Consider the following 72,089-nt stretch of genomic DNA (forward strand, 5'->3'; position numbering starts at 1 on the left):
AGCAGTTTCTATTTAGCCATTAGACATATACGGTAAGACCTGGCTTGGCAGTTCGGGCTGGACTGTTCCCATGAGGCACAGGGTCAAGACTGATTTGCATATAGCTGGGTCAGAACCGAAGTTACAAAGTGAGCTAAAGAACGATGATGGATTCAACCCAGATCTGTGACTGGGGGTGAGTGTCTGAAAAGTTTCAGTGCTCCGTCCATCATGTCCTTGTGTTTGCGATATAAGTATTTCATAACAAGCACTGGCAAAGCCAATAGGTCTAACGTTCCCTGACAACCTTTGAGTTTTGTCAATGCTGGTTTTGTCATAGTATTTGCAGAAGTTATTGTTGGTGGAGCTGCAGGGCCATTTCTAATATTAAAGATAAAATTGCTTATAGCAAAAATATTTTTTGGTCTCAAAAAGCACACTTTGCCATAATACCTGGCAATGGAGGGAACTTATTTGTGTGTGAATGTCCTCCTTGTGAAACTGAAGAACACCGTCACTCTCAGTGAAGTTAGCCAATGGCTGAAGTAGGCTAACTCACTGCTCATGCTGTAGTGGGCCAAAGAAAAATGTGGGTGACAACAAATCATTGGATGGAAAGGACTGGTTGAAAGTCCTTCTTAGTAAAGTATAAATATATATATATATATACACACATACATACATATACATATACACACACTTTATAGTAAATTCAAAATGTATTGGCTAACGCCAGACCGAAAAAGACTAACTTCTAAAGCAGTGGTGTCCAGACTGACCCTGGAGTGCACAGTCCATCGTATAATTTCATGATATCCACTGCTCAACAACACACGGCGTGCCATACTTCAGCACCTTTACATTGCGCAGCAATCATAGTTTCTAGCAGAATCTTGGCTCAGTTGACCCATAATAGCCTAGCAATGCCTTAACCAAAAGGAGTACGCACTTTTAGGGCTTTATGTTTCTCATCCCAAAACCTCAACCTGTGTTCGAGTTTTCTTGCCCATTACTTAATTGTGCTGTCTGATCTCGAGGGCAATTGTCAACAGAAAAGACTGCCGCAGTCGATGACCAGTTCACCTGCACCCCAGAGGGACGAAGTAAACAAAGTCTCACTCTGCCGCCCTTTCACATACTTGTGCCCTTTTCTGTCCCTCTCCTCCTCCGGTCTCCATTCACACCTTCTCGTCACCTCGCTCTATGTTTCTCTTTCTGCCTCGTTCCCTTCGTCTTCCAAACCGTCTCTCTTGCTTCTCCTGTGTATTCCTTTTTTTATTCTTTCTGCCTCCCTCCCCCACTATCCCAGTCCCTGCGCTCTCTCCCTAGCAGGTTTTAAACATGTAAAATACAAGACAGGGGTGGTGGGCGGGAGGGGGGGGGGGGGGGGGTAAGGGGGTACAGTAGATCAAGCCCCTACATGTCGTAAGCACCAATCCTCAGACCCTCGGAGACAAACATAGCCATCTATTTGCCCTCCCCCCTCTCCAAACTCTCCTTTCCTGAAAAAGCTTTTCACGTCAGAGAGCGCGTCCATTCTACAAGAACTGGCGAGTCTCTGACGTCAACGCCTGAGATCCCACGGCGCCCGGTAATACCAATATGCAAAACAGATCCCATGCTACAGAGACACGAAGATGGGCAAAAGAGCTTATTTTTACCAAAGAAAGGACACGGTTGTGACTTGTCATAGACCAACAAGCTTCCAGGGAAACTGTCATCAAATTAGACCTTTTCTACTTTATAAAACAGTGTGGTATGCTCTAGGTTGTTTCACATATAAATCAAAAGAAGGGGTCCCCTACTGGTCCAGTCCATCTGGGCGAACGACAAATGAGTGATTTTTACTATAAAACTCACCCTTCAGTAAATCCTGAAGGCATTCATCATAGAGTTGTCATGATGGATATAATGCTTCCACCGTGGGCTTATTATTTTTTTATTTACTCATTTGTAAGGCGCATCGAATCATCCCCAGGGGGATCTCTCGGCGCCTGAGAGGGGAGCACAACTATTGCAGAGGAAACATTAGAATAGCCAGGTCTTAAGAAGCTTTTTTAAAATAGCGGAAATTAGTACAGGCGCGGATCTCATCCGGCAAGGTATTCCAATGAGTGGGGGCTAGGTACGAAAATGGCCGTCCATCCACCCTAGCCTTCCTGATTCTCCGTACACAGAGCAGGTTACGGCTGCTGGATCTCAGCAGTCGTGTGGGTTGATACCGTTCGATCTTCTTCATCAGGTAGGCTAGGCCCATCCCATGAAGGGATTAAAAAAACCAGACATAGCAGTTTAAAAATGGACCTCTTTTTGATGGGGAGCCAATGCAATTGGCGCAGGAGGGGTAAAGAGGGGGTCCGTGCCGGCTTGTTAAGGACAAAATGGGCTGCCGTGTTTTGGACCACTTGTAATTTAGCGGCCAAATCCTCTCTCATCCCGACCAGCGATGAGTTGCCATAATCCAGTCGACTAACCAAGAGCGACTGGATAAGAGGCTGTCTGGCCATGAACGGAATCCACGGAAAGATCCTTCTGAGCATTCGCATGGTTCCAAAGCAGGTGCCTGCCACTGACTTTACCTGCTCTTCCACTGATAAGTTAGCAATTTTTATGCCCAGGTTCTTTGCCCATCCTCTAGGGGCGGGCGAGTCTCCTAGCTCTGGTGGCCAACAATCAAGGGTCCACATCTCCTCCGCTTTACCAAATAGAACTATCTCAGTCTTAGAGGATTTGAGCTGGAGAAAGTTCTTCATCCACCTCGCTATGCTGGTCATACAGTGTCTAATTTTAAATTTGGTGACCACAGGACTCTTCTCAATAGGGACTATCAACTGGGTGTCATCAGCATAAGATATGGTTTCAAACCCACAATTCCTAATAATTGAGGCTAGGGGGGCCACATATATGTTGAACAAGGTGGGGCTCAAAACCGAGCCCTGTGGGACCCCCTTATCCACACTGGTGGTTTGAGAGACAAAGGACCCTAGCTGGACACATTGAGCTCTGCTTCAACCTGACCTCTGTCAGGGCACACTTATAGATATTTCATGGGGTCCAAGTAGTAAATAGCTTAAAGGCTGCCTGAGGCATACCTGCAACAAATTATTATAGGAATACTGCCTTAGCAGTGTTTAAAACATTTGGAGACGATATAGTGGGGGTCTAATTACCCAAGTATCCTTCCTTTCAAACTACATGTTTCAGCCTTCCTAGAAGATACTGAGGTTTTCATCAGGACCAGTATTTCAAGGATCCATACGGATTGCCTAAACCTTTCTAGGTCAAACAAGTGGGAAATTTCCCCTGCTAGCACATCATACTTCCATTCATACCATACATAGACTTTATGCTTACATCTGACCGGCTAAATCATCAGTAGGTATTGCTATATTTAGCTATCCACTCCTTTTCTATCGAAGAGGGAGGGTCAACATTCTTATAGTCACACTCTATTCAAAGAAACGGGGTCAATCACCTAAGCGCCCTACCTCCTAGCCGGGCGGATCCTTAGGTTGTTACACACCAGATATAGTCTCAGGTTTTTATCTCATTATTACATATGCTCCAGCTTTCCCCTTACACTTACATTTCTCTGCCTTTTCACACGTTTTACATAGTCTCTAGCTTTCCCCTTACACACCTCAGACTTTTCCCTCTCTAAAGCATAGTGTTTGACTTTGTATTATCTGACTTTTCAATCACTCCTACACAGACTGGCCTTCTTCTCATTCTACATGGTCTTTGTCTACATACTCTCTAGATATTCCCTCACACATTTAAACTCTGTTTTCCTCACCTCTTGATAGCCTTTCTCCTTTCCCTCAATCCTACACGGTGTCTGGGTTTTTCCTCACCAGTTACCTGCCTGGTTCTCCCACGCTTGTGCACGCTCGTGCACGCTCGTGCACACTCGGTTTCTTCTTTCCTTCCTGCATAATTTACAGCCATCTTTTCACTCCAACACTTTGCAGTGTGTGTGTGGCTGCTTACTCAAACCTGCACAATGTATTCATTTCCCAAACTGCTGCAGAGTACCTAGCATTTACTCTCACTGACAGTTTCTGATTTACCGTCATTCATACTTACTCACTTACTCCTCACTGACTTTTCTCACACTTGTCTCAGTGGGTCCTATCTATTCTCCGTTTCCCCCTCACTGTAAAATAATTGCACTTATTTTTTCTATTACTGCAAGATTACAGTCAGCCCTTTCTCTTGCTGCAAAATTATAGTCTTTGAGTTGTTCACTGTAAAATGATAATACCTGGCGTTTATCCGTCAGTAAAATTATAATATCTGACTATCACCTCAAAATTGCATTCTCAGATTTTTCCTCTTGCGGTAGGATTATAGCAATTAGGCTTTCTCTCCTGGTAGGGTTATCGTATCTAGAATTCTCTCACTGTAAGGCTATGGTGTCTAGCCTTTCGGTCACTGTAAGATTATAGTATCTATAGTTACTTTCACTGTAAAGTTACAATATCTAGCCTTTCCCTCACTGTAAGATTACAGTATCTATAGTTACTTTCACTGTAAAGTTACAATATTTAGCCTTTCGGTCACTGTAAGATTATAGTATCTATAGTTACTTTCACTGTAAAGTTACAATATCTAGCCTTTCCCTCACTGTAAGATTACAGTATCTATAGTTACTTTCACTGTAAAGTTACAATATTTAGCCTTTCGGTCACTGTAAGATTATAGTATCTATAGTTACTTTCACTGTAAAGTTACAATATCTAGCCTTTCCCTCACTGTAAGATTACAGTATCTAGAGTTTCTCTCACTGTAAAATGATTTTAAGAGTTTCTCTCACTGTGCGGCTATAGTATCTAGTCTTTCCCTCACTGTAAGATTGTAGTATCTATAGTTACTTTCACTGTAAAGTTACAATATCTAGCCTTTCCCTCACTGTAAGATTACAGTATCTAGAGTTTCTCTCACTGTAAAATGATTTTAAGAGTTTCTCTCACTGTGCGGCTATAGTATCTAGTCTTTCCCTCACTGTAAGATTGTAGTATTAGAGTTTCTCACTGTAAGGTTATAGTAGCCGGCCTTTAGGTACTGTAATCGTACAGTAGGAGAAAGTTTCTCTCATTGTGGAGTTATAGTACCTAGAGTTTCTCTCAATGTACTGCTATAGTATCTAACCTTTCCCTCGCTGTAAGATTGCAGCATCTAGAGTTTCTCTCACTGTACGATTATGATATAGCTAGTTTTTCTTGCTGTAAGATTATAGTATCTAGCCTCTCTCTCACTGTAAGACTAGAGTATCTAGAGTTTCTCTCAACGTTAGGTTGTAGCATATAGCATCTCTCTCACTGTAAGATTGTAGTGTCTGGACTCCAGATCTTCTCTCACTGCAAGTTCTAACACCTACAGATTCTCTTACTGTAGGGTTGTGGTACCTAGCAATACTTTTACTGTAAGATTATAGTATCTAGAATTTCTCTCCCTGTTGGATTACAATATCTAGAGTTTCTCCGATTGCAATAGTACATTATTTAACCTTGCTCGTCACTGTAAACTTATACACTTATAATGGTTAGTGTTTCTCTCCCTGTAAGATTACTGTCCGTAGCATTTCTCGCATACATTTATAGTAACTAGGAATTCTCTCACTGTAAGGCTAAAATGTCTTCAATTTCTCGGATTGTAATTTGATAGTGTGAAGCCTTTCTCTCACTGCAGGTTTACAGTAGCTAGCTTTTCTCTCACTAAGATTACAGTGCACATGTTCTCTCCCTGTAAGAGTATAGTAACCAGACGTTCACTATAAGGCTGCTATACCTGGAGTTTCTCTCAATGCAAGACAACAGTATTTAGTCTTTATGTCACTGTAAGTTTATTGTACCTAGTGTTTCTCTCCCTGTAAGATTAAAGTCTCTAGCCGTTCTCTAACCATAAAAATCTGTTGGTTTTCTCGCCCTGCCATTTATTGTCTGGTGTTCTCCTGAATCTCGCGTTTAGCGAAGAAGACCCTGTACTTACTCCAACATTACTTCAGGTGTACTGGACTAGGCTTTTTTTTAGGGTACCATGGTTCCTCCCCTTCCACCTTATTTTATCTAAATAAGCATCCTGTGGGCACTATAGGTTCCAGACTACTTCAGACCCGTACTATAACAATTCTCAAAAGAAACTTACTACAGTAGTAGCCTCTAAGGTTCCTCAGCGGGTATTTGACCCTTATGCAAACATGTCTCTTCCAATCCTAGGGAGGCAGCTCAGCAGTTACTGCACCTATTACAGAGACTGGTGCATAAGTTGCAAGCCACAGATTCAAAATCCAAAAAACAGGTCAAGGGCTACTATGTGTGCTGGACACATCTGTGGGTTACCTACAGGTCCCAGGTTTGAATCATGGTGATATAACTCATAGGATTAATGCCCCTGCTGCAGAGACCGGTATGCACATTTCTTAGCAATGGAATCCTTGCAGGGGAGACTCACTCTCGCACTGAGCATGGTGGGTAGTATGAGTTCTGTTACAAAGTCTGAAAAGTGGCCTCCGCGTGACATCTTTGGTGTTTTGCTAAACATCCCCATCAGTATGATAACTTGTTTTTCTATCTAGACCCAGACACCGAATTTCTGTTGTTGCTAAGTATGGTAAATAACAGATGTTACTATTATGAAATGTAGGATACCTAAATGACTCACCTTGGAAGGCTGAAAGGCTGTCTTTGCCGTGCCAGGATTCAACCTCATCACCTACAGCGCCCCTTGGCGACTGTTTAGTACTTGAGCCATCCCCTCCCGAGGCTTTGCAAGTGCCACTGGTTGCTAAGCAGGAATTTGTTACTACTACTACAATGATAATGAGGATTATTGCTATTACCACCTACGCCCCGGTTTGAGATTATGAATGTATGGAATTCCAACCCGTATCCCTGCATTAAAATTCAGTAATTATGTAACGTATCCTCTGGAATGGGGATTAACCACATGGACTCAGTGTCCCCCCCCCCCCATCATTCTGGGGCAAAATCGGCTGACATGTTCCACCAGCTCAGAGTAAGGAAAAATGTCAGCTGGAGAGCCAGTGGGAGTCTGGGGGGAGAACAGAAGTTCAAGCAGACCAGGGCAGGGCTGGGCTGGGCCAGGGGGCTGTGTATGCTCTCTCCATGGTGCTGAAGTGCTACAGCGCGAGCCGGAGCTTGCTCCTGGCCGCAGCCCCTTCCTCTGCCCCTGCAGCAGTGTCATCCGGTGTGCATCTGCATCCGGTGACCCCGGAACCGGAACCTCCAGGCCCAGAATCATCAGGGTTCAAACACAGGGCTCCTCTGAACGACCCGGTAGTAATCCCCTTCCTACTCACACCCCTGGGTTAACGCTCCAAAGCGAATAGTCTGCCACTTAGTGCAGTATTAGACCTCTACTTGTATTTTGTACTCTTTTGTAACATGCACACGTCACCCTTCCTTTTGTAATGTATCGTTTGCTACCTCTTGTATTTTGTTTGCTTTTGGTACACGCACAACGGCCGCCACCACTGCCTCATGTAACGTAACTTTTGTTTTAGTGTTTTGAGTGTCTGCCATTTATTGCATTTTTTTTTTACCTATGTGTACTCTGTATGCTCTTGTAACCTGCACACGTCACTTTTTCGTTTTGTAATTTATCGTTTGCTACCTCTTGTATTTTGTTTGCTCTTGATACTTGCACAATTGTCACTATTGCCTCACGTAACGTAACGTTTGATTGTGTAACATGCTCACTTGTAATTTGTCTCCTTATGTATCATTACTGTTCCTATTGTGAAGCGCTCTGACACCTTCGGGTAAAGTCCGCGCTATATAAAAACGCATTAAATAAAATAAAAAATGGTGATTGGGCCCTACTGTGAATCTTCCTGCCCCTCTTCGGGCCCCTCTGCAGGCAGGTGAAGATGGGTTTAGGGTCCTACAGGCTGTCCCTAACCTTTTAAGAGTGCAAAGCTGCCAGGAAACCCTCAATTCGCCTCGTCATTCCCGAATCCAGGACGCAGTGGCAACACCCTTTAAGCTTTTTATAATAATCTAGTCTGACAAGGATTCTCTGCGCAAGCTCGTGTCTATAAGTAACAGTAAGAAAACATGAAATCCCTTATACAGTAGTGCGACATCATAGAGTCAGGCGCCACTGACAGATGTGGATATGACCCAAGTAACGATTCCTTATTTTACCAGCTTAAAAATGGGGAATAATTGTGCCCTGTGGATTGGGAACCTGTGACCTGCAGGCTACATACCAGTGCTCAATTTGTAAAAATATAAAGTGCCTTGGTCTCACTTAGGATGGCATTGCCGCAAATAGGCAGACAGCGCCATCATGTGGTGGACTGTCATACAAAAGTGGCAGTGTTAAGAATGAAATGCCAGCTCTGAGCACCAGCAAATACCAGCACAAATGAAGCACTGCTTATAGGTTTGTACATGTAACCTGCTGAACCGTGTTATCAGGATTTGAACGTGTGGCCCGTTGGTTTATAAAACAGCTCTACACCAGGCACAGTTACCTCTGTTGCTATTTAATTAGCATTTGGCCCTGCACCCTCCAGTGTACACACATAGTTCACTATTATGGACCGTAATCCACAGGGCTAAACTAATAGCATGTGAAAAACGTGAGCAGTGTTTTAAAAACCATTCTCTTCAAAAGGTACATTTTCCCACTGAGCGTTCTCAAAATTCCAATTCAGAGACCTGCGGCTGCACACAGATTTCTGCAAGTAATATATTAAACCCCAATCTAGACTTTCCGATCTTGAACCCTGTGATCCACAGGTTACATACAGATCTCCATAGCATGCACATTATAACTCAGAGAGCTGCATCACTAAAGGTTACACATCTGTGACCATTCAGTTACACCCAGATTTCTGCAAACAATATATTAAGCCCCAATCTAGACTTTCCGAACTTGAATCCTGTGATCTACAGGTTACATACAGATCTCCATAGTATGCACATTAACCCCGAGAGCTGTATCACTAAAGGTTACACATCTGTGACCATTCAGTTACACCCAGATTTCTGCAAACAATATATTAAGCCCCAATTTAAACTTTCCGAACTTGAATCCTGTGATCTACAGGTTACATACAGATCTCCATAGCATGCACATTAACCCAGAGAGCTGCATCACTAAAGGTTACACATCTGTGACCATTCAGTTACGCACAGATGTTTTTCAGTAGGTGTAGGACTTTTTTGTTTTACCAGGATTCTACTCTGTGAGTTGCAGTGTGTTGCCAGCAGGAACATTAACTCATTGGGACATCCTAGCTGGATCCAGTCCTGTGACCTGCAGCTTACATCCTTACAGCAAGTCCAGTAACAATAAGAAAGGGAGGGGCATAGCCCACAGGACAAGGGGAACCGAGCACACGGGAGAGAAACTCACTGGTGAGAAGGAAAGACGCAAACCATGATAACCTAGTGAAAACATGAGGAATATACACGCACCAATGAAAATGATGCAATAATGGTACAGTGGGAGAAAGTCTACAAACTTACTCTCACACCGAGAAAAGGCCTACAGGCTGCAACCCTGCAGCAAGAGAAAGATCCGGAGACTGAAGGATGGACTCTAAATAGCTTTTTTAGTCATTGCACATTTTTATTTATTTGGGCAGTGGTCTTTCAAATACAAAGCAAATAAAAACAGGTGCAGTAAAATACATATAAAAAGATAATATAATCAATACAATAGTTTATTAAGACATAATATTTTAAAACCATAGGGCACATTCCTTTCGCGCAGCCATTACAAACCGCGCTAAGGTTATTGCAACAAAAATATATCTCATTTCAACCAATATTGATTTAGCTTGCTAACGAGGCCACGGTGCTTTATTTTATAAAAATGGGATTTAAAAGGCGACCAGGACAAGAAATGAAAAGGAACCAATCTAATAAAAAATGTGTACATTTCGACTGTAGAAAACACCAACACACCTCCTGAGAGCTTCAAATTTGCTGTATCAAAAGGATTAAATAAAATGGATTTTTAGTCCATTTCTAAAGGGAAGTATTAATTGACCATAATAGCTTCAGGGAGCGTAAAAGCGCGTTTCACCACAGAGTCCGATCGCAAACAACTATGGCTAAGCTCGCTGCATTATTTTTGTTCGAGATACAATTCATCAGTTTGTGTGGAAGTGTTTACAGCTTTCATTCTTCTTTCCTCTTCGATAACCTCCATTATGATGGAGACTTTTTATATTCCATATTAAAAGTATTTTTTATTGCAATCATTTGCTTTCTTGTTTCCCTGGCAAATTAGAGCTCGCTACAATTCAAACAACTCCTGCATAATGCTGAATTTCTACTTTGATCACGTTTTGAGAAGCAGTGCAAGTGGTGCAGGGCGGAGAGACCGTCTCTAATCTTACTGCCTGTCTCATGGTATAAGAAGACATACCTAGTATTTGTTTCCGAAGCTTTTTTACCGCCCAAGAGACTGGGGTGCAAAATAAAAAGCGTGCCTTATATGAAACCTGTGAAGGGATCTTACTTTTAAAGGCCTTCAGAAGAGGCTCAAGTAGGAGCCCACTTAAATCTATTTTCATTTTCACTAAAGCACAAAGCACTTAAATGTAAATGTAAATTTGATACTTGTATAGCGCACTACTCACCCGCAAGGGTCTCAAGGCGCTTGTACGAATACCGCTGTGGAACCCATCCTGGCTTTCCCTGTGAGGCGTCCACTCCTGGGCACCCCCAAGGTGGAGGCCAGGCATCCTTAGCGTTGTGGGGGCCGTTGTGGAGATTAAGCAAGCTATTGCCCAGAGTTGCAGAGTGGGACTCCATGATTGGAATAGGCACGAGGCGAGAATTATCAGGTCCGTGGATTTTTTGAGCCCAAGACCCGCCGAGGCGGGGAATTGAACCCTGGTCCCAGGCTAGACCTCTGCATCAGGGTCTGCCGCTCTAATCATTGAGCCACACTTCTCCACTTAAGGTTATACTGGCTTGCTTAGCTACTCGAATGATGTCATAGGTCAAGTTATCAGTATCAACCACTTGGATTTGATGACTAGACACCAAGAAAAATGTCAATGCTTTTTTCTAAAAAGCTCTTTTGTATAACCTGGCCCCTGTGGACTCGTGTCAGCAGACAAACGTTGGCATGCACCCGTCAATCCTAATGAATTTAACTACACACCCTTATATTAGGCCTGTGAATATGATGAAAAAAACTCAAAACCAATGAGGATGCCACCCTGAAAGGATCATTCGGAATCCTGCAGTCATTGTCAAATCATGAACAAATGGTGGTTTATGGCGATTTGACCTTCTGAGTCTGGTTCGTATTCTGCATGGATCCCCAATGGTTTTCTCATGTGGATCCCTCACATATAGCAGATAAATTTGCACAGAGAAGACCTGTGTAAAGGTGGAAGTCTGCACTTTTATAAAAACCCAAAGTCATATCCAACACGCGGAACTCAGATTCACCTTGTAACATTGCCCAGGAGCAATGCTTCAACATGAGATGATGGCGTTTGCTCAGGGCGTTCTCACAGAGTGCAGTCCCCGGCACCTCAGAATGGGGGCTCAGGATTTCAACCTAAAAAACAATGAGACATTTCCCACCAGAGGCTGAATTCATGAGAAACAAGCTGTTCAAAATAAATACGAGCTAAGGCAAATAAAAGAAGTTCCCAAAGGCACACATTAACACTTACAGTGCAAGGACACTGCAGTTATTAGGAGCTGCAGAAACGGAAGTGATGTAGCGGGAGCACCAACCAATGAGGAGCCAGCAAAGAAGAATGAAGCAGGAGTGAACCAATGGCAAGCAGCAGGCGGGATTACACTTCTATAGTGATTACAGCAGGTCTTCCAGACAGCGCATGCGCTGCCTAGGCTCGACCTAAAAAGTCAGACTGAAATGAGCAGGAGTTACTAGTGCTGTATACCGGGCCTTGTCCAGATCCTAGCACAAGCTGGACTAACATGCACATCAATTGTGATATTGTTGGAGTTGCCCACTCACCAGGGCATTGAACCCTCAGGCCTGATTCACAAAGGTAAACTTACACATTTGTGTACGTTTACCATTGTTTGCTATTCAGAAATGGATTTACGCGTAGTGTCTTTACGAGTGCGGAGTCTCCATACGTAAAAAGCTCTTTCTATGTGCGGCAACGCTTGTACAGATACTACTAGTAAATCCCTTTGTGAGTAGCAAACAATCATAAACTTGCACGAAAGTGTACGCTTCCCTTTTGGATTCAGACCCCCTGTCTGGGATGGGTCACTTGCCTCCCAAGCACAATGAACGCTCCGGGTAGGTGAGGGAGAGCAGCCCACTTCTAGCTCGAAGGAGGTGGCATGATGGTTGAGTCAAGGGACAGTACCACCTGATTATCACTGATAAAATAAAGATGCAAATTTTCAGCCAGTAGACAATCACTTTAATAGCGTCTCCTAACAGTGGCGTCACTAGGGGGGTGCGGGGGGTGCGGACCGCACCGGGTGACACCCTCACATGGGGTGACACCAAAGGGCCGGTGTGTGTGGCAGTGGCTGTGCAGAGCAACGCAACCGCGGCGCAACGCAACCTAACCTGCTTTCAGGAGGAGAAGGTGCCTGTGCACAGTCACAGTGTGCACTGTCTCCCCTCCTCCACCGCGTCTGCGTGCCTCGGCATCATCACTAGAGGGGTGCAGTCACAGTGATCGTAATTTTGAATCCGGCCTGGACCGGGAATCCCGCATGCGCATTGGGCCCTAAGTGCGCGTGACTAGTCGGCATCACGAGGGTCGAGGAGGAGGTCTCAGCAGGTTTGACCACCCGCCATAATTTAATTTTATTCTAAGGAGCCAGGCTTAAGGCTAGCCACCGACCTACCGACGTAGTCCCCCCCCCCCCTGTCTGCCACCATTGCCAACTCAGCAGGTGAGTGTGTTTCTCCGGCACTGCAGACCGGGCGGCACCAATTGATTAAGCCATGTGGGTCAGGTGGCGGTGGGTGGTGGTCAAGCCGCGGTTATGCGGATCTCCGCTCGTGTCTGTACCTCGAAGGGTGTTATACTGTGTGCATCTCTTCTTGTTGTAAATAACTTCAGGCCTCAGTCTCGCCTGCTAGCGCGGCAGTTCTTCTCTAGTCTGACTCTTACTGAAAACAGTGGCTGCCTGCGAGACGGGGTTCTCACTCTCTTTCCTCTCCTTTCTTTTATTTGCACCCCTGTGAAATGGATCCAAAAAAGAAAATCACTTTTGCTGGAAATCAATGTCGTATTTTTCTGACATTTAGTTCCAAAGGGCAGCATCGTGAATAAAAGTTTAAAAATATGAAAAATGAATAACTAAATAATGTAAGACAGAGTGGTAGCAAACTGGCCAGATTTATTGTATTCACACCCAAACACATTAGCGCCAGTTTTACAGAGTTTGCCAGTGAAGCGCTATTTTTGTTGTCTTGGCTTTGTTTTCCCTGGGCTTGGAACAAGTGCACCAATCCTGGAGGTACTGCAACGTGAGGATTGAAAAACAAAATTTGTACTGCTGCTCTGCATCTAGGGATGATGTCTTTTTTTTACCATACTGCTTACGTTTTGTAAGGATATAAGCAATGGCCATTGAAATGGGTCCATTCAGGGCCATTTTGTTATGTCCTTAACTTTTCAGGCAAAAGCACTCACTGATTTCTGAACAGTGAGTGTAAAAGCGTTAAGGTAACCATGTTGTTCCTACTTACATTTCACATGGTTTGTGAAATTTTGCATTCCCTGTGATTGTTTGCTTTTTCCAGGATGCTGTCACTTTTTTTTGTAGGCCACATATTGCTCTTGCCCAGTGTGTAATTTCAATTGAGCCGCATCCAGGTGTTTATAGCTGGCAACAATTGGGTTGTAGTTGAAGGCAGTTTGAGTTTCTCAGTTGGGCAGAATGGTGTTCAGTGTGGGGGAGAGGATGTGGCACTATGGCCAGAGCTGCTGAATTTGGAACTGGGGAACCAGGTTCAGCCTTCCTGACCAGTCCATCAGACCACTCTACTGAGAGAGCACTATCTCATGCTAGACCTTATATTAGAAGCCCCGGTGTCGTAGCACCAGCAGGGAGACCGTAGCATGACAAGTGTAGGTTAACTTTCAAGGCTTGTCCACCACTATTCATACTGAAGTTCATCTCCAGTCTTGAGGGCAGGCCTATGATGCAGCACACCCTAGAACAACAGTGACCCTGTCACTGAGATCACAGGACCCTTGATAAGGGCCAGCTCTAGGGTGGCGCAACCACTGTGACCGCAGCAGGTGCTGACTTTAGGTGGAGGCATCATTTTTGCAAGTATATTATGGTTTTAAAAGTGCTTGCTGCCTCCTTCCTGGCCTCCAATAATTTTCGGTAACAATAAAAATGTCATGATGACTCTGGTGATTAATGTTCTACGTAGAGAGAGATCGGAATTTTGTCTAATGGAAAATTTGACTCATTGAAAGGTAGCTCAGAGGGTTAATGTATCTGCTGCAAAGTACATGTACCATGCAGATCACAAGGTGCACATAATGTATATAGGCCAGTGGGCTACTGCTTTTGTCAGAGATCCTTTTGTTACTTGCAGTTTAGAAGTTAAAATCCTAACATAGAACAGTGAGCTATTAACTGTCGTCTACTCCGCAGCAACACAAGTCACATTTTTTATTAACTTTTGATACGTTTGAGCTACAAACATTTTATTCGTTTAAATGGTCAGATCTTGCATTATGAGGCAAATATGGCAGAGCCATTATTATTTAGAAAACATTAGCAAACTAAGATTTTTAGCCATTCATGTTTGAACTGCTGTTGTGGAAAAGGGAGAAGTGCTGATGACAGAAACTCCATGGCTCGGAGACAAATGGCTTGTGCTTTTTATCGTATTTGGGGACATTCTGTGATTAGAAGTATATCCCACTTTGTGAATACATTTTACTGTCAATAACTCATTATAACCTTAAATAATCATGTGTATCCATTGGCTGATTAAACTGGGCAGTCAAACCAAATACAAAAAATAGGGATGTTTGCGCATTCTGGCCACACCTCTGGCTCCGCCCACTGATCCAATCCTTGGGTTATTCCCGCCCTCTGATTCTCCACCCACAGTTCCCCTACTTTTTTCCCCCCACTTCGACCACTGATATATCATGTTGCCGGATAGTGGGAACACCACACCAGTATAAAGTACCATACCTATGATATTATAAATTCCAATAAACTGTTGACTAGCAGATAGCCCACTGTACAACCTGATTAATGAGTCATTATCACACTGTTGTTAACAGGCATAGGGGTCTCTGTCTGCTGAGGCACGGCTGGGCGCACACTGTCTACACAGATTTGGGTGGTAGAAGAATAAATTGGTTATATTTAAATTCATGTTTCATGCTCGACATTTCATTTTTTAGTGTTCTCTGTAGGAATGTCTGTGATTTATGACTGGATATCCTGGTGCTCTATAAGGTAATCATTGACTATGCTTTAAAAGTTAATACAATCTAATATGTAATGATCAATGTGTTGAAAAATGCTTTGTTTTGCCCTTTCTGTCTCCCAAATTTTCTTGGGGTGGAGAAGTTCAACCCCCCAAACTCCCCCTAGTAGTGGTTGCTCACTGCGCTTGCTCGCTACACACCATGTGGGGGCTGGTCCCACTTTTACTTTGTTCCCTCTGATTCACTACTTGTGTCTATTTTTGGTGCTCTCTGAAAGAATGTCTATGGGTACATATGAGTGGGTGGGAAACCTGATGTTCTTTAAGGTCCATCATCTACTATTTACTGTGCTTTGAAAGTTGATACAATTTGAATATGTAATGAAAAATGTGCTGTAAAATTCACTATCATGTGACCTGGTGTCCTGGCAGCCATCTCTAATTTGAAATGTGAAGACGACACAAGGGGTGAATCTGTGGCGCTATAATTTTTCAGACCGACCATTTACTTCTGTCACTCCTATAACAGTACAGGAAGGGGGTGGGGGCTATATTTGGCTGCCCTTTATTGGGCATTTATGTGCTATTGATCTGAGACCTTTATTTGGAATAGCTTGTAGGAGCACCTCCCCCGATGTCCATGCCTGGGTGGGAGGCTCAACTACGGTGTCATTGTCACACGACTCCACCATGGTGGAAGCTGCCTGGCAGAAACGCATCCACCTGTTAAATCTGGTTAAACCGCCAGGCACGCCCTGAAATGAGGGGGAAGCCGGACTCGGAGCGAAGGGGGTCCATGCGGTAAGTCGTGAGGGGGTGACACCATGAGTTACCCGCACCGGGTGACACCAACCCTAGTGACGCCACTGTTTCCTAATGCATGTGCTTGGTTAATAAAAACAAGGATCAGGCATTACCAATCGCACAAATAACACAACAAAACGGCAATGCAACACAATATTAAAACAACACACTTGATACAGACACTGTGCATCGTTAGCGATCGACTAAATAATTGTGAATATCGGAACAGTACGAAAAACAAGAATTACTCCCCCAACAATTGCCGCGCATCACAGGCGTTCGTCCCTGTAATGGGGAACAACTTGTGGGACCTGGATTTACTGGGTCCAACAGAGCACGCTGCACACGGGTCAACGCGGGTTTGTGCACACGTGTATCCTGCTTTCATCAGGGAGAATGAGGTTTTAGGCAGCAGGCGTGCTCCGGTACCCAGTAAAACGTTTAATCCGCCGACTGTACCACTCTGCTCGACTCTGCTCGGCTCAAGAGACCCCCGAGGCAGTGGCGTAATCATGGCCCTGCATCTCCCGTTGTGCAAGGGGGAGTGGGAGGCGAGCTCCAGCTCCAGCTCCCCCTCCCCCCCCCCCCAAGCGCAGAACTCCAGCCTGGGAGCTCCCGAGTATGTCCGGAAGTGGGCCCCTCCATACACTTTGCACGGGGGGGGGCGTCATGTTTCGTTACGCACTGCCCTGAGGAGCACTAGGCCAGATGTAAGGAGAGGAGGGCGAAGAGATAACAGAGCCACTGCACCGTCACAGCTCGATAACGTTTCAGAAACAAGCTATGACGTGTACAGAGACCATGCGCCACAGGCGAGCCCCCCCAAGGGTCAGTCATTGACCTCAGTTGAATCCAATACTGTATCTCATTAGTTGGATTCCAAAGGCGGCCTCTGAACTTTTTCGGAAAACGAATCTAGCCACCAGTGACCCATTTTGAAAACTCAAACTAAAATTGACAATGATGCTTGTTGGCAATTTAAATGCAAAAGGAAGGGGGGCGAGTCCTCAGGGTAGGGGGCGATTCGCTGAATACGAGTTTAGCTGCTAGAGCCCTGGGGAGAGTGTGTGAAATATTCCCCTTGTGATAATATGTACCAGGTTGGGCTTGTTCATGCTCACTGTGGGGTACTTGTGATGTTCTGTGCTGGTAACCCTTGATAGTCGTAAGGACGTGCTCGCACAAGCCCCCTGTGCAGCAGCGTGATGAGGCTATGATTAATTCCAGTACACGCTCTCATTAGAGCTCCCTGCCTCGTTTTCTGGAGTATGAGGTGACACAGAGAGTGCGATGTACTCCTGCTTTGTGGCTTACTCCTCTGAGGACTGCGTAGAGCGACCCAATGTGGATGAAGGTGTGCTGCAGTGACGGCCTGAACCTCACCCAATAAATACCATAACGACTGCACAATGGGTGCTACTGCAGCACACGAGTAGGGTCACTGGCATTATGTGGCAATGGAGGACTTATTTATCCGGCATGGGTGACTAAATTATGAGGCGAGTAAAGGCAAATTATGCAGCACGGAACGACAATTCTGTGGCAGGATTATGATGCGTGTTTTTATTCCAACGCACATTAATACTGTCTGGGTAGGTTGCACTTCATTTGTACCAACGAAATTCCTGAACACTGGAATCAGCAACGAAAATGTGGCCTGTTCACCTTTATAAATGGTCTCACGGATTGGCCAGTGGCCCCATACATGCCTTGATATTCCCTGCTTGAGCCCTTTCTTGGAGACATATATAGAGGTGGAACCATTCCAAGATGGCCGACTCTTCTACTGGACTCTATGGAAAAACCTAATCTAAGCCAGCAGGCTAAGAAAACCCTGAAGACCGAGAGGGACCAGAGCTGCTGTTGGCCCTGACATAGTCTAAAAAGGGCCAGTGAAGGAGGACTAATTCTGGTGGGATATTTTTAAAGCCAGCAAACCATCAGGTGGTGGTCTCAGAGTACTGTTGGACGGATACAACGAAGCAGCAATGCGATTACAAGGTACCTGGAATGGCTACAAAGAGAGCCATCAACTGTGCATGCTGACAACAAGATGTAAAGGCTTGTAAAATTAGAAGAGACTGAATTTCATCCTTGACCCAGATGAAGAACAAAACTGGTTTGAAGAATCCAGCCGTGAGCCTAGATTGGAGAAGGAATCCGCATCGGCGGGTTCAGGGAATGATCAATCCATGTACCTTAGCTTGTAGAGGTGGGTTTTTAGGATCCTTCTAAATCTGAGAGGCAGTTTTGAGTCTCATGTGCACTAGGAGGGAGAAACATGGAATCCAGCGAGCGTGACCTGCTCTTCCTCCAAATTTCTTATAGCTGGACGACCGAGTAGACAATAGGTTGAGGTTTTCCGATCCTAGTCTCCAAGATGAACGCGAGTGTCAAACAACTTGGCCAAGTAGAGCGGTGATCGACCATGTGATGCTTTATAGACAATTCAGAGGGATGTGAAGATATTGGTTTCCTTTACAAGGAGCCAATGGAGTGACTTCAGGGCAGGTGTGATGTGGGCAAAGCATCTGAGGGCGAACAGAAGATGGGCACCAAGATCCTGGACACTTAAATTTAGAGATCGATTTGTTGGGTAGGCCCATGTAGACGCTGTTCCAATGATGAAGGCAGGTGATAGCCACTACAAGAATTCTAGAAATTCTGAAATATATAAAATTTCAGAATTTTGCAATTTGTTATCTCTGTCCTGGGTAGTTATTTAGAACTTTGCAGAGATACAGCAAATTGCTGCAAAAATGACAGAAATAGCTCAGGAAGCTTTGAAATGGGGCCAGTCTGGTGAACAGAATTATTTACCTCAGTAAAATGAAAATCCAGTCTTTTATGCTTTCCTAGTAAGGAACTATCTTTTAAACTCCAGAAAATCATTAGCAAATTACTAGGACGGACAGTTGAGCGCAAAACTTCATAAGGCCTTGCGGGCCATTTTGAGGTCTCCTTTTCAGTGACATCTCAGAATGAAGGAGATACAGCAAAATGATGACGCAATCCTTACCTATTATTGGCAAAGCAAATAGATCTCGCCTTTGGGACCTATTGGCTTTGCCAATGGTTTTTAGTGACGTAGTACTGCATCCCCGATGCTGTGCAGCGTGGCTTAAGAAGAATTTAAAGAAGCCTACAACGCCCCCCCAATCATGTCATTTTGTAGGTGCACACACCACAAATGCGCAAACCTACAGAATGACAGGCGCTTTTTAAAATTTTTATTTACCAATGATTGTCAGACTAGTAAATAAAAAGAAAAAACGAGCAAAAGTATTTTTAAGACAAAATTTATTATTTAAAGCAGGTGAGCCGAAGCAGTGGGGGGTGGAAGCAAAACAGGGGACAAACGCAACAGAGAGGGTCAGGGGGCAAAAGCAACACATGGGGCAAGGGTGGGAGGAAGCAACACTGGGGGGTGGGGAGGTTGAGCAGAAGCCACATGGAGGTAAAAGGCAGACAAAAGCAAACAGGAGAGGGAGAGAGCAACAGAGATCTGGGGCAGAAGCACACAGGCAAGAAAGCAATGCTGAGAAGAGAACACAAAAGGATTAGTGAATCATGGAGGGGGGGGTGGGGGAAGCACATGGGTGAGAGAGCACTACGTAGAGGGAAGAAAAGGAAGAGAAGCACACTAGGGAGACAGCTGGAAAACACATGCACTCACATGGAGTGCTCAGAAAAAAATTGAAAAAAGTAGCTCCATAAAATTGGGCAGTGGAAGTACATAAATACATCGGGGAATAAAGCTCCAGGGGAAGGAACAGATACAAGTTGGACAGGGCAAGCAATCAAACAAGAAGCGGGCAAATGAGAGTGACAGTAAAGCCAACCAATGGCCAGCAATGGGCGGGCCGCAGCCCCTTTGTGTTCTTGGTACGCCCACAATATGTCTTTTGCAACCAGACCGCTGCACTGTCTGGCAGACTCGACCTAAAATGGACAGAGATGTAACACACCGCGTCCCAAGCTCACCCAAGTGACAAAATTCGCAAACTGGGAGCGCCTTGAACTGCGACAAAGCTTTCAGACTCCTAATAAAGACACAATTTTTCAGCTTTTTGGAAGTGAAACGGCTTAATGGATTCAACTAAAGTGTTTTCAGAAAAAGAGGCGCAGGATTGAAGACAGAAGGCTCGTTTTAACCTTGGCAGGCCAGCGTCGCTCTTAATCTGGATGCGCGGGAAGCAGGGACAGCCAATTTCTTGTTCCCCAGCTGTTCGGCACTCTGCTGGGATTTCTCAACATATTGGCGGAGTTTCTCGATATCAGGAGCGGCAAGAACGGGCTCCGGGGGGGGGGGGGGGGGGATATTTCAGTGGAGTGATGGGGAAGCCAGGGAGAGCTTTGAGTAACCTGCTGGCCTCAGGTTGGCATGGAGGCAACCATGGCTGCCAAGTCTCCCAGGCCTATGCGTGATGAACTGCTCAAGTACAGGGGTTTTTCCTTCGAAATCTGGGACTTGTAGTCCCTTTTATATAATGCAATAAACAAGACTACAAGTTCCAGAAGTCACAGGAAAAACCTGGACTGGAGCTGCTAATCACGCATGGACCTGGGAAACTTGGCAAGGGCCTCCTCCGTCTTCCATCCTTGCGTGGCCGATAGCATGAACATTATTGAGTTGGGAGGGAAGAGCACCTAGTGGCAAGCACCGTACAGACAATTCTAAGGGTCTGGATTCAAGCCTTTGACTTGCAGGGTGCACACATTTCTGCAGCAGGTGCATTAAGCTGCAGAGCTATTTTACCAGATTGCATTATGCGATCAACAGGTTTCAAATCTCTGTTGCAGGAGCATTAACTCACACCTCATTCTGAACTCCAGAGCTATCTAGCTGGCTTAAAATCCCTTTGAAAATCCTTTACAGCTCATCTTGCATTTCCCCCCCAGTGGCTTTTCTGCTTGAGTGAGTTTTCTCAGGTTGAAATGGGGAATAACGTGCAGTGGTGGTTTTACTGCACACAATCTACAGATTTTTCCCATTACTGACTTGTTTTCCTGGTCAAGTTCTTCCAGGTTATAATTAATAATACTTTTGCGCGGGAACTAGTTTGGGTGTGGCCAAGGGCGATCAGTGGGTTAGAGGGCTCCAACTCACCCAGCCAGACTCCTCTACCTCTGCTGTCCTCCAGCCTCCTTACTACTGAATCCGAACTGAGCATCAGCTACGCCCCTTTAGCACTGGAGACTCAGAAATGCGCGGCAGAGCAGCGCCAAGCTTACTCAGGGAGGCGCTGTGGCGAGAAACGCAGCACTACACAGGCTACCAACTCTACCAGTTCTTCTACCTTGACAAAGAAAGGCGGTTTCATCTACCCATACTGCTAAATGGTACAAGTAGAAGAATGCAAAGCTATGTTGACATTACATTCAGATCCATGGTTGTTCAAAAGTTCATCCTGTAAAATGTCTTCCTACTGCTTTTGACAAAATATTCACGGTCAAAAACTGGCCCAGAAGCTTCCTGTAGGGCCTGGGAATGCCACGCTGTTCACAAGCTCGGATCGCTGCTGTCCTGCATGGGCCAAACTTACTGAGCATGTGCATACTCAGTTCTTCAAGAAGGCAATACCAAAGGGGATGATGGACGGAGCGTTTGAGCAAATCAAACACTCACCCCCAGTCAACTGATCTGGGTTTAATCCATCATTCTTTAGCTAGGGTATGTCAAGACATGGGTCCTTTGCTCACTTTGCCACTGGATTCAAGATAGCCTGGCTGTTGAGTGTTATGAACCCGAAACCGGTCCCAGGATGCTTGTTTCCGGTCCAGGGAAGACATGGCTTGGCAGTTCGGGCTGGACTGTTCCCATGAGGCACAGGGTCAGACTGATTTGAATATGGCCATGTCTGAACTGTGGTGGTGGAGTGAGCTAAAGAATGATGATGGATTAAACCCAGATCAGTTGACTGGGGGTGAGTGTTTGATTTGCTCAAACGCTTCGTCCATCATCCTCTTTGGTATCGCTCAGTTCAAGAAGGCGCATACTCAGTTCTTCAAGAAGGCGTTGCTCAGTTGAAGAGAATAATCATGGACTTAGGAAACGTTTTCTGAAGGTTCAGGAAGATCACACATTACACCAACATCTCCCTAGTCGGACCAGGCTTCTTCGCACGGTCTTCCTCACAACCAATCAGGACCACCCAAGTGGGACGAAAAAGCCCACCCAATTACTAATCATTTGGGTAAGGCTTTAAGTGGGCTGGGTCCCTCCAGGTCTCAGTAATTAAAAATGAACATTGAAAAGGGTCCTTATCGGGCCCAATATTCATGCCCTTAACTGCAGTGGCGCAAAAACGGATTGAATACTGAACAATGATTGTAAAGACGTGTTAGGATAATCCAGGTCAGTGATTTAGTTCCCATTGAAATCTCACGTTTGACCTAATCTTGCATTCCCTAAGAGTTTGTGATTTGCAGGATGCCGTCCTGTATTTTGTTCGTGCAGCATATTGCGCTTGTATGGTTAATACGTTGAACAGAGTCGCCGCCTAGTGTTTATAGCTGGCCACAAATGAGGGCTGTGTAGTTGAGGCTGAAGGCGGAGCAAGCTTCTCACTGTGCCTGTCAGTGTGTCAAAAAGATGTTCAGGAAACATGCTCATCCAATCTTTGGCATCTCTGAAGAGTGCACAGAGCGATGACCATGTATTACAGTCAATATTGTGATTCTGTGCAAATGTGTGTGAAGGAGGTACAGTTGTCGAAATATTGACAAGGTTGAAGTACAAGAAAATGCAGTGATTACAAGTGAGTGGGTGCGTAGTGAGTTTGGGGGTGGGCATGTGTGTTTGAGAGTGGTGAAGAGGAAAAATGAGGTGTAAGATATGCAGATGGATGAGATGGGGAGAGAAAAAGGGCAAACATGTCTAATACAGAGTGAGCATAATGTGATTGAGACCCTCTGAAGACCACTCCCCTTCCACAGGCCTCAGCAATACTTAATTCAGTGGCTCGGAAGTAAACATCTTCAATATTAATTATTTACAACAAAACCATTGTTGTTACTGATTTGTCTTCGACACCTAACAAACATTGACAAAGCCAGTAGTCCTGGCTGGTCTTAGGAGTTTGGCAGATGTTGTGTTATATACATGGATGCAATACCAGAAAGCTCAGAGTGGAGCCAAAATACCAGTCGGGTGGCACACTATGAGAATCACAGAAATATAATTTTTATGCCTAAACTACGCCCCTATTTAAATAAGCTGCAGCTCTTTTAGAGACCCCACACTTTTTTTCATACAACTTAAAGCCATTTGATCATGCAAGCGGTGCAATTTGGGGGGACAAAAGCAGCCATATGTGCCTACTGGGAGGACGTTTGGCCCTAGCGCCTACACCACGATCCCAGGATACAAAGTCAGCAATAGGAGAAAAAGGGGATTATTTTGGAAACCATCGAATGTGGATGTGATCGCGCAGCATCGAATGTTTGAGTGCGCAACCAGTGTCGTAGCAAAGGATCCATGGCCTTAGTGCAGGCAAGGAAAATGGCCCCCTAGGCTGTTCTGTTGATAGTAAAATACAGCAATGAACAGGATTTAGTGGCCCAAGTACAGCTGCAGCTGCTTCACACCAATAGTATTGTTCCTGTGCAGAACTCCTAAACCTCTGCTCGCGTTCAACGTTTTCCCACGCGGGCAGGAAGATGGTAGCAAGAACAAAGCTTCACACAGACCAGAATTTTAAGAAATATTAATTCTGCAGCTCCTTTATGGATTTGGACGCAGTTTGCGGGGTTCTGCTCAGCAATTCTAACTACTTTACCCATACTCCTCCAGGCCAAAGGGAGGACCAAGGCGAAGTTGTGGTCCCGTTGGAGGTACAGGAGAGCTCACTGGTGGTGTCAGACCATCACAGAATCCTTGCGGCGCTAATCCTTCTCCTCAGCCGGAGACGTTTCAAGTGTGCAAATGCCCCTCACCTTCCAAGGGGGCCCTGGGAAAGTACACTTTATCTTTCTCTAGCTCACCTCGGTCTATTTCTGTATCTGAAATTCTCTTCTTCTCTCTGCCTACCCCCAACTCTGCCTCTCTTTGCTCAGTGTCATCTTAAGGATTTTGGGGGTCCTCAAGAAGACATATTTCATCTGGTTTTGTGTGAAACCCATTTCCGCAAGTTTGGCATCATACAGGTTACAATTAGTACAAATGTGGGTAGTATAATTCAAAGGCGTTATAGACAAGGGCCCCTAAAATATATCTTGCCCAGCCTGGAGTAGACAGAAAATTAAAATACCGATCACTTTGAACCAAAGCTTTTATGGCTCCAAGCAAGCAAAGCAGGTCATTGCAACTATCCCCAGAAGAGCTTGCTTGTCTCTTCCATCCAAGCATCTGTCCATTCATCGTTTCTGGCGAACTGTTTAACTGAGTATTGACAACTGAACATGTACAGTAGCTTTTTATAATCAATTTGTGTTGGTTATCCCTTGTGTAAATGTACTTTTATGGCCATAATGTGGCCGAATAAAGTGTTATTGACTTGACATGGTTTCATCCTTCCATCCACCTGCTGATATCCACCATTTCACCTTTACATTCTGTCATCCATTCAGTCTTTCATTCAACATTCATTCTGTCACCATTCCGTCCACCCATCCATATTCAAACATACCCATTTATCTTAAAACCTATCCATCAAATATATCCATCCTTTCACTCAATCATCCATCATTTCACTTTTCCATCCCATTCATCCATCCATCAATTCAGTCATCCATCCTTTCGCTCATCTATCCACCCTTTCACTCATCCTTAAATCCTTTCATTCCATCCATCCTTTCACTCATCCACCCTTTCACTCAGTCATCCATCTACCCTTTGAACCTTCCTCCATTTACCCTTTCACTCATCTATCCATCCTTTCACTCACGCATTCATCCACCTTTCACTCATTTGTCCATCCATTCACCCTTTTACTCATCCATCCGTCCACCCTTTCATCCAGCATCCATCTCCCCTCCTTTTCATTCAGCATCCATTTTCTTAAAACCTTTATTTAGTTGCATTTTCATTGTACAATACAGACGACACAAATTATACCAACTTGACATATCTTCTTAATGTCATTGACCATTGCATGTTACATTTTGTATATATTTACAACATTCCCTTTTTTCCGGCATTCCATGTACATCCATACAATTGGATTCTCAATTATACTTTCTGTATCTTGGCTACGTTCATTGGCATGTCATAAGGGTCATTATTTTTGCATTCTTTAATCTTATACTGCATTCCATTCATACCTTCTATTCTTTCTGCTCTTTAGCTACGTGTTTGGCATCTGTGGCTCATCTTCAGCACTACTTTTTCACTGGAGGTAAATTATTAAATGGTTCCCATATGTCTTGCGGTCTAGAGCTAGGTGGGAGAAGCTCTGCACATATGCAATTTTGCTCTTGGCAGTATGTCATGTCTTTAAGCCAGTCCTTGAATTTAGGGGCTCTGCCTCTTCCCCACCTACACACTACCCTATTATTGCACACGACGCCAGATGCCTGAAATCAGCGCTGTCCTGCCCGCACCTGTCGCAAGCGTCAATTTCCCTCAGTTTGAATATGTGCATTTTTTACATTGTGTAATACATTCTGTGTAAAAATTTAAAATACATAATTCTTAGTCTGCGACTCGCTGTGATTCTCTCTGTTTGCAGGCAGCAGTCCAGTCAGATTTCATTTGGTATAGGATGTCCCTGTTCCCATCCCTCTTTTGCCTTTATATTGTGCCCCCGCTTCCTTTCCGTAAGTTGCTTTATATATGCGTGACACTACGTGGGATATCCCGCCATTCAGTAACAGGTGTATGGGCAACAGAGTGGGGGGCTCTTCTGGAAATTTAGGTGTTGCTGCTTTAACATTTTGTCTGAGTCGAATATATAGAAAGCAATACATTACTGTAGGTTTGCTCTCCCCAAAAAATACATTTTCTCGTTTAAATTCTCAGTTTTCGTACATGTCTCCTCATGTGTTTATGCCATACTTTAATAGCATACGCTTGCATATTCCTTCCTGTGTAACTGGGAGTGTCTGCTGGTGTACTACTGGAAGTAATGGGGAGTATATCATTGGGCCTTTTAATTTTTGTGCAATCTTTTCCCATTCATAGATTGTGCATGCTACCTTTGAATATCTGCTGCCCGCTGCTTGTCCCTCTGTACCTAGAAACCCAGTCATGGGGGTGAGTGCCATATACCCCTCCTCTACTGCTAGGTGTGTCATGAACGGTGGTGGCTATTCAGCATCCATTCCTACCCTTATCCTTCCCTACATCCATCTATTCACTCATCCATCCACACTTTCACTCAGTGCATCGATCCGTTCATCTTTCCACTCATTGATCCAGCCATTTACCCTTACATTCATCAAGACATCCTTCCACTCAATCACCCATCCAAACTTTTTCATCATCCATCTAGTCACTCGCCCATCCATCCACCCTTCCTCCCTTTCATTCATCCATCCATGCACCTATCCTGCCATCCATCCATCATTTCACTCATCCATCCATGCATCCATCTATATACCCTTTCACTCGTTCTTCCATCTTTTCACTCACTCATCCACCCATTCACTGATCCCTCTGCCCACCCTTTCCTCAGCTATCCATCTATCCTCACTTTCACTCATTCATTCTTTCATTCATCCCTCTTTACATCTATCCTTTCATTCATCCTTCCATCCATCCAGAATTCCACCCTATCAATCCACTAACCATTTACCCTTTCACTCATTATCCATCCTTTCACTCACTCATCCATCCATCCACCCCTTCTCTTATCACCCATTCATCCACCCTTTCACACATGCATCCATCCTTCCACACATGCATCCATCCTTCCTCCCTTCACTCATTCATTGATTCATTCATTCAATTTTCCATCCACCCCTTAACTCACTAGCCCACTTTTTCACTCACACATCCATCCTTTCACTCACTCACCCGCCCACCCTTTCACATTAAGAATGAGCCTTTGTCTGAGCTGCAGGCAGAAGAGGCCCCACCCCAGCTGTAGCTGCTAAAGCGGTGGGGCTGACGATACCCCTGTACCCAGGGCCGGAAAAAAAGGCGACACTGGCATAAATCAGTATGTAAATTGATGGCTTATGGTCCTTCCTGCACATTAAGTTGGTCTGTTGCAAACATTGTGGTACATTTGGTAAACCTATATATTGGCTAACTTTGCTAACCATGATGTCCAGAAACCTGTGCAAAAACCTGAAAAATGCACTTTGTGACGCTCCCCCTGCCACTGCTATGACTCCCTGGTAACTGCCAGAAACCAAAAGGTATAGACTATTACACATCCCAAGCCTACTGCTACGAGCTCGAAAAAAAGAAGAAAAAAAAACTAGAAATCTCAATCCTTCCCTCTTCTCTCTCTCCACTATCCTTTTCAATCCAAATAACAGAATAATATGTCCATCACTCAAATTAATTTCATATTTCCAAATTCACCACTAATCCTTTATGGGTTCCAGAGTAGTGTGCTACTTGCCGAAAAAGCGCTTCAACACCTCATCTGGGATACCAAGCGCTTTATAAATGCAAACATTTTTTCCCTCTTTTATCCCACCACTATCCTTCTCAATCCCATTAACTAACATATCCATCAGTCAAATTACTTTCGTTTTTCACTATACTAATTCACCACTAATCCTTTATGGGTTCTGGAGTAGCGTGCTACTTGCCGAAAAAGCGATTTGACGCATCGTCGGGGGTAGTTAGCACTATATAAATGCAATTACAATACCTCTTGCAGTCCAGCCGCTAGCCTTTCAGTCTCTTCTGCCAGGTAGCTTCCACCTGTAGGAGCCCACACTAGCTCCCTTCACAAAAAGAAAATCCCCTTCAAGGCAGGCCTCTGCCAGAACTTCTAGCAGGATGCAGGGCGTCTGGTTCAGTTCCCAGGAAGCCAGCTATAACAGATGACAGCCCTGAAGCACAGCCATCTTGTGGGCCACCACACATGTGGGCCCTTCCTTCGGTTAAACAAAACTCCTAGCACCCTCCCGGTGCATGGCAACTGCCCAGTAATTATTCTCATGGTCACCAATCAACTCCCGTGCCGTGTACGAAATTCACGAGGTCGGGGCCTCCTCCAATCAGGGTTTGCATGCACCCTACGTGATCACCTCATGTAACGGCGCTGGACCCAAACAGGTAAGTCAAGCAAGGAGTGCAAGAAGTGTGAAAAAACAGGCTGCAGGATGTGTGTGTTGTAACACAACAAAATGTAAATATCTGTACATGAACTGTTTGCTTTCGCAATTAGGAAAGCAAAAATGAAGCACATGTTTTGTAATTCTTAAGGGTGTTGGAAACAAAGAATTTAAAAGGATCAAAACAAATCAAGTTACTTTACTTGGTGATGCACAAATGATAAATAGTCACATATTTACAGAAGCCAGATTTCCACACATTAGCATGTGTGTGCTGCATATTTTTATCACTAAAATTGTACATCTGTGCAAAGTTAGTGGTCATTTCAATGGAAAGTGTGCCGTCTGTAGATGACAAAACAATGCTTTCATTACATTAAAAAATCACCACTCGTCATGTCCATTAAAAGTAGGTTGCTCTGTGGCCGCCGCCATGCCCAGAGGCCCCGCCCAAGCACTATCCTAGCCCAAATACTGTAATTCAGTGTCCGCGATACAATTTTACAAGCGGCACGCTCTTACAGAGACCTACAATACAAGAATGGAATAATACAAATTTTTCAAGACTTCAACCTCCAGGTGCAAAGCCAAATAAGATCATTTGATACGGTCGAGAAAGCCCTGAGGGATAAAAATCTCAAAAACATGATGCTATTCCCTGCCAAACTCAAGGTCTTGATGGAGGGGAAACAGTTCTTCACGTCGCCGGAAGAAACCTGGGACTGGTTGGAGGACTGGAGGGTCGCCGGCTAGGGAAAGAATCAGAAGAAGGCAAATGCCCAGAAGGATCGACCTCCAGAGGTGCGTGGCCCAGCGCCTTCGGGCAGCCAGCCCAAGCAACAGAGCGGGATGAAAGGTGGCAGATGGCGCACAGACCTCTCCAATCCCTTGAACCTCTGACGTAAAGGACGGGGCCTAGCCTGGGAAAATAAATGGAACTGTGTCTCCTATGAGTCATTGGACTGGGACACCCATGCCCTATAACTAGGTAGTAGTTCGACCAATATATATGATGGCTGGGAGCCACATGATTTAAGTGGGTTAGACATAATTCAATAACGGAGTCGGCAGCGAACCGCCTCCCAATTGTTCAATGCACAGTTTTGGGTGACGGGCACTCTGCAGGTTGGGGAAGTGGGAGGGTTCTCTCTCACTAAGCAGGGATGCAGGGAGGGGGCATCTTGGGGTTTTAATTAATTATGTCCATTGGCTGTATCGTTTTGCTCATCAATCTAACAGTCAACGCATAGTATGAACACACAGAACGTTAACTCTGGAGGGGTGAGAAGATGGCAATGTATTGAGAAACACTAATGGAGGACACTAAACAAGCGACCCTACGAATATGGTCATGGAACGTAAACGGATTTGGGAATAAAATTAAACATACCCTTGACTGGCAGTTGGGTGGGTCGATCAGTAAGCTTCTGTTTCCTATATGTTCTGCCCAAACTACAAGCAGTTTTCCTGCCACAATTCGGTGTTCTACTCCTAGAGCAGCCCCCCAGGATCCATCTGGTAGGGGAAGACATGAACAAGGTGATCGACCCGGCGCCGGACCGACTAGGCTCAGTAAGAAACCAAGCCGGGGGGTCCCTCCCTGACTTTACCTTGAGGATGGGCCTGATAGACCTGTGGAGAACCCTGAACCCTCTTCTAAAGTAGTACACTTACTACTCTGCGCCTTGACTATTTCTTTACGCGAGACAACCAAGTTGGGAGCTTCCAGGCTCTGAGCACCTGGTGCGGGACATCTGAGACCTCACTCCAGTGGGAGTATCACTGAGAGGGCCTACAGTTCACACCAATAGCTACCCTAGACTAGACCCCTGGTTTTGAGAGCCAGACATTAAAGACAAACTGAACTCCGGGGCAGAGTTATATTTTAAAGAGAATAATGTATCAGTCTTCTCTCCATGCATTCTTTGGGAGGCATTTAAGGCAGTGATACGAGGCCAGGCTCCGATTGGTGGGAAGAGAAAGGAGACACAGGTTGCATGCGACGCAATAGAACCAGACATCCTGAGGCTGGAGAGAGAGGGGACTAGGAAGGGAAGTGCGGAACTCTGACACAGATTAGCACTAAGGCAACATGACTTGAGGGCCCTGGCTGATAAAATGGCCTGATCCTATGCCCTGGCCAGACAGCGCTGTCTGTACAACGTAGGTGACAAGGCCTCCAAACTATTGGATTGGTTGGAAAACATGGATAGGGAGAGGTCTTAGGTGGTGGAAGTTAGGGATCGGGAGGGAGTCCTGCAGACAAGTTCGGTGATTGCAGACACCTTTGATTCCTATGAGTGCCTCTAAACGCCAATTAGCAAGAGGTCAAATACTGACTATGAGGAGCTCCTGAGTGACTTTCCTGAGTGACTTCATTATTCCGATGCTCTCAGGTGATGCAAGGGATAGTCTTGAAGCTGAAGTGACAGACGAGGAGATAACGGCCCTTGGTCTGTTGCAGTCTAGTAAGGCCTGCTGGTCGAGTTATACAAGGGGCTGTTGTGCAAAATCAAAGTGCAAATGCTGGAGATGTTTCGAGCGGCCGGAAGTCCAATGAATGGCCATGATAGTGGTTATCTATAAAACTGGTAAGCCCCCAAGAACTGTAGCTCCTACAGACCTATCTCCCTCCTGAATGTTGAGGTGACGGTCCTCGCAAATGCCCTGGCAGCTAGACTTATGGCGGTCCTCCCATACATTATTCATGTAGACCAGTCAGGCTTCATGCCACATAGGAGTACCAGACTCAACTTGAGCAGAATGTACAGAGTTCTTCACATAAGTGAGCCCTCAGCTCAGCAGATCTGCTGAGTTGAGGGCCCACTTGTCATGTGAAGAACTCTGTACAATCTGCTCAAGTTGAGTCTGGTACTGATGGCACCATGGCCTCCATGGCATTTGATAGTATGGAATGGGCCTACCTCTTCTCAGTCTTAGCTAGACTGGGATTTGATCAGCAATTCTGCACTTGGATCAAATTGGTTTACAAGGCCCCACTGGCCAGGGTGCAGGTCAACGGAGCGCTTTCTCAGGTCATTACACAGGGTTAGGACACCAGACAGGTAGGCCCTTTGTCGCCCTTGCCCTTTGCTTTGGCCCTTCAGCCACTGGCAGTCTGGATACGTGGCGACCCGCTAATATGGGGCATTCCATTGTCAGATGGATGGAAGGAACGCATCTCCCTATATGCAGAAGACATAGTCCTCTTTCTCCAGACCATATCTCTCCATTACGCGCATCCTACATATTTTTCAACTGTATGGGAGCTACGCCGGATATTAAATAAACTGTACTTATCACTTGTTTTTCCCCTGCCGGGTACCCCACTGAGACATTCATCGAAGTGTGTGGTACCGATAGTGTTGGACGGCTTTAAATACCTTGGGATATTTGTGACCAGGGACCAGCACTTCTTCATGCAGCGAAACCTCATCCCACAGCTGCATCGCCTCCACGCAGACACGGAACATTGGCACACCCTCCCCCCTAGCATTAATGGGTAGGACGGCATTATACAAAATGATGGCCCTTCCAAGACTATTATATGCCTTACAAAACACACCTTATTGGGTCCCACAAACCTTCTTCAAACAAATTGCTCAAGAACTCCGATCACTGCTCTGGCAAGGGGGAGCACCACGTATAGCCCTGCGCATGTTACAAAAATGGATCTATGACATCGGACTGGCAATCAAGGACATTAAAAACTACTACTGGGCCTCACAAAATCCTGATGGTTCACGACTGGGTATATGCAGACCGGGGTGAGACAGCTTATAGGGTCAACCGAGCATCCATGCCGGCCGGCCATCATGAAATCATCCTATATACTTGGTAAGGGAAAATAGTGCTACCAAAACATACTGGTAAGGAGCTGGACTGAAGCCAGTCGATACCTAGGATGGCATTCTAGATTGACAACCATGACCCCACTCTGGCATAGCAACCAGCTGGGGGGGGGAGTGTCCGGACTGCAAGGGTTTGCACAGTGGGCAAAGATAGGAATTGAACATCTAGGAGATGTTTGGAGAAACAAATCACTACTCCCCTTTGAGGTCCTTAGTCAGGAGTATGGCTTCTCCCCCACGCAGAGACTCTGCTACTTCCAGCTCGGGCACGCCCTCAGGAAGCATATCCGAGAAGGCACACACCTCCCCGACTTTTCCCCCCTAGAGGACCGATTGTTGGCAGACCCCATCCCTGAAAAGGGAATATCGGTGATATAACGAAAACTGATGAACAGCTCCCCTGGCCCGATGGGACAACTCAGATGCACTTGGACGCATGGCGTTGGGGATATTGATGACGAAGAAGGGGTGGAGGCCCTGCAAAGCACCCGAGGCATAGCGATCAGAGTTAGATTTAGGCTAATACAGCTGACGGTCTTGCATCGCTCGTATTATTCACAAATCCTGCTGCATAGATTAGGAGTGGTGGAGACACCGCAGTGTGTTCGAGGATGTAAACAGGAAGGGTCCTTCTACAATATCCTCTGCGATTGCCCAGTGATACAAGGTTATTGGAGGGAGCGGACGGACATAATGGGGTGAGGGTACCCATGACTGCAAAGTGGTTAGTCTTGTTGATCCAGGGATAGAAAAAATTGTCACGACATACTAAGATCTGGCTGGCACTAGCAACAGGGAAATATAACAAGGAAAGGGGGGGCCTCACATCCACCATCGGTAGCGGAGTGGGAAGCTGATATGGACCGGTGGCAGAGGAAGTGATTTATAAAGCAAGAAGGTGCCCCAGAAAATGGGCAAAAATATGGTCCCCATGGAGGAATTACAGAGGAACCACCTTGGGGTCATGATGGACCCGGAGATAGCAAACAGGACACTAAATAACAAAATAGAGACAAGGGAACTCCCGGAAACGCACGGTTTGGGGGGTTAAGATGGAGGACTAAGACTCCTTTGCGCACCATGTAAGACTACTCCTATGGGAAGACAACACATTATAATGCGAGACGATGTTTGTACTGAACTTTCAGCTTGTATACTGTATATGAGCCATTTTAATACAAAAAGATTTGGAAAAACAAGTGGGTTGGTCGTGAAGGTTTGCTGTTCTAAATAGTGGGTTGTGGGTCTAAAAAGTTTGGGAACCACTGGTTTTGTCAATTTCGACTAATCCTAATCCTACGATGAGCTCCAACTGAAAAATTAACCCCAAGGCTTAAAATGAAGCAGTATCCATAACCTCAACAGGTCACCCTAGCCCGGCCATTAATCACTACCCTAAACACAGCTCTAACACCAGCAGTTACTCATAACCCTAACCGTATCTTAATGAATTCCAAGAAGTTATTTTAGGTGAGAAGTCTATGTCACAAGATTGTTTGGAATAAACACCAACACTGAACTGTATTTTCAATATTATAATGGTTGTGAATACGTCATTTCCTGAACATGGTTTCCAAGTCTGGCTTTTCTCTGCGGGGAGATTACTTGTAAAGTTCATGATGAAAGCAGTTTTCCCTGGATCAGCTGTTCCTAACCTGTGGGCCCGTGACATTTTACAAAATGAAATATTGCAGATTTACAAAGTAGATATACATAATGCAGCAAAATGTAAAAGTAAGTGGAAAGGAATTTGAAATGGGAGGTTACAAAATAAGCTGTTATCCTTAACTTGAGTCATGAAAGCAGTGCAAGTCCAGCAGACAGAATCCAGTATGGGCGATTGGTGGCCTCATTTGAAGCACTGGTCGAGGCGGCAAATAAAAAAGCTTACAGCTGGAGAAAAAAGACAAAGTGTTGCTAGAGTATTGTATATCGCTTTGTTATTTAGAAATAGATTCGAAATTTAAATAGAGCCAACCTTCATACTAAAATTAAAATGTCGACGTCTGTGTAGTGGTTTGCTTTGTGAAATAAAGAAAAGGGTCATAATTTGTGCAGTTGTTTGACACACTGTTTTTTGTATTTGTGTATATTGTTTTGAGGTTCAAATTGTCAAAATAGGTTAGGCCTCAGTCCCTGGCTTCCAGTAGTGATTCACTTGGGTTCCACGGAAGTAAACAGGTTAAGAACCACTGCTATAGAAGGATAACAAACTAACGGTTACTTATTTTGTCTTTTTGAGTCCTTTTCTGACAGAAAGATCGTTTTTCCCGAAGTGTCCTTGAAACCCTCTCCGAGTCCTGCCCTAAACATATATAGAGGGCAGCAGATCATTCACCGTCGAAAGGTCAAAGGGCGCAGGGAGGTGATGCATGTTTCACAGAGTGCGTCAATGGAATGGTCGACCCCTCAGAGACATGCCTTCCCTCGTCATGTGTAATATTGGTTATTTCAGGAGACAGGTGCGTATATATAATGTGTGCGCTGACACAGACTCACGTTATCCTCCAGAGGAAATCATGTGTCTTCCAAGCTCAGAGACCACAAGGGTTAAGGTCACCTGACCCGAGACAAAGAGGGCAGAAATTAGAATTAAGGAACTCTCACCTGCAGGAGCAATGGTGGTAAAGCTGCCGATACCAAGACAGAGCCCCCCCCCCCCCCCCCCCCATTAGTCAAGATGGCACGGTCTAACTAACGTGGGATTAGGCACGCAACACTTCCTTATCTGCTAGAGGGGCTGGAAGAAAAGACTGGGTAAGGGGGGGGGGTGTAGTAGAGAGGGAAAGCAGGATGGACGTGGGAGACAAAGGGGAGAGAGGGCACACCTGATTGACCTGGCATGTGGGTCATCGCTGGAGATGTACAAACAATTATTTTCCTTGTTTGAGGCTGCCTTCATGTCACCTCCCAGTTCCAGCTTTTGACCATGATCGCACTTGATCTGGCCCTGTCGATTGTATGCCTGTCGACCCTAGTCTGCACTTCTCAAACTCCACCCATGTGGTCTATGGACGGTCAGACCTCGATGCACTCAACGACAAAACCCTCTCAGGCGTCAGGGCAACCTTTCTGTATACTGAGCATGGGGACGCTAGTAATGCGGCTGCCCTGGCGCCCACAGGGTGCCCTAGAAGGGCGCGCCTCTAGTGCCAGCAAGGCCACAGCCCACCCCCCTTCTACTAGCGGACCCCTCGGGGAGGAGTCCCTCCCTCTCTGCAGCCAGTGGCTGTGTATATAGGCCTCCCCCCTCCCTCTTACCTTCCTCTTTTCGCGCCCTGGACAGGCCGTCTCCCACACTTCCACTTACCCGGCGTGGAAGCAACAGGGGAGGCATAGAATGTTGTAATGTTGTTCTCTTTTCATTGCAGGTGGAGTTACAGGGCGATCTGGAAGCAAATAGGTACCGAAGGAAGGGTACCTCTGCGCGGCACCATAGGGGGTGCCAGAGTCCAGGAGCCTCATGGGAGGTTCCTGGAAAACGTGTCGGCGCTCCGTTAGTCCTTCGGGCGGTTGTGGGCCTGAACAACCGGGGGCTTGCCTTGCTACGCTCCGCTCGTCACACAAGGCTGCTGGACACTGTGAAGCTGTTGATTCCCTTCGCCAGGGATTGCTGGGACTGCTGTGCTCTATGGACTACGTACCTGGGGAGGCTGCCGCCTGACATCGCTAGCCCGGGACTGCGAGGACCAGGGTGCTCGTTGTTCTTCTTTTGATCGAGCACACCTGTGAACTCTTCCCGGTCCCTCCCCCATCTAGTTCTTAACTGCTCGCGGCCCCCGCTTCGCGGGTGCCGCTCATCACACAAGGCTGCTGGACACTGTGAAGCTGTTGATTCCCTTCGCCAGGGATTGCTGGGACTGCTGTGCTCTATGGACTACGTACCTGGGGAGGCTGCCGCCTAACATCGCTAGCCCGGGACTGCGAGGACCAGGGTGCTCGTTCTTCTTCTGATCGAGCACACCTGTGAACTCTTCCCGGCTCCTCCCCCTTTCTGAATATCTCCACAGCATAAGAGCCCCGCCCCTACGCGCCAGCGGAACGCGCCCGGAGGGAAGACCGGGCTAAGAGCGGGCCCTCTGAGGCACGAGGAGACCGGACCGGGGGAACCCCTTCTTATTGCCAGTAATCGTGAGTTCTGATTCAGACGATTGCATTGTTAATCATGGCCGAGACTTTGTCCACAAATACGTCCATAATTACAGGTGGTACAAATAAAGGTACACTGGACGTTTATTTTAATAAGGTTGCTGCGGCCATTGGGAAGGAGACTATGTTAGCTGAACGGAGGGCTGAGCGACGTCGGTCCATAGAATGTATTAAAAATAGGATGCCCATGGATAGCTTGCTTCCTACTACCCCTCTCGAGCTAAGTTCTCTCACTCTTACCCAGGAGGCATTAGCCACTGACAATGTTCCTATATTGCTTCGAGACACTGATTCTCCACCTGATAAACCTAATTGTCCGTATGTTTACACTGATTTACTTCCCTCTAGCACTTTTATTAAGGAAACTGATACGATCATTGTCCCTTCTCAACCCGAGGTTAAAGCCACCAAAAAGAAGGTGGGGAGGGTTGCGGTGCCTAAAGCTCCAAGGCCCCCTCCCACTAAAAGAAGAAAGAGGCTAGGTGATCCGTCAAGGGATAAGATTAATCATTCTGACTTTGGCAAAGGACCCATTCATATTTTAGAATCTGTATCCTTGCCAAAAGCAACACCTATTTTATCTTCAGTACACACCATGGCCACAAGTACCTCTACTTTATTGGTACCTTCCTCTTCTGATCCGATCTGTCCCCCCCATTGCCTAACTAACGAAGGTTCGTTGGTAGCCCCTCTTGAGGGCATCGAACAACTATTAAGGTCATTCGATTTACCTATAATTGAAAGATTAAAAAATATTGAGCAACGCTTGGGGGATTTAGAATTGGCTATCACTAAACACGCGGGGGTACTCAAAGACCACGTACATCCAGTTTTGCCCCCCCCTGTGGTACCAGTGTCACCCTCTATTTACACCAGGAAAAACGATATGGTTGGTCTTGATAGCCAGCCTATGGCCAAATCTTCCAATATAGCCCATTACCACCAAGTACAAAATGATGTGGGTGAAACGATAAAGGAACTACCAGACCCTACCCTAGGAACGATTCCAAATGTGAGGGGTGGTATTCATCCTCTAGTTAGGGCAATAGACCGACCAAGGCATCAAGTTGACTTACCCCCAGAAGCAGTCCCATATGTGGTAGTGCTCACGAGAGTCCCGCTTTTGGAAAAGGGCAAAAAGGAAGGCTTCTATGAGCTTAAAAATAAAACCATGCATTGGCTCATGCTAAACAGGCCCCTTCCCTTTAATGTCAACTCCATGTTCGGAGACTCCCTTGGATGGGTTGTAGAACTAAGGATATTGAGGGGGATATAATTATTATTAATTTTAGAGACCCCAGAGCAGTTACCCACATTCTTGATTATCCTCTGGGTAATACTTGTGGGTCCATTAAACCCCGCGAACTGTTATACTTTTATCCAAGACCTCCAGTCTTTCATAATGCATATCCCAGGGCCCCGGCCCGAATGCCGACATACCCCCTTGCATTCTCTGTACCCTTTGACAATCATCATTATACTTATGCACCCATTCCTGCGGTCCAACGTTCCAGATTGGGTCACAGTGCCGCTCGGGAGCCATCGACACGGCCCTAGGAGGGTCAACTTCAGACCACCATTTACCCCCTGGAAGTCGCAAATAGATTCGATGCCCTATCAGGCGTTGATGATTGCGATTGACAGAGGAGTCTTTCTACTAACGGGCCTAGTACTTTGGAGTACCAGGTTATGGACACTGATCTGACTCCCCTACCGCAGATTTTTTCCCCGCAACAATCTACTCCCTCTGGGCTAGCTCCATTTTCATCTGACCCCTATACATTGCCCCATGAACATGTTTCTGTGTCAGTAGAGGGACCAGCTCCAACTACTGACCCCTGCGGTTCTTCGCCCCATAGTCAAGCTAACCAAGTTCCTTTGACTGGCCATGTAAAAATTCTTTCTTGGAATGTGGCGGGCCTCAAGAGCAAATTGCCAATTTATGAATGGGGCTCTTTCATGGCCCTCCACGACATTTGTATGCTGCAAGAAACTTGGGCATTAAAAAGCCATCAAGCCCAGGGTTTTGCTACATTTGATATCGTGGCTAGCAAGGGCGAGAGGGGTAGACCGATAGGGGGTTTGTCTATCTGGGTTGGTACGCACTTAGGAGTAACTGCGTCACAAATAAGCACCAACTCGCAGGACGTCCAGTGTGTATTGCTGACTACACTGGACGGGCAAAATATTGCTTTGTTTAATGTATATTCAAGGCCAGTTAGGCGGGGCTTTGTCTCAGTGGCCATTGAGACTCTGTTGTCCCTAATTCACACAATGGATCCATCTACCGTGTTAATTGTGGGCGGCGATTTCAATTGCCACTTTGAGCCACTTATGGATTACTCCCTTGACGATCCAGATGACATTGATTCACTGTGGGCAATTCCCTGTCCATTGGTCTCCAGGGTCAAGGTTTGGTCACCGTTAGTTCTACAACTGCAGTCATTTGTATTAACAACTTCACTCCGTGCCTGCAATGGAAGGCTGGAACCTGATAGACCGGGAAATGTGACATTTAACCGGCACAATCAATCCTCTTTAATTGATTATTTATTCTTAGAGGCTAGGCATTGGGACAAGGGCGCATGAATTTAGAGTCATTGAAAGAACTGATAGTGACCATAATGCCTTGGTACTTTCACTTAGGATAGGGAGCTTCGGGCTTAAATGCCAAACTGTGGCTGAACATTCTGCCACCGTGCCTTTAATTATCTCAAACTGTAGGCGAAGAGTTAAGTGGCCGGTCTTCCAGCTGTCCGATGTAAAGTTAGCTGCCCTATATAAGATCATTAACCCTTATATTGAAGCAATGGGAAAAGTTGGACACCTAGACAGGGCAACGGATATCCATGTTAATCTGGTGGCAGCAATTAAGGATGTTCTTTGCCCTGTGAGGAGGGCCAATCCATTAAGGACTTCGTCCCCTCAGTGGTTCAATGCTTCCTGTCGAGCCTCCAGGAAGGCTCTTTTTAGTGCTATAAAAACCAGAAATAGGGAAGACATTAAGCTACATCGCTCCGCATACAAGAAGGTGCTTAACGATGCTAAAAAGGCTTGGGAAGCTGCCAAGTGGGAGAATCTGGGCTCTGCACTTGGCTCCAACAACTCAAAACTTTTTTGGACTATTGTAGCATCTGGACTTAGCGGCCATAGTTTGGCCCCTGTCCCTAATATTGCCCCCTCTGTCTGGGAAAGCCATTTCTGCGCCCTTTATGGCATTTCTGAGTCTGGTGATACGGCCAATAATGATATTGAATCCCAGCAAATCCACACCTTTAATATGCCTGAAGAACTTACCCGGTCAACTGTTGCTAGCCAATGCTTTGCCCATGATGAATTATTTACCCTACGGGAGGTTGAGACTGCCCTGGGAAACTTACTCCCCGAAAAAGCTCCTGGTTTGGATAAACTGCCTGGGGACCTTTTTGGGACACAACCAAAAATCTGGGCTCCTTACCTAGTTACCCTTTTTAATGGGATTTTGTTGGGTAATGATTTACCGCCTACCTGGCTAGGAGCCGAAATTGTGCCGATCCTTAAAAAGGGTTGTCCTCTAACCCCCTCAAATTACAGACCCATCAGTTTAATTGATACTTCACAAAAACTGATGGGGAGGGTTATTTTGGATAGGATTCTCGGGTGGATTAAGGAAAAGGGGATTTTATCCACTCTGCAGGCAGGTTTCCGGTCCGGCATTTCCACCTTAGATCAGATATTTCGCCTGCAGGTCCTGTATTGGAAAACAGCTAAGGTCGAGGGTGGCAGCCTCTACCTTGTATTTGTGGACCTGCGGGCAGCCTTTGACCTGGTCCCGCGTGGGAAACTTTGGAAAGTCCTTGCGGAATTGGGTCTCCCGCCGTATTTGTTAGCCATTCTTAAAAAATTACATCAAAACAACTTTGCTCAGGTTAGGTCTGGAAGGAATGGAGAACTCACAAATCAATTTCCAGTCTTGAAAGGAGTTCGCCAAGGGTGCGTCCTGGCTCCTACTCTTTTCAGCCTTTACATTAATGGCCTTATTGAACATCTGAAGGGTGCACCTAACATTGATGCCCCTAGACTGGTTACAGGCAGAGTGCCTGCCCTGATGTTTGCGGACGACACTCTTTTGTTGTCCAAAACATCATCAGGCATTCAAAACATCCTTGACGCATTTGTAGAGTTTTGTCATCTTCGGGGGCTGGAAATCAACATAGGAAAAACAAAATTTATGATTTTCAACCCACCAAAACGTACCCGTCCTAATCCTGTGCTCTTTGGTAGTCCTCTGGAAAGGGTTAAAACGTTCATTTATTTGGGCGTTACCCTTACAGAGAAATTTGAATGGCACAAACATATTGCTAGATCAACACTTTGGTTAGTCCACCTGCTAGCTGGGTGAGCCTAAGTCTTTAAGGAATCCACATATAGGCCGGTCTCTCCTGCCCTTACTATATATAGTCGTCAAGCAAGGATGTCAGCAGTATATGGGGCCGAACTCTGGGGGCATATGCAGTCCCAGTCTGCTGATCTCAAGAGGGTGGAGCAGTCTTTTGTTAGAAACTTGATTGGTCTTCCGTCTAGTACTCCGCTGATCCCTTTGAGATTTGATCTTGAATTTATTCCAATAGAGGAGTTGATAGGCGCAAGGCCAATCATGTACTGGAAGAGGCTATGGTCTGTCCCCGAATTGGCTGATTATAGAGCTGAATTTATCGAGATTTGGCCTGCTCTTAGATCCAAAATGATTCCCTGGCTCAGCCATATTAAAGCAACTTGTATCCGGCTTAATTTTCTTGGACTATGGGATACACCGGAGATTAACTATACTGGTCTACCCAAGAAAACACTCCTCTCCTACATTTATACGTCAAATCTCCAGACGTTAATGAATTCATCTTCTGTGGGTAGGTTATCATCTGAGTTCCTTTTAATAAAGACAGAGCCCAGGGCTGAGGCCTTTATGGACCTAATTGAACCCCCAGTGGCCCGCAAGCTGTATGTCCAATTACGTTATGGCACCCTTCCTATTAGATCTTTTACCTCTAAGTGGACTAAGTCAAATATTTTAGCCTGCCCTGCATGTTCTTACCATACTGAGAATATTTCCCACGTTTTATTTTTTTGTCCCACCTATTCTGTACCCAGAAAACGCTGGTTGATTCCTATTTGTAGGATTCTCGGTTTTTTGCATTACACATATGCTTGTAGGATATTGACTTACGATACCCATCCTCCCATTGTGTTTGCTGTTTCCCGTTATTTGTTGTACATGTGGCGCATTAGGCAGAACTTTTTTTTAACTTAATGGTTTTAAATGTTTTTTCATTCTCATTTTTATCTATCTGTACTTTTAATGGTCGTTTGACCGAAATAAAGTTATTACAACAGCTACGCTCCGCCCTGAAAGGGGCGTGAGTAATAAGGGACCGTGATCCGGGAAGAGGATCACCGAAGGGGCAGCACAGATGGGGTTTGCCCCAGTGCTGCTTGGCTCATCAGGCGGGCAGGTGGCCCAGTTGGTTACCTGCCCTTGGATCGCCCGTAAGATAACCCACCATATTGCATAACGGTGTATGTAAAACCTGCAGCAGTTTCTTACCCAAACAAAAATTTGTGTGGTGTGTTTTATTTATGCGTAAGAAGATGCATGCTATTGTGTGGGGGTGGGGACTGTTGCCTCCTGCTGGTGCTAGAATGTTGGCCAATTGCGGTTCTGTTGCTCTTTATTTATTACTTGACTGTTCAGAAAACTACTCTGTTGGCTGGTAGGAGGAGGAGAATTCTGGGAGTCCATGAAGATGGCTGGTGAGGATACCTTTGAGTGACAGCTGGATTCAGCAACCGCCAGCCCAATTCATTGCATTCTTTTTACCAATGGCAAAAGGTAAACATTTTGACATCTAGAAATGGACACAGTACAGCTCCTGTTAAGTAGAAATGATTGTGTTATTTGGGGCGCAGACTATTTTAAACATCGCTGTTGTCAACATCTCATTTCTGGGAGGAGCAGGTTTGGATTTCCACTTGCTGCACACCTCGACCCCTGAGTCAACACCTCACGTTTTTATAAAGATAAAGTAAAGCGTCCCCGTAGAAGATGGTGGCAGGTAGGCATGACCAGACATATCTCACCAGTCCATCAGGCACAAGCTATACCCTATGCATTCAAAATCATTGTGAACATCCATGGACTTGTACCTTCTTTCTGTTTTTACATGCCTAAGTCCTACACGAGGAGATGAGGCTGTTTCACAAATCAACTGCTCTACTCATGAGGAGTTTTTCATCAAGGCTCAATGTTGGTCTGACATTTAGATGCTCTGTATCAGAAGGGCCAATACGACGTCAAGCACACTTTTGACAAGACTCAAAAAAGATGGCCATGCTCAGTGCGATTCAAAATGGCCGACAGACTGTTGAGAATTGTCAACCAAGATGGCCACCAAGCTGTTTATCGTGGCCTAAAGGTAGTTAACAAACTGCTAAGAAGTGCCTTTCAAGATGATATCTAGTGTGTTCACTGTGAATTGGAAAGATGGCCACTGTGGAAAAGTGCCATTCAAGATGGCCGCCACTCTATTCATGGTGATCCAAAATGCTCAAATCACCCCCAAGAGAAAAATACAGAAACAGTTGACATGAATTGCAGATCTCAAAGACCATTTTCAGTTTCCTGGTTTTGCGCTTTCAGGCTGACAGCAGAAAACTGCAGACACCTTTCTGATGAGCACATCGATTCTTTGCCCTCTGCAAGTCGCTTGTCATGGATCTTGTCACTTCTCCGATGGATTAATTTCATTTAGTTTCGTTTCTCGCTCTTTTTTCTTGGCTTGTCGCAGAGTTGGGCTAATTGAGTGTCATTTCGTTTTAAACATCTTCGTTATGAAAAGAAGGAAGTGCCAACCCGGTAAGAATAGAAATTAAAATTGAAAATCAGGGATTGAAATTTCCAGCCCTTTCAAAAATAGCACAAGGCGCATTCAGTCTTATGACAAAGGCTGACATGTAATTGGAAACCGAACAAAAAGCAAAATCTGTTCCCTCTGAAAAGGGCGTCTGTGCACTGTAGACACAGGGGGTGTGAGATAGAAGATAAGTCGAGGATTGGCCCAGGATCCTGGCACAGGGCTCTGGCAGGGCACCTCAGTCTGGGCATACAGTGGAGACACACAGCTCTGTCGATGCACCTCAGGCTGGACATGCAGTGCAGACACACAGCTCGGTCAATGCACCTCAGTCTGGGCATGCAGTGCAGACACACAGCTCTGTCGATGCACATCAGGCTGGGCATGTAGTCCAGACACACACAGCTCTGTCGATGCGCCTCAGGCTGGGCATGCAGTGCAGACACACAGCTGTGTTGATGCACCCAAGGCTGGATATGCAGTGCAGACACACAGCACTGTCGATGCACCTCAGGCTGAACATGCAGTGCAGGCACACACAGTTCTATTGATGCACCTCCAGTTGAACATGCAGTGCAGACACATAGCTCTGTCTGTGCACCTCACTCTGGACATGCAGTGCAGAAACACAGTTCTGTCGATGCCCCTCAGGCTGGACATGCAGTGGAGACACACACACAGATCTGTTGATGCACCTCAGGCTGGACAAGCAGTGCAGACACACAGATCTCTGTTGATACACCTAAGGCTGGACATGCAGTGCAGATACACACAGCTCTGTCGATGCACATCAAGTTGGACATGCATGGAAGACGCACACAGCTCTGTTGATGCACCTCAGGCTGGCCATGAAGTGGAGACACACAGCTCTGTTGATGCGCCTCAGTCTGGACATGCAGGGCAGACATATAGCTCTGTCTGTGCACCTCACTCTGGACATGCAGTGTAGAGACACAGTTCTGTCAATGCATCTCAGGCTGGACATGCAGTGCAGACACACACAGCTCTGTCGATGTGCCTCAGTCTGGACATGCAGTGGAAACATACAGCTCTGTTGATGCACCTCAGGCTGGACATGCAGTACAGACACTGCTCTGTCGATGCACCTCAGGCTACACATGCAGTGCAGACACACAGTTCGGTCGATGCCCCTCAGGCTGGACATGCAGTGCAGACACACAGTTCTGTCAATGCACCTCAGGCGTGACATACAGTGGAGACACATACACAGCTATGTTGATGCACCTCAGGCTGGACAAGCAGTGCAGACACACAGCTCTGTTTTTGCACCTCAGGTTGGACATGCAGCGCGGACACACAGAACTCTGTTGATGCACCTAAGGCTGGACATGCAGTGCAGACACACACAGCTCTGTCGATGCACCTCAGTCTGGACATGCAGTGCAGACACACACAGCTCTGTCGATGCACCTCAGTCTGGACATGCAGTGCAGACACACACAGCTCTGTCGATGCACATAAGATTGGACATGCAGTCAGACACACAGCTCTGTCGATGCACCTCAGGCTGCACGTGCAGTGCAGACACACACAGCTCTGTCGATGCACCTCCACGGTGATACCTAGCTTCTTCCAATATTCTAGTGGTAGGACTCACACACTGCTCTGCCAGTGCACCTCAATTTTGAATTTCAGCAGCTCTCCTAATCCAACATCCAGGGTCAGCTTGGGACAAAAAGTAGGCCCAGGCACAAAATTAAAGTGGCCCACTTGAGCGAAGCATATAGTTAACAAAGTAGTCATGGGAATTAAACAGTAAACATCGGCCCATCTGGTCATAATACCAGTTCAACACAAAAAAAAACTGGTCCACACACACTGACCTGTCAGACCAGCCTATCGGACACTGCCCGAGTGCCCTATAGGCCAGTCCGACCCTTTCCACAATGGGATTTTTAAGTCTTTGATAGTGCAAAGCAGTCTTGGCAAGGAACTGAGCCCAGTGTCAGTAATGAAGGATGCACACATCTCTGCCAGTGCACCCCAGGGCTGGTCTGCACCCCTGGTGCTGTTATTCCAGTAATGGGACCCATCCACGTTTTTTCAGTGCACAGCTCTATGTCTGAACCTGTCTAAGAGCTGCTGGCTTGGAAGACAAGGAAAATGTCTTCTGCTTTGTCCACAAGAGAGTAATCCGTCCCGCCTGCTTGTGGGGGGACCAGGGCCGTTTCTACCATTACGCAAGACTAGGCGGCTGCCTAGGGCGGCAAAAGGGGGAGGGCGCCAAAAACATGAGTTTGGGAATATCTAATGCATTAATTCTTCTAGCCTGGATGACAGGGGGAGAGAGTGATGGTAGTAAAAGGGAGAGGGCGGCATTTTTCATTTCTCGCCTAGGGCGGCAAAACACCTAGAAACGGCCCGGGGGGGGAGGGGGGGGGGGGGGGACTGCCAAGTTGGTGATGGTTTACCAAGTTTACCAGCCATTTTCCTGTACTGTTAGGGTGAGGCACAAAGACCCCTATGTAATAATCAGCTAGAATCGCATGATTGGCCTCTGCCTTTACTCCAATGTGTAGTAAGATACTATGAAGAATGCATTATTGAGCATTTGTACCCCAAACCCCTGCCAAGAGTATATAGTACCAAATTGTCCGAAGCGGTTGTAGGTATGCCTGTATGGCTGGTTGGAGATAGTTGAGATCTCTGCTTGTTGGATTCACTTAAGTGACAGCTTGTGGCCCCTTTTACTCTCCCCACTTTTGCTATGTTCTTAAAAGAAGCTGTTTTTCAGAAGTCTGGCTATGGGCTGGAATACACAAAATTCGTCTTGCCAATCCCACATGCCACAAGTGTGCTGCCTACTTCCGTCCAATTGAAATCAAGCTGAGACCCAGTTCTTCCCTCGATACCTCCCATGGGATACCTGCCTGCCAGAAGGTCTTGAGCGTTGACCAGAAGCATCCTTTCCTTACAGGGAAGACATAAGCAACCTTCCATGATCAGCCGGCCTGTGACCTTGGAGCATCACAAGAACCAGTACAGTACACTACGGTGGAGGACTGGCCAGACTGACAAGGACGGCAACAATAGCTAGTGAATAAACGTTTTGAGGGGCGAACGCCCCTGGCCCAAAGACTATGCCGTCAACGGGCTCACCTTCCTTGCCAGAATACCCCTCTCCCTTGCCATTCCAGGAGTGGGACCCACACACAGCTCTGTCAGTGCACCTCAATCCAGGTCTAACAGGGTTGGGTTCTGCCAATGCACCCCAATCCTGACACATTTCTGTTGGTCTATGCCAGTCCCAGTCATGCAGGAGTGAGCTCTGCCACCGAGTCTCAGTGCCAACCTGTCGACCCATGACATGCCAGTGCCACACCACCCGGTGGTAGTAAGTATTCCAGTACTGGCACCTAGTGGCGCAGTGTGGGTTTCCAGCACCCAGGCAACATTTAAAAAGAAAGTACTGCGCCCCCTAACCCGTGGAACGATGGTTCAGGAAATGCTAGCGGTCAACGGGTTGGGGGGCGCAATAATTTCATTTAAAATGTTGCGCCGCTCAGAATTCTGCGCCCGGGGCAACCGCCCATGTGGACCCCCCCCCATGCCACACCACTGCTGGGACCCATGCATAGCTCTGCCAGCACACCTCAATCCTGGCCGACAGCGCTATTTCTCTTCCAGGACTGGTGAGTTGTAGACATAAGCAAAATATACAACTTCCATGCGCGCCCGGAAGGTTTTTTGCTATCTTCTTAATGTCTGTGAAGTGTTTTCCTCCAGCAGAAGAGAGTCTCTGAGGGGTTCAATACTTCTTGTGTGATGACAAGAGCTACACTCCAGAATTCCCCTTTCAACAGAACTATTCAGCTGCCCAACAAGCAGGGAAGAGAGAAAAAAATGGAATACTAATATGATCGCGCATTTATATAGCGCAGACCATAAATTGAAATAGTTATAGCTTTTTTATGTCAGGTGTTACTGTGAGGACAGTTTGGAACAGCTCCTGAATGACCCCATGAATTTTATGATTCCCTGAACCAATCCTGGTTGATCAACCAAAAGTAACAGTGTAATACACTCTATCCAACCACCACACATCCGCTCATGAACTAGATCTTACCTGCTTGACGAGAGGGCGAAAGGGGCTTCCTGGGTAAGAGGGAAAACACATGCAGTTTCATACTGATCCTGCTAAAATTGTTCCAAAAACTTCAAGGATCTGAAAAAGGTCTAATATGGATATTGAATAATCCAAATACCAACAAAATAAAACAAAGCAAAGTAAGATGTTGGAATCCAATTTGCAACAAGACGTATTCAAATAAAAGGATGTTCTAGGATCCCAACTACAGTTGGAAGCTATCAAACAAAGGGCGTTCACAATTCAAAACTCTATTAGACATCATCAAACAAACGTGCTTTCTAAAATCTAAAAACCAATCGGACACCAGGAAAGAGACATTCCGCAATACAACTGGATGTCTTTAAAGTGGCCTTCCAGAGTACAAACAAAATCTCTATTTTGCCAGTCTGTGCTGCTAACAATTACCAAAAACAGGTATTTCACAGTATTAGTTTGTTTGGTAATATCCCCTTGGATGTTGAGCCCTATCCGGTCATACTTCATTGGACAGTCCCTTTAAAAAAAAGGGAATTTTGGAGTTTAGACTAACTTCATCAAAGGTAAATTGTTTTTTAGAATCCATAACCTAAATTAGTTATCATACAAAGAGGCCTTCTGAAATCTAAAACCCAAATAGGCAACATCGAACTAAGGGCCATTCCGGAATCCATATTGTACAAAATGGTGTCCTGGAATCCAAACCGCAAGCAGATGCCATCAAACTTTAGTGCATTCTAGAACCCAAAGCCCAACCAGACCTCATAAAATAAAGAGTCATTTTAAAATCCACAAACCATATGTGGCCATCATTCAAACAGACATTCTGGATTAAGAAACCAAACCAGACACTTTCGTTCTGGAACTTAAATACAAGCAGGTATCAGCAAACCAAAGCCATTCCGCAATACAAAACCAAACCAGACATTAACAAAAATGTGTTCTGGAATTGAGAATCCAATCAGATATCATGAACCAGATGTGCATTCTGTCAAATCAGACATAGTCAAACAAAAGAATATTCTGGAATCATAAAAACAACTAGGCATCAAAGAAAATTATACTTTGCATTCCAAAACCCAAAATAACATGGCAAAAGAAATGGACATTATGGAATCTAAAAACCAGGCAAATGTTGGCAACCAAAGATACATTGTGGAATGCATAATCAAAAATGTGAACAAACAATCGAACAAATGTGCATTTTTAAATCCAAATCCCAACCAGATATGAACAAAAATGGAACATATTAATGTCCAAAACCCAACCAATAGTCATGAAACAAAGCATCAGCCTGGAAGCTAAAACCCAACCAGATGTTATCATCCTACAATTCAAACACAACCAGGCATTGTCAAACAACACACATTCTGTGATACAGAAACGAATCAGACACCATCAAACAAATGGGGCAGTCTGGAGTGTAAAACCCATTTACACATTTAAACAAAGGTCCATTCTAAAAACCAAAACCCAATCAGACATTGCCAAACAAAGAAACATTTTGCAATCCTAAAAGAGAACAATGTATCATAAAAGAAATAGATATTCTGGAATCCAAAAGCCAAACAGACTTTACCAAGCTCAGGAACATTTTGTTATCCAAAACACAGCCAGATAAAATCAAAGAGAATTATCTGTGATTGTCAGCAAAGCAGGGTTTGGTTACACAAACAAGGTATTCTTTTCACAGAATCAAATCGCAGCTCAGACTCAAATTCTCTCCGGCCCCCAGGCTGTGTTGTGAAGTCTTCCCTCTCCGAATAGAAGGTACCAACAGCTCACATAAAGATTCTCTAATGCTACCAATGATATACATTTACAAGTATGGGGCAGTGTGCCAGGCATCCTTCTGCTTCCCACAGAGGTGAATTGAACCTCACCACTACCATCTGCTTGACTGGGCGCCAGGCAGCTATGACCTAGCCATGCCCAGTTGGATCCCGCTGGCAACGCCTTTCAAATTCTGATTGAATTCCCAGCCTGCACTGCCACCACCGCTGAGATCATGCCTGCTAGAGCTGAGCAGGAGCTCCTGCCGGTGCATGGTAATGGACATGGAATATTCCAAGCCTGGTGTCCCCGGGAGCATGAAAGGACACAGCAGTAGGGACAGTGGAGATCACGGGTAATTAGCGCTGTGCCAAGTAGAGCAACACCGGCGCCTGGCTTGCCTCTAAAGCTGCTTCCATCCTGCAGCACAGGTCATTAATTACCATATTATATTGTATTTAAGTAGCGCAGAACCCCATAGGCACACTAATGCCTGAACAAACTCATTGCGCATTGCCAGCAGACATCACGATCGCTATTGACCTTTTGCTTAGAGCAGCCACGACCTCACATTCATTATTCGAAGCATCTTTTGCAATACATGGGACAAACCTACATGAATTTAGATAGCTTAGAAGTGAGGACATCAACTGCATCGGTCTGCCTTTGATTTATTAACTTAAAACAAGATCACTTTTTGAAACCTCTTTTATGCCCCTCCACATCATGCAACAGTCAGTCTTTCCAAATGGCCTTTCCTTTCAGTATCTGTATATGATAGATCAGTCTCACCTTTTATTAGGTCGAGCCTGGGCAGCGCCTGCGCTGCTCTGCGAGGCATGCTGTATTCGGTGTATGGGCTATCAGGGCCTTTAGGCACGCCCACCGCTTTTGGTTGGTTTGTTGGGCTGCTTTTTAAAATTCCTTTTCTCTGGTAAGTCAATATTGTGCATCTGTCCCGTGTTTCAGTGCTTGGTTCCATGCCAGTGGACATCACCAAATGATTCTTTTGGTTGGCCAGCTCTGGCCATATCTTTACTCCTTGTTCCCACACCCTTGCCCCTCCCGCCCGCGCAAATGCAGCGTCCATCTAGGTCATTATCTGGACATTTAGGCCCTTCTCCACAGGCCACCGGCCTGCTGAAGAATGTCATGGAATATCGGAGGTAAGATCAAGATTAAACAAGCATTTGCAATGAAATAAGTCTCGCATTACCAAAAGTTTGACCTATTGGTGTTGCAAATAAGAGTGCAATCCCAATAGCTCAAACTTTCAGTAATGTGAGACCTATTGCTGTGCAAATACTTATTTTGTTTGTTATGATCCCATTGTGGAGATGCAACATTGGATCACCAAGACACGCAAGACCCGCCTTCTTTAGCCCCACTAAAATAGGTATTTATAGAGGAAGCCATGCTTACTGGAGCCTCACCTAATCATCCTGTGTACTGGAAGAGATGAAGAAATTTGGAGTCAATCAGAAAAACAAGCATTGCCAAAGCCAACAGGACTCTCCTTTTAGACCTGTTGGCTTTGGGGGGGGGGAAAGCCATGATTATAAGGCTGCTGTTTGCAATTACATATGAACAAAATGACGCAGGTGCAATTTCCTTTTGTTATTGACCAGTTCTATGATGGTTTCCTCCTCTAGATTGGTCAATAAAAAAGAGAAATGCTAAGTGTGCAAAAGAGCTTTTGATGTAGCGAAGCACATGGCAGTCAAAGGGCAACTGTTGAGCCTTCAAACAATAGGTCCAACCGCAAACATGTAAATACCCACCAGAAATGGAGAAGCAAGGATGGAGCGAGTGAGGGTAAGCAGGGCAGGGATACATATACAAAATAAAGGTGGATCAGGAAGGAGGCCAAAAGCGGCACACAATAGAATCAGCAACACAAAGTCCAGGGCTGGAGGAGAATCAGACGAGAGAAAAAGCAGGACATGAGGGAGAGAGCAGTGCGAAGAGTGAGGGTGGGGAGAAGCACACAAGAGAGAGGGTAGCACATGAGGGAGAGGGCAACACTGAGTGTGTGGGGGTTGATGGGGGTTCCGGGAGGGAAGCAGCACATGAAGGAAAGGACTAGAAAACACATTCCACCCACGGAAGTCCACCTTGTAATAGTAATTACACATGATGCCATTTTGCTTCCAGACAGACTTGCTTCCCCCAATTTTTTTTTTTTTTCAACAAAACCCCTCCCCTCTCGCTACACTTCCTTTTTCCAAATGCTGGGTCAGGCGCTTTGCTGTTGGACTACAGGGCCCTTATTTCCAAGATTTTGCCGTAGGGCAGCGCCGCAGCTCTATGGCAAAGGAAAAAGGCAGGAATGCGCCGTATCTATTAGATACAGCGCATTTCTGTAATTTTCCCCCGCGCCGGCACACAATGGGCTTCCATGCACCAAAGCAGGCACCTTTGTGACATGGTGCAAGGGTGCCTGCGTTGCAGAGGATTGTTTTTGATCAGGAAGGGAAATCTTCCTGCACAAACACAATTACAAGAGGCTTTTTCCTCTTTTTATGTGTGCTGCAAAATGAGAAGTAAAGATATTTCTCCTCATTGCACCTCCCTTACGCCTCACCAGGGGAGGCGTACGTTTTAGGGGTTGCCTCAGAGTTACGATTCCTCGTAAATCTGAGGCAGTTTCAAAAAGACGTGGGTGTTGCTGGGGACGCCTACAGCAACACCTGTGTTAAAGGAAACAATATTTACAAGGCCACATTAACCCACGCAAAGTGGCTTAGTGCTGCCTGGTAAATATGGAGCAAGTTCCTATGCCACTGGAACGTTGCAAAAAGTGACTCTCTGGTGGCGCAGCCTCATTGTAAATGAGACCCCAGGCAGGTGGGGGGAGGGGTATTTACTTATCGGGCCAGATGTAGTGGTCCTGCTTTTTGTGCCTGCGGCTTGCATCGGGCTTCTCGGTCAGGTGCAGCAGCTGGGGTGGGAAGCATTGTTTAATGTTTTGGGTCGTGCTTGGAGGTAGCAAGGTTTTTGCATAGCTCGTTTCTGTCGGTGCTCATGGACGCGCGGATCAGTGAAAGCGTGCACGGGGCACCCGGTGCAATTTTAAATGCCTCCAATGGAGGTCGATTGTTTAATTAGTTCATGGATTGTGACTAGGCACTCTATACATTTTCAGTTGCAGCTTGTAACGCACCCGCAGTTCTAGATGGAGTCTGTTCCTAGCACTTCAGCCGCGGCTCTGCCACCTGATGAGAAGGTGTTAACAGTCTCCAGGTCAGACCAAGTGATGATCGATGATGCTGTGGCTACTGCAATGTCTCAGCCTGCTTCTAAGAAGCAATGACCATGGCCGAGGAGGAGGAGGCGGCAGATTCTGCTTCTGACGGCAGATATATTCAAGGGGCACAATTTCAGGATTTATTAAACCACAACAGAGAGTTGTTGGGTTTTCAACCCAAAGTGCTCTCTCAAGAGGAGTTTTGTGCCCAGTATACTATATATTTCTGATGATCTACCTATGCACGAAGTGATCGATACTTTGGTCTCACAGGAATGGAAGGACATTGATACACGGCTTTTCCACGTTTTCTTTTTAAGCTCTATCCTCTGGAGTGGTATGAGGAGAAGTGCCCACAGGTTCTTAATGTAGATACAATACCTGCCAGTAAGAAGTCTGCTGCATCTCTGGCATCTGAAGAGACATCTTTAATGGATTCTGCGGATAAGAAAGTGGAAGGTTCCTTGAAGAGGGCTTATGCAGCATAAAATGTTGCCCTTAGATGCAACTTATGCAGCCTATCCTTCTCAAACTCTCTTGAAAGGCTTACAGTTCTTTTTTTACTTTCTTCTAGGACAGAAGGATCTCGCAGAGATCTTGGCCAACATGGAGCTCTTTGCACAGTTCCCTTCAGGCGTTTCATTTGATTTTCTTTGGTCATATTCAACTTTGGCTGGTGCATCCATTGCAGCTGGAAGTCTTTTATGGTTAAGGATGTGAAAGTTGGAGCAAGCTCAAAAATCTCTCCTTTCGAAACTTCCCTTTACGGATGATAGATGTTTTTCGCCCCAACTAGATGAACCGGTAAAAATAGCCACGGAGGAGAAAAAGCTGCTCCAGCCTTTTAAACCTTTTGGGAGTAAGCGTTCCTTCGTGAACAAACGTTTTAATCAAGCTCTTCAAAATAGGCAGCCCTTTCAAGGCCGGACTCGAGGTCGGGGAGCTGCATCAGCTGGAAAATTCCAGCTGCAACAAACACAAGACCTACAGCAATCCCAAACAAAGCAATGGCAATTACTTTCTTACAGTGGGACGAAGAATAAACCTCTTTTCCAATCACTGGCGAAGAGTGGTGTCTGACAGATGGGTGTTGTCATTGGCGGATCAGGGATATTGGATAGGGTTCCTTTCTTGGCCGCCAGATCCCTTCTTCCCTTCTTCCCTTCTTTCTATGAACACCAATGCCCAAGGATCATGAGAGGAGCCGGGCTTTGAGCTAGGGAGTCCAATGCTTCTTCAGAGGGGAGCGATACGGCCAGTTCCCGAGTTGGAAGGGGAACTGGGTTTTATTACGGTCTCTTATTGGTTTCAAAGGTGGACAACGTTTTCCGTTTGGTTCTGTATCTGAATTCTTTCAAAGGATATATGAGGAAATGTACATTCTAGATGGTGACTCTGAAGAGGATTATTCTTCAGATATCTCAGGGGGACTTTCTCATGACTCTGGACTTGCAGGATGCTTACTTCCACGTACCAGTTCACAAACTCTCAGAGGTTTCTTCGGTGTGCTGTGGGTGGATCCTTTCCAGTTCAGGGTGCTGCCTTTCGCCCTTTCGTCTTCACCTCTGATTTTCACAGAGGTACTAGCATCAGTGGTGGCACATTTGCATTTAATTGGGATGCAAGTCTTTCCCTACATGGATGACTGGTTAATTGTGGCTTCCTCTTTCCAAGGTAGGGGAAGATGTGGTCAGAGTGTGCAACCTTCTGAAGTCCCTGGGTTTTCTGGTGAACAAAGTCAAAGAGCAGCTGTGTCACACCTGCCAGAACACATTAATTGGAGCTCTTTTCAATACGGAGCATGCATGAGTCTTTCTACCGGAGGATTGGATGTTATCTCTGCAGCATCATCTCCAGTCCCTTCTTCATTCTAAGTTGGTGCCTGCTCGTCAGTGGTTCAGGGTCTCATGTCAAAGTGTACGGGGACAGTGCCTTGGCCCCGTCTCTATTTGAAAGTCCTGGCTCAGCATGTTCGGACTCATTCGGCTCCAGATTCTCTGAATTACAATTTCCCTATTTCAGTCTCTTGCGCAGTTGCTCAGAGTCTCCAATGGTGGCGGTCTCCTTCAAATCTTCTGAAAGGAGTTCCATTCATGTAACAATTACCATTAATTCTGACAACAGATGCCAGCGTTTGCAGCTGGGGTGCAACCTTAGGAGAGAAAGTGGCGCAGGACACTTGGTCCAGGTGGGAGGTCGGCAATATGTCCAATTGATCAAAACTAGCAGCGTTTGGCAGGGTTCTGATCAGGTTTCCTCCCCAGATTTGAGGTCATGCGTTTTTTGTGAGGATAGGCAATCAGGTGGTGAAGTCTTACGTGAACAGGCAGGAGTGCATGAAATTGTCTTTTTTAGCTCAGTTAGCCACCAAGATTCTGTCTTGGGCGGAAGTTCACCTCAACTCTATCAACGTGATGTATATCCCAGGAGTGGTCAACCTGCTCCTTCGTCAGTGGGATTTTATCTCAGTGTTCTGGCTTTTCAAATGCTAATATCACACCTGGTTGTTCCCTTTATGGGCCTGTTTTCATCCCCGACAAACATGTTGTTGCCCCGATTTTGCACAGAGAAGACATGTCAAGAAGTGTGGGGAATAGATGCCCTGGCAGTTCCTTAGGCTCAGGAACTCCTGTCTGCCTTCCCTTGGATTCCCCTCCCCCCGAGGGTGCTTCAGAGGATTCGGAGGGAGGGAGTGACAGTGATTATGGTTGCCCCTTTCTGGCCCAAGGGGCCATGGCTTCCATTGTTAGATCTCCTGGCAATAGAGCCTCCTCTTCATTCTCCCTTCTCTCCAAGTCCTCTCCGGTTTACGGATCTCACTGTCAAGCAGGTCTCCCAGTTGAGGGTGGCGGCCTGGATGTTGCGAGGCTTGGATTGAAACCATTAGGATGTTCGTCTGAGGTTGCTTGTGACGTTCAGTCAGTGAAGAAGAATCCCACTCTCAAAACCCACTCTAAACACTGGTGAAACATTTGCCTTTGGTACTTTAAGAAATTCTGTGACCCGGTTTTGGGGGACCCATTCCATATTTTGGATTTTCTGAGGGATGGGTTCTCAAAAAGTTTGGCGCTGTCCACCATAGCATCCCAATGGGCAGCCATTAGATGATGCAGAGAATCTAGGGGTGATCTTTCGGTGGTCCTTTCATGAAACTTCTGAGGAGTTTTAGGTTGCGGAAGTCGGTAGCTTCTTGTTCGGTAACCTCCTGGGACTTATAAGTGCTGTTTGAGTGACTTCACAAAGCTCAATTCGAGCCTTTGGAGCAGGCAGGGTTGGCCTTGGTTTCATTGAAGGTGCGTTCCTGGTTCCCATCACAATAGGAGTATTGTCCTCCTTGATTATCACCTATCCTTACCGGAAGTGTTTTCCAAATTGGATAGCCTTAAGGCCTGATCCAAGTGTTCGTCCAAAAGTTCAATCAGGTTTTCACTGCTCTCAGGAGATCATCCTTCTAATCTACAGATGACCTACCATCTTCTTTATAAGTACGCAGAGAGCTGTTGGTTTACTTAGATCGTACTAAGTCCTTTCGGTCTTCTCAGTTCCTGTTGGCTCAGCATGTAAAAGGAAAAAAGCTTTAGGTACAATTATTAGGAGATGAGTCAGGCAGGTTATTGCTCAGGCCTATTCTTCTAGGGAGGTGGATTGATCAGAGAGAGTTGTTGGCATACTACCAGCTCAGTAGCCGCTACTTGGACTTAGGCAAGTTTGGTTTCTCTACAAGTAATCTGTAGGACAGCTACATGGGCCAGTTCAAATACCTTTCTGTATCACTACAAGTTGGATCTGTTTTCACCTGTGTGGGAGTGATCCTTTTCAGGGGCCCACTGGTGCAGGGGTTCACCCTTCATTGTCCTTAAGTCCTTAGACTAACAAAATAGAGATTGGCACGGAAGCTGTAATATCAAAGAAAATAGATTTAATAACCTCTCATGAGGGAGACTACGTCAATACAGTACCCTCAGGCCACTGTAGGAGGTAGTCGATGGAGTAAAGAAACCACGGGACTTTTATGGCTAGTTTATAGCTGAGTAAGCCTGAAGACTCAAAAAGAGGCGGTACAAGTATACACAAGAATAGCTATTCACATATATGGACAAGTAGAAACTACTTAGTCAACAGAGTGGGAGGAGTAACGAAACTGCTTGCATCAGTTGAAATAGTCTGACAGTAACATTAAAGACAGGTGCATTCTAGAAGCTACAGGCCTTTCTATTCATACATTGCTCTGGCTCAGTGCTGAAGGGGTTAACTATAGTCGATGACTCAAGCGAAATACAAGGGCAGGCAACAGTGAAGATAGGAGAAGCACATGGGAAGCACATGGCTAGCTAAAATGGCTGACATAACCAAAATGGCTTCAGCTCATGCTAACAGCGATTTCTGCTAGTTTCCACACGTGCTGCAGACAATTTCGGTAAAATGGTGTTACAAACAGCACTGAATTAATTGTTGTCAATATATTTATGATTCAGATGCATATCATTGTGTCTTATCTGATTTTTGCACTTATGTACTTCCTCGTGTGTAATTACTATGACGAAGAGGACTTCAGTGGGGAGAATGGATTAGTTACTTATCTGAGATCTTCATTACCCTTAATTATCCTCATCATAGTGGGTTCCCACCCTCCCTCCCTGCCGGGACACAATTCTATGTGGTTGAAAACTACAGGGAGGTGGAGCGGGAGGGGAAAGGGTTTGTTATAAAAAGGGAAAAAATACTTGCCGAATGTCTGGAGGCAGAACAGCCTAATGTGTAATTACTATGACAAGAAGGACTTCCCCAAGTGTAATGAAGATCACCGGTAAGTAGATAATTCATGCTATCTCATGGGGCACTGAAATGAAAATAAAAATGTAGTTTTCTAAATGTGAGCAGCAGAAGATTACAAACCATCCAGTCAATAGGACGGTAAGGAGACCATGCTCCACAGGAGAGGCAAATGGAAGGGAAAGGCAAGCCATCGAATCAGAAGCTAAGAAATTAAAGTGACTTTAAAGTGAACCAATGGTAAGTGATGGGCGGTTCTAAGATCACTGTATGATTTTGGTAAGCCCGCAATGGATCTTTTGCAACCAGACCTCTTGCATTGTCTAGTACCGAAGTCCTAATAAATGGCAGAAAGGGCTAGCCATTCAAGAAGCTGCTGGCATCTCTCACCTGCATGAGATGAGTGGTCAGACCAAGGTCCTATGCAGCATAAAACTTACAAGATGTATTGGCTCACAACAAGAGGTTATCTTTTAGTTACATGGAGGACCCTTTGCCCCCAAGCTCTGCATCCTGCTTTCTGTAGGGTCTCAGAGATGAAAAGCTTTGTAGAACCATCTCCCTTTACATATCATCAGTTCTGGAGTAACTAGGTCCGCGCTTATTTCAATTAACTTTGTAAGTAAGCATTTTCTTGCCTTTGTTTATCTTGTATCACATATATAGTTACAAAAAAGATAATAAAAAATGTGGTTATTGAGAAATAGGTTATGATGGAGTGAAGTACATTTGCCTATCTATAAATACTGAGATGTCCATATAATGATGAAAGCCTATATAAAAAAAAAAAAGAATGCAAACAATTTTTTAATTCGGACAAGCAGTAAAGACAGAAAGATACAGTATTCATAGATTTATTGATGAGAGTACACAACACAGCAAACACAAAATAAAGTTTCCAAAATACCGCAAAGATTATCGGCATAAGGACACCTCAAGCAGTATTGCCCTTCGTAAAAAACAATTGATGGAAAGAATGCAGAACAATTTCATACATTCACCCTGGTACAGAGATCTGGGCCTAAGTCCATGTGCTTTTTGATCCCCATGCCATTCCAGTTTGAACCCAGCCAAATGCAAATCAGTCTTGACCCTGCGCCCAATGGGAACAGTCCAGCCTGAACTGACAGGGCAGGTTCTCCCTAGACTGGAAACAAGCATCCTAGGACTGGTTTTAGGGTTTCACCCCTCATCAGTCAGGATAGTTTGACTCCAGTGACATGAAGAGCACGGGATTGCCATTCATGGCACCAGTCTACTAGACACAAAAGGACAGAGCTGGTCTGGTCATGGTACAAAAGAGACAGTCCAATGTAATAGGTTGGGAAATGGGCAATTTATGGTAGAACTATCAGGAAAAGATACCACAGTGGTGTCCTATACTGGACAATAAGCCTTGCTCCGACAGCATCACATGAAGCTTCCACCTAGAGCTTCCATTCCCAAAGGCCCGATGGTAGAGCAGTTGCCATGGCTGTCAGCAGGTTGGCCGAAGGAAACCTTGTCCCGCCCCTTGCTTCAAACTTCCCCATACTGTGCAGTAAAGGTAAACAAAAACAGAACACATTATAAGCCTGGCCATCATGAGTGACCAGCATTTACCCTGATTGCAACGCGTGCTCCTTCTAGCAAGAATGCTTTTGGAACAAACATCCGGCTTGAAGGAAGTTGACCACTCTTAGTGATCTTACGTTAAGGTCATAAGAAGGGGGTTGAAAAGAAGGACCCTACTGTGCAAATGACAGGAAGTCCCAGAAGACAGCACTGGCATTAGATGAAGTCCTTGAATGCAGTGTTCCCTCCTGTTGGCCTCCACTACTCAGATGAGCGAAATAGGATTGTTTTTACAATGTCCATGCAGGTGTCTGTATGCACTAAACAAATGGAACACAAACAACGGTGCAGTATTTATAATATGCCTGTGTGTATTCCTCTATGTGTCTGCTTGTGCAAAGCATGATATAAACAGTGTAGAGTGAGCTGCATTCCCTCCTGTCTGGCTGCACATATCAGGGGACACTGTGCAGCAGTTACAGCCTGTGTCTGACTACTCTTATTACATCCCACAACAGGGCAGTGCTAACAATGTGTGTGGCTCTCTGTGTTTCTGCTGACACTTTACAGAGAGTACAAATGGAGTATTGTTTTCAGCCTGTACTTGGCTACTCTAATTACATCTTACAACAGGGCAGTATTTCCAGTTTGTACGGCAGCCCGTGTTTATACTGAAACTTTACACAGGATATAACGCATACAGGCCAAAAGAAAATGGAGAAGGTCCTATGATGAATTAGACAAAAAAATCTGAAATTGCTGCAAACCTCATATAAGGAAGCTATTGCTAGGTCAAAAGCGGAGTACTATGCCAAAACCATCTTGCAGGCACCTAATAGTACGAAAACGCTCTTTACCATTATAAAGGGCCAATCCAACCCAGTATGTGTGGGCAATAAGGTTAAAGCGACACAAAAGCTCTGTGACGACATCTCTGTCTATTTTGATGAAAAGATTAATAAGATTGTTGGTGGCCTAAGTTCCAACAGTTTGGATGCGGAAAAGGAACCTCCAACGAGAATAGCACTAGAGCAACAGGAAGAGGCATTTGACCGCTATCAGCGGTCAGCTTTAGAGTGCTTTCAAATTCCCACTGAGGAATTATTTAATAACCTAGCTCAAAGTGTATCTTCTGGCTCCCCTTTGGATGCTCTTCCGCAGAGGATATGGAAAGAGTTTGTTAGAATTATCCCCCCGGCTGCGACAGATCTGCTGCCAATCACTAGAAAAGGGAACTGTTCCAGAAGCCTGGAAGCAGGCAGCGGTGACACCGCTGCGTAAGAAACCTTCACTTGGCCCTAAATGTCCATCGAGCTTCAGACCTATCTCCCTTCTTCCATACCCAATAAAAATTCTGCAGCGGGCAGTCAGTAAATCACGGTCCCTCTACTTAGAAGAAAACCACCTGTTAGACAAGGCTCAATTTGGCTTTCGACCAGGGCACGGAACAGAAACAGCCCTAGTGACAGTACTTGATAACCTAAGAATGCGAGCCGACAATGGTAATTCAACCATATTAGTGTTATTGGATATGTCAGCTGCATTCGATAAGGTGAATCATAGTATTCTGCTGAAAAGACTAGAGAACATCGGAGTGAAAGGACAGGCACTGAAGTGGCTGCAATCATATCGGACAGACAGGCAACTGGCGGTAACAATTCCACCTTTTCCATCCCCTAAGACCCCTGTGCGCCACGGGGTACCACAGGGATCAGCAATAAGCCCAATCCTATTTAATATCTATTTGCGCCCTCTGATCCCTATTATAAAGTCCTTTGGCATTGATCTAGTCAACTATGCAGATGATCCGCAACTGGTGTTCTCTTTAGAAGGAAACCAGGCAGTATCCCTAGATAAATTCCAGGAGTGCATGCATAATACCTCTAAATGGCTCAAAAAAAACTCCTTACAATTTAATGGAGAAAAAACAGAGATAGTATACTTCTCCACGGCCAAAATTGCGCGGCCCTTTCCCTCCGATTTCAGACTTACCCTTATGGATAAACCACAGATTCCAGCTAGAACAGTGCGTAACCTGGGGGTTTTAATGGATGATAACCTTCAATTGGAGTCACAGGTTAATAAAACAGTTGGTATTAGTTTCTCCCTGAAAAGAGCACTACGTCCGATCCTTCCGTTAGTGCCTGCTACTACCAGATCTCAAGTAGTGAGGAGTATAATGCTGAGTAGGTTGGATTACTGTAATTCATTGTGTTCGGGTGCACCAAACTCAGCTATACTGAAGCTACAGAGGAGCCAGTCTATAGCAGCTAAACTGGCGTTAAATAGGCAACGACGGTCCTCAACGACCTTAGCTTTAAAGGACCTTTACTGGTTACCAATTAATGAGAGAATTCATTTCAAATCCCTCTGTATTGTGTTCAGAGCAGTACATGGTTTAGGTCCAATAACCATGCATGAAAAATGTACTTGGTACACTCCCGGGAGAAATCTCCGTTCATCAAGCGTAAATCTGGTAACCACCACAAGATTCAAGACGACTAGGACAGGTGGCAGAGCTTTCAGTGTAGCAGCCTCACGACTCTGGAACAATCTTCCCTTAAATATTAGACAAATCAAATCTCTGCTTCCATTGAGGAAAAGCGTAAAGACATGGCTCTTCCCAAGAGAATAGTAATACGAGCTACTCAAATATCTGCGAACAGGTAATTTTTATGCACACTGACAACGGGGTAAGTCTCAGCGCCAGGATACCCGTTGGGCGACAGTTTTTGCGCTATACAAGTTCAAGTTACATTACATAAATGGAGTATTGTTTACAGCCTGTACCTGGCTACTCTAATCACCTCTTACAACAGGACAATGTTTACCATGTATGTGGTCATCAGTGTGTTTACTAACACTATACAGAGAGTACAAACGGAGTATTGTTTACAGCCTGAGCTTAGCCACTCTAACTACATCTTACACCAGAGAGCAGTGTTTACAATGTGCATTGCTCTGTGTTTTTACTAACACTTTACGTAGGGTAAAAATAGAGTCATGTTTACAGCCTGTGCCTTCTACTCTAATCATGTCTCACAACAGAGCTGCATTCAGACGGGGTGTGGCTGAATGTGTTTATGCTGAAAGTTTACAAAGGGAACACATAGAGCATTGTTTACAGCCTGAACCTGGTAACCCTAATCATGTCTTACCCCAGGGCAGGGTTTACAATGTGTGTTGCTCTCTGTATTTTTACTAACACTTTACATAGGGTAAAAATAGAGTAATGTTTACAGCCTGTGCCTTCTACTCTAATCATGTCTCAACAGGGCAGCATTCAAACGGTGTGTGGCTGAATGTGTTTATACTGAAAGTTTACAAAGGGAACACATAGAGCATTGTTTACAGCCTGAACCTGGTAACCCTAATCATGTCTTACCCCAGGGCAGGGTTTACAATGTGTGTTGCTCTCTGTATTTTTACTAATGCTTTACATAGGGTACACGTAGAGTATTGTTTACAGCCTGTACCTGGCGACTCTAATCGCGTCTTACAAAAGGGCAGGGTTTACAATGTATGTGGCTGTCTGTGTTGCTACTGAAACATTACAAAGGATATACATAGAGTAATGTTTACAGCCTGTCCTTGGCGACTCTAATCACGTCTTACATAAGGCCTTTGGTTGCACGGTATATGGATGTCAGTGTTTCTCCTGAAAGTTCACAGAGGGTGCAAATCGAGCATTGTTTTTCCAGCCTGTCCCTTCAGTACATCTTAGGGGAGTGATTATGGCTGTGTGTATCCACTCGCTTTGCAAACAATACAGTGTAGGGTGTATAGTCTTTCTGAATGTCTGCCAGCATTAAACACGTGATAAAAACATTAGTTTTTTTTTTATCAGATCGGTGGTGCCAAGCTCCCCGATGGCCTGCTATGTTTTACAAATCTTACTGTACAGTGTCCAATGACTCACAGCGGTTCTCAGCGAAGCCGTGAAATTAGTTCTGGCTTTCCACCCCATTCGCTCACCTGCGCTACACCTTTACCGACAGACCCCCCCCCCCCCTCTCCCCCCCCCCTCCCAATCCATGATGGCGCGCGGTCTTTGAGAAGCGTCCCTGATTTTCTCAGCTGACTGAACCCTCTTTCACCCATGGATGCGCGCGCGCACCCCGCCATGTGCGCATCTATTCAACAACAGGACGCTCCGGTCGCCAGAAGACGGGGTTGCGGAGGAGACAATCTCGGGGCGTCTGAGTGATTTCACGCCAGAGGAATAGCCTCTTTGCTGTCAATTTAAATCGCAGGGGAGCCTGCTTCCGCGACGCGGGAACACGCGCATCAGCCCTGCCTTATTTACTTCCAAGCGTCTGCCTAATAGATTCTGATGCCATTTTCTTCAAGGCTTCAAAAGGGCTTTTATTTGCTCAGATTTCAAGCAGGCTGAGTATACAACCCCGGAGTGTCTCGCGCTGAGCGCCGGGGGAACCTTGCGCGCGCAAATGGTTATTCCGTTCCAGGCGCACCCCGGCCACTTTAGAGAGGCTTTCTGCATGATTTACTCGACGTGCTTTTCCGTTTGTGTGAGTTAGAGCATCTTGCGTCGCGATGAAACACAACATTGCTCTGCTTCAAATAGCGCCAGTGCGCTACAGCTGGGGAGCGACCTCACAAATGCGTCACTGCTCTATAATCCATACAGAGCTGCCGACTTTGGAAATGGGAAACCAGGTTCCAATCCCGGCGTCGACTCAACACCGTGTGCAACTGGGCAAAACACTAAGGGGCAGATTTACAAGCCCCTTGCGCAACGCACTTTTCCCTTGTTAAAAGTGACGCAAAAATGGCGCCAGGAGCTTGTAAATCTGCCCCTAAGGGTCCTATTTATGAGAGCCCTGCGTCACTATTGCATCACGAAAGTGGTTCATAAGTGATGCAGCGCTCTCAGAGATTTATGAAGCCACGCAAAGCCACATTGCGTGGCTGTGAGTGACCTGATATGGCCTCCGAGAGCAAGTCGTCCATTGCCCCCTCCTCCCCAGAACAAGTTGCCCATCAGATGCCACCACCACCACCCCGCTCTTCCCTGCACTGGGGGGAAAGCTTGAGTCCGCCTTGGTGGCAGTAGGGCTAGCTACGTCACTGAGATAGAAAGGACAGAAATGCACCATATTGCTTTAATACAGCACGCTCCGGCCCTTTCACTGTGGTGTGGGGCAGCGCAGCAAGGTGCCTTCCAGCGCTGCCCCATGCCAAAATGCCATAAATGAGGCCCTTAATCTCCCAGTACCTCAAAATAAAAATGAAGCGGACCTGTAATGTAATCTGGTGCTGATCTATAGTGCTCTAATGCGCTTTAATGTCCGTGCTATACAAAACTATACACCCCATACATAGTTCAAATCAACTCTGGATCCTTTCCAGTGCTGTATATTGATGTCTCGGGCACAGCTTTTGTTTACCTCAATACATAATGACTAAAATAACCAATTTAAAAGATTCTGCACATTTACTACGACTCCAGATGTTCTCGCTTGATGACATGGGAGCAAGGAAAGATAAAATAATTACAAAATGGAGATTAAAGCCTTACGCAGTGTTATGTTTCAGAAAAGTGCTCACAAAGGGCCACAAAGATAATGTTGAATATATGTACAGCATATTGCTTGAATAAAATATGTCTCCTGGAGCCTGCATAATCGGTATAATATCGACCAAGAGATGGAGAAAAACACTGGGTGCATGAAAATGGCCACTCTTCAGCGTCACACTGCCCACACTACAAAAACTATTCAAATAAACATAGCCAACGGTAATATAACTTAATTTTAACTCAAAATCAAGCAATTGAACAACCTTCCCCCAAAAATAAGGTTATCCATTGACTTACTGGCACAGAAAACACAGCCCCACATCTGGACATATTATTTACTCTTTACTCAACAGTTTATGGGACAAGATTTGATACTTCTAAATCAGACATGGTAGGTGCAGGTCTCTTCAATATACCCAGGGCCACTGGAATTATGCGATTGTGCGTCCGCTGTGATTTGTGCATAGTTCTAGATTAGCAGCATTTACCGCATAATCCACAGTCTGCTGCATAATCTGCAGTTTACAACAAAAAATACATTTTGTTTCTAGCTCAAACAATTCAAAAGTTACTAAAAATGCAGATACATGTGTTCCAGCGAAGTGGCCCTTTTCAAAACTTGCCTGGTCAGCTTTCTGTTGCTTATTGCTCTATTTGGTGTTACACTGGTACTACTGGGGTGCAATCAATGCCCAGGCAGTATTACCCAGTTTAAAAATGACAAAATAATGAAGTAATACTAATACAAAATGTGCGGCCTTATGCCCCATAACTTGCCTTATCATGCGGCATAATTTGCTCATCCCTGCTGCATAATTTGGCCCTCTCCTGCTGCATAATTCCAGTGCGACTGAATATACCACAATGTAAAACAGAATAGAAAAGAGCAGAACACAATAGAACATTTTAAAACACTTGGTCACCTGTATTTTTCATGGCACTAGAGCCCATAATAAGAATGATGTCTAATATAAAAAGGCGGAAAAAAGTACGTGAGTGAAAAAGGCCGCAGAAGAAGTGAAAAAGGCCGCAGAAGAAGTAAAAAGACAAACAATCAAGGTCAGTTTTAAAGGATGCGAAGAACCAATGTTAAGAAGGGTCCAACAGAAGAGGTGCGCTTTAAAAATACTTCCAAAGGTGAGGTTATTTCGGATGTATGACGTTACAACGCATACATTTACATCGCGGTACATTACATCGCGGTTTTTACAACGCAAGTCGTTACAACGACTTGTGTTGGAGGGCGCTGGACTTAGGAGTAGTATAATTTACTATTCCAACTCCAGTCTACGTACAGTAGGGAAGGTGTTGGATAGTAAATTATACTATTCCTTGTCCTAGAGCGCCATCTAGCGCAAGTCGTTGTAACGACTTGCGTTGTAAAAACCGCGATGTAATGGCATCGCGATGTAATCCCCGCGTTGTAAACGATGTTTCCCGGTTATTTCACAGCAGGAGCAAATGGACTCTAGGATGTTCCATTAGTGAAGCAACACAATCATGAAAAGACCCTCCCATGTCTTGCACTCCTCAAATGCTGTTCCTGCAAAATATGATAACTGGAGTAGAGGCCCAACAATTCTATATATATGTTATGTTTATTAATATTGTGAGGGTTTATTATATGGTAACTAGATACATTGCCCCTCTAACTCCAGTCCAAGAATATTTGTGGCCAGAGACTGCTCACAGATTCCAGGCATGATACTGTTCACTATATCGCCACACGATATGATGAAATATGATGCCAAGTTCATCAGTGCTGGTCTTGTTTTAATAAACTAAGATGAGAACAATGACTATTCGAACCGCATTCTCAGTGTGTTCAGGCAAAGGTGATTTCCACAGAACCCAGGCACTGTAATCTTCCCCAAGCTGTAATGTACAAAAAAAACTGAAGTTAATACTTTGATAGTTTTATGTCTTATCACCAAAAAGCACTTCTTCTAAAGACGCTTATGATGTAGCGTTTAAAAGTTTGAGAATTGTAGGGGTGCGTTATATTCACTGTTAGTCGGCACCCGCATATAACCAAATGTGTACTCAGGGATTTCGTGTGCAATGTATTACAACTGTATAACCTATATCGATTTTAAGTAGAAGTGCTAGCTATGTACAAGCACATGGTAAACGTATTAGAGAAATGTATAGTGTTTAGCTACGGGAAATGCAATGTGGTGTTAGAAATGTGTACCCCAGACTTCGTGTCTGTAGTTTGTTTAGGTTGACCACACATGAAAGAAAGACGTAAATGTCAATACTGTGATTGAAACCTGCTTGTGTAACCGAAGTAGTGGCCAGAATTCGCATATATCGTTGAGGCGAAAGGCCTGGTATTTTCTTATGTTAGCCAAGGGCAATAGGCCAAAAAGGGATTTATTCCAGTAGAGGTTTTAGGCTGTAGTAAATTGCAACTTAAAAGATGTGAAGAATGTCTGCTTTGCATGATCTCACCCCAGGTGAAAGGACAGTTGCTCGTTAGTAGAGAAGCTCTTTGTTCGTAATTTGAATTATGTAGAGAAAGCCAGACATGGGAGTGTATTGGAATGTGCCAATCGTAACTCCTAGTGCGGATGGCGTCTGGGACTCAAGGCCAAGCGATGGACGATGGAACTGGACAGCGATCTGTGGAAAAGTACTGAAAGACGACCCCGGAAGGAGAGGAGGCGCAAAGGGCGTGTTCGGAGACTTGGGGTACTGTATTAGGGACAGCGCCCCGAGGGTGGAGGCAGAGCAGAGCGGGGCAGCCCAAAGCAGAGGACGGCTAGGCGAAGGCTAGAGGGGGCAACTTAGATCAAGCTCTCTAAGTGAAGACTTCTTATGAAGTTTCGCTCTGACACCTTTTATTCTGATGAGGGTCTCAAGGGATTGCTAAGTAGGGATGTCATCTAGTGCAGAGTAGGGACAGAGATGGTATGGTTCAGTGTCCCTAGTATCGACATTTGCTTGGTGGTTTTCTACCTCATGCTTTTAGAGATTGTACTTTTAGTTATTTTTAGCCGTATGCGGATTCTCCGTAGAGTAGCATTTGTTTTAGTGCCTATGTACTTGTTGTGCCTCGTGTTGAGGACTTTGTATCTCCAAATCTTTATGCTGATAATAAAAACCAGAGAGCCAAGAGATTAAGTTTCGAGTCCTTGATTATGGCAAATTGCAGACTGTAATTGTGATAACGGTAATTTTCCCTCCATGCTATTAGGCAAGTAAAAAGTTCCATCTGACCAGAGTGGGTTCCAGTAGATAATTGCGAGATACTAAAATAGGCCGGAGCAGTTGGTAGCAAACGAGGATGGTTTCTTACTGATAGCGAGGGAAGATTAGATAAGGATAAGTGACCCTTGAGGCCCAAGAGACGATAAGTGATGCTGAATCATCAGATGGCGAGCAGCAGACGGCGGCAGATGAGCATCGACGGCGAGTAGCAGCGCGGCAGAAAGCAGCAGTTCCAGGAGTGAGTATGAACATAATGAGATGTTGTAGATTGCGGTGTTGATTTGTTGTGTGATGTCTTGCGGAGTTGTTGTGTATGTCGTGTGATTGTGAGATCAGGCTGTGAGCGCGCGCAGCCCGGGAATTGTGGTGTAGAAGACACCCGAGATAGATTTTGTTGACCACCCAAAGGAGATCGTGAGGTACCATCGATCACCTGGACCGAGATAGGGGGAGCGAATGCGTGTGTGTATGGCAACTTAACGCTGGTCGTGGGTTGTGGTGAGCAGATCGGAGTGTTAGTAACCTATCAGAGGCGTTTTTGTCTGGCCGGACGGGGGCAGACGGGCGCCAATCGAGGTCAACAAGGTCGAGAGACTGTGGACGGACAGTCAGAGGCTGTGGACGGACAGCCAGAGAAATAACTTAATTGGTTATTTCAGTGTATGAATGGGACGTGAGTGAGCGTGAAACGAGTTTGGAGAAGGGAACTGCTGCGAACGAAGGAAGGTGACGTCAGAGGGTGTCGCGCTGTGATAGGCCGGTTGGTGTGAGTCGCGCTGTTATTGGAGGATTTGAGAATAAGAAGTAAATAGAGCGCGAGATCGAATTTGCTCATCATGAAGTGTCTTAGGGCTTTGCGAGAGTTGTGTAGAGGTGATAGGCATGTGGTTGTCCGCGGGGGAGAAGAAGCTCCTCCCGAGGATACACCGGCACATTACATGGCACAGAATGTGGGGTTACATACTATCGTTTGGATCGAGAATTGGCACAAGGTTACGCAAGGTGAGGGGGAATTAGCTTTCCCGAGGTACGGCTCATTTAGATTAGCGGTGCTGTACCAACTGAAGACGGTGATGGGGTCCTTAAAACCCTTGCCAAGACCAGCACAGTTTGAAGCGTTACATGCGTGGATTAGAGCAGCGCATGATAAGGAAAAGGGAAGAAGTCAAGAGAGAATGAGGAAGTCGATTAGGGCATTTCAGGATGCCAAGTGGGACGCAGCAGAGAAAAGATGGAGAGTGCAGACAATTGAGGAAGCGAAACTGTATCCCGCGATAATGGAGGAGACAGGAATAAGGAATGGGAAAGCACAGAAAGAGGATAGTGATTCTGATGATGATGTATTACAAAGATTGCTAGACGAGAGACCACCCCCTTATAATCCAGATGAAGTGGATGATAGGTGGGGTGAGAGGGGAGACTCTAGGAGGGTAACAATCCAGCCTGAGACCCGAGTGGAAGGGTTGGTTTCGTTTGAAACTGCGAGTTCACAGGGTCAGTCTGAGACTAGCCGAAGGATTGAAGGAGAGATGAGGTTACCGGATGCATTGAGGGTACCGGTCACCATTGGACCGATTGTGTCTATATACAGCCCGGAATCAGAGGCGAGAGAGAGGTTTGAACGAGAGGCAGAGAGAAGTAGGCGAGAAAGTGGGGAAAGTGAGTTGGAAGGGGCAACGGCCCGACCTCCAAGCCCAGTACAATGGAGTACACCGTTAGCAGCGGTGTCAGACACATCTAGGGGCGAAGAGGACGAGAGACCGGTGAGGTCGAGGACTCCGATGGAGTCGAGACCAGATTTAGGGTCATGGGTATCACCCAAGAAGCAAATGAGCTGGAATATGGGCCGAGCGGGGACAACCCCAGTTGCCTTTAAGAGCCATTCTGCTCCCATAGAACTACCGGAGGAAAGGAGAGAGCAGGAATCGGAATGCGAGTATGATGAGGGACGTGGAGCAAGTTGTCAGGTGTTGAAAGGAGCCTTGAAGGCCGGAATGATAGATGTAATGAGACTTAAAGCAGAAGCGGATGAAATAATATATGGGAATCTACCTCTGGAGAGAGTATTGACCTATACTCCCGATGAATTGCTTTTTGTGGCAAAGGATGTGACTCGTAAAGCACGAGTGGCACATGAGAAACTGGCGGGTTTGGCTAGAGAATATGGGGTGGATCTATCCAAGACTAGAGCATTGCAAGGGAGCCATAGGATGCATTGTACCGAGCGGGAATTGGAAGAGAAAAGGGTTGTTGGTCTAAGGTCACATACCAAGGAATTGATTGTAGCTATGAGAATATGGCTGATGCTCGACAAATGGCAAGAGAAATGGGCTAGGAAAAGAAATTCTAGGGGAGCGAAAGGAGGGAGCTCTGAAGGAGATTTGCAGGAGGTAAAGATCCTTCCTTTGAGAGAGGTGGCGAATGGAGGATACGTGCATGTACCATGGAGCAGGGGGGATTTGGCATCATTTACGAATGATTTTCCCAGGCTCAGGGAGAAGCCTGCAGAGTGGTACAAGCAAGTTGAGCGTTTCGTTAAGATTTCGAAGGTGTTGTGGATAGATCTGAACACCTTATTCGATATCGTAGTTCCGGGAGACCTGTGGAACGCGTGTAAAATTGCTGTTGATTGGCCGGACTATGAGCCTGATAGGAACATAGTTACAAATGGTCCGTCGCCCGTGGTAATGAGGCTGTACGATAAGGTAATTACCTGGTTGAAATCGAAGGTTTCACCCCAAGACATCGATTGGGTGAAGATAGACAGGACAGTGCAGGAGCCCAAGGAGACAGTACATGAATTCTATGAGAGACTTCTGAAAGCTTTTAAGCAGTACAGTGGGTTAGATGAGCTGGAAACAAAGGACATGGGACAGTTTGTGTCTAAGTTCGTGCTGGGTTTGAAGCCCGAGGTTAGTCTTATGATACAGCAGCATTTGATCTGTTGGCAGAATAAGCCTGTAGACGAGATCTTGCGGTACGCCAGGTACTGCACGGATGAGATTGAGTCAAAGCACAAGAAGATGAAGGATAACTTATTGCTCATTCAGATGCAAGCGGCTCAGGGACCGCCGAATGGGGGTCCAGTGGGGCGAAGACAGGGAAATTATCAGACAGGGAATCAGAATATGCAGGGTCAGGGAAGGCCGAGACCCGTAGACCCTAGGACAGGAATAGATGTAGCGATCTTGAAGAAGACGACTGCTTGTCACCAGTGTCACCAGGTGGGACATTGGAGGCGCGAGTGTCCCTTGAACCCCTATAATCAGCCGCAGATGGAGGGAGGAATGGGTCAGGTCCCTGGGGCGGAACAGGTACAGACGGTGACTGTACCGAGAACGATGCAAGGGGGGACAGGCGCCTCGCAGGTGCAGTTTCCCCAGCCACCCAGGATGCAGAACATACAGCAGGGAGCTCGGACTTATTTGCAGATGCCCATGTTCGAAGTGGAAGAGGAGAGGGATGCAGATTTGCTGGCGCAGTTAAGTTTAGGTCAGGATGATGATTGCATACTTAGGGCCATACTAGAAGTAGATCAGAAGGGACCCTTTGTGGAAGCCGAACTCGATGGACGCCCTACTACCTTTTTGGTAGATACGGGGGCTACCAGGTCAACCATAAGATCAGCAGTAGTTCCGGGGGTAGCCCTCTCGGGAGAAAGTATACAAGTGGTTGGAGTGGCGAACAAGAGACTAGTTAGCCCCTTGACGGAACCGATTCCCATCAGGATAGGAAACTTTAGGGATCGACATCAGTTCGTGGTGTGCGATTCTAGTCCTGTTTGTCTGTTGGGAAGAGATTTATTGTGTAAGCTCAATTGCACAATTTACTGTACCCCGAGGGGAGTAGAGGTACAGACAAGAGATGACGACGCGACCTTTAAGGTTGCAAATCAGCAGGGGTGCGTGGAAGTGTATCCGGCTCTGACAGTGGAGGAGCTTCCACAGGACTTGAGGGAGTCAGTTGCGACCGATGTGTGGGATCTTAGCGGAGAGGAGATCGGCTTAGTCAGGGGAGTGGAACCAGTGAAGATACAGGTTAAGCCAAATGCGGAATTCCCGAGAACCCCTCAGTATAAACTGTCGCCTGAGACGATTGCTGGGATCAAACCTGTGATTGAGTCTATGATTAGGCAGGGAATACTGGTGGAGATCATGGGTAGTCCATGTAATTCACCCATTATGGGACTGCAGAAACCGAGTGGGAAGTTCAGGATAGTGCAAGACCTGCGGAAAATAAACGACATAGTTGTCCCATGTTGTCCAGTGGTACCGAATCCATCTGTGATACTGTTCCAGATCCCATGCGAAGCTGGATGGTTCACAGTGATTGACTTGTGTCAGGCATTCTTTTCGATTCCCCTACATGAAGAGAGTAGATTTCTTTTTGCCTTTAGGCTAGAAAATCGTATATTAACGTGGTGCCGTATCCCACAGGGGTATACGGAGAGCCCATCGATTTTCAATCAGCTGTTAAAGAAGAATCTGGAAGGTCTTGTGTTGCCGAAAAACTCTGTTTTGGTGCAATACATTGACGACCTGCTTGTCGCGTCAGAGACAGAAGACGCTTGCAGGATCGATACCATTGCGTTGTTGAATTTCCTGGGAGAGAACGGTCACAAGGTGTCACCAAACAAGCTGCAATACTG

The sequence above is a fragment of the Triturus cristatus genome, chromosome 4_2 (assembly GCF_964204655.1).
Source record: "Triturus cristatus chromosome 4_2, aTriCri1.1, whole genome shotgun sequence".
Classification (NCBI taxonomy): Eukaryota; Metazoa; Chordata; class Amphibia; order Caudata; family Salamandridae; genus Triturus; species Triturus cristatus.